This window comes from Lytechinus variegatus, chromosome 12 (genome assembly GCF_018143015.1).
Source record: "Lytechinus variegatus isolate NC3 chromosome 12, Lvar_3.0, whole genome shotgun sequence".
In the NCBI taxonomy this organism is placed as follows: Eukaryota; Metazoa; Echinodermata; class Echinoidea; order Temnopleuroida; family Toxopneustidae; genus Lytechinus; species Lytechinus variegatus.
In genome coordinates this window covers 23,665,873-23,731,210 of record NC_054751.1, presented here as the reverse complement: position 1 = coordinate 23,731,210, position 65,338 = coordinate 23,665,873, and the positions used below count along the sequence as shown (strand labels likewise).

At 37.4% G+C, this 65,338-nt stretch overlaps 2 protein-coding genes and 1 long non-coding RNA gene across 3 annotated transcripts; all 3 read right to left on the bottom strand.

The window, feature by feature from the left end:
- Nucleotides 1-4,899: 4,899 nt before the first annotated feature.
- On the bottom strand, nucleotides 4,900-16,123 carry LOC121424700. Its single transcript, XR_005971418.1, has 3 exons — nucleotides 16,037-16,123; nucleotides 15,475-15,609; nucleotides 4,900-5,025 (listed from the first exon to the last, which is right to left on the bottom strand). It is a non-coding gene; the product is annotated as an uncharacterized LOC121424700 (long non-coding RNA).
- A 3,175-nt stretch (nucleotides 16,124-19,298) lies between these two features.
- Nucleotides 19,299-27,887, bottom strand: LOC121425636. The gene is made up of 4 exons (XM_041621760.1): nucleotides 27,813-27,887; nucleotides 25,346-25,465; nucleotides 21,841-21,990; nucleotides 19,299-20,767 (listed from the first exon to the last, which is right to left on the bottom strand). Exons 1-4 carry the CDS (start codon nucleotides 27,877-27,879, stop codon nucleotides 20,283-20,285), a joined length of 822 nt encoding a protein of 273 aa, XP_041477694.1. The 5' UTR covers nucleotides 27,880-27,887; the 3' UTR covers nucleotides 19,299-20,282.
- Nucleotides 27,888-33,648: 5,761 nt separating this feature from the next.
- On the bottom strand, nucleotides 33,649-44,794 carry LOC121425635. The gene is made up of 4 exons (XM_041621759.1): nucleotides 44,617-44,794; nucleotides 41,669-41,788; nucleotides 36,187-36,336; nucleotides 33,649-35,125 (listed from the first exon to the last, which is right to left on the bottom strand). Exons 1-4 carry the CDS (start codon nucleotides 44,702-44,704, stop codon nucleotides 34,641-34,643), a joined length of 843 nt encoding a protein of 280 aa, XP_041477693.1. The 5' UTR covers nucleotides 44,705-44,794; the 3' UTR covers nucleotides 33,649-34,640.
- Nucleotides 44,795-65,338: the final 20,544 nt, after the last annotated feature.

Here is a 65,338-nt window from a genome sequence, read left to right as displayed (position 1 = left end):
GATTCCCGGCAGAGACATTTTTTCGGCATCACCAATTTTTCCAAAGGGTAGATAGCTCTGGGGAACCTTTCTACCCTTGGGAAAATTGGTGAGGCCGAAAAAATACAAGATTCCAAATACTGGACAAAGGAAAACTGGACAAGAATACTGGACAAGATTCCAAATACTGGACAAAGAAAAACCTTATGATTAAGATGACGATGTATAAGACATCTTCGAAGAAGCAGAGTGACCCACATAAGGAATGTTAAAGTCTATGATGAAAAAGTTCAGAAAATGAAGAAAGTATAATGGCTTGTGTCGTGTATTCGAAATTACCCTTCATCGATTGAGAAAATAACAATGTCGGATCGGTCGCATCTATACCCGGCGCGGCCGGGGGCAGAGTGACTTTCCTCGCTCTCTCGGTTATGACTGTAACCATGGGCAACAGTTTGGGGACAGGGGCACCCTTTCACACATAAGGAATGTTAAAGTCTTTGATGAAAAAGTTCAGAAAATGAAGAAAGTATAAAGGCTTGTGTCGTGTAATTCGAAATTACCCTTCATCAATTGAGAAAATAACAATGTCGCATTTATACCCGGGGGCAGAATGACTTTCCTCGCTCTCTCGGTTATGACTGTAACCATGGGCAACAGTTTGGGGACAGGGCACCCTTTCACACATAAGGAATGTCGCATTTATACCCGGGGCCAGTCAAATATATTGCTCTTAACATGCGTGACCAAAAAAAACCGGGTTTAAATTGGGGTGTTTTTTCAGTTTCGGAAGCGGGCCGCACGTGCACTCGTTAAAGGTCAAGTCCACCTCAGAAAAATGTTGATTTGCATCAATAGGGCACATGAGAGTAATTCAACCGCGCGCAAAGCATGCCGGACAGGCGTAAGTAAAGATCACATGACTTTATTAATTAAAATAATTCATTAAAAATAGATCAAATGTTTGTATATCAAAAGAAAAACGATAGACATAATGCTATGTTCATACTCTTTCATAATCAAGGCGTTGGGGAGGCTAGACTGCATTTTTGTATTTCATTTTAATTATTATTACCCACAATGCAGTTCTGGTTTTTGTGGCAATGAACTGGCCGAAATTATGGTTAGTCTTATTTCAGGCCATTTAACTTTTGATTGAGCTGGTCAAGTACCTGATTAACATATCAAGTCTTAATGTACTGTTAATTGTGATTAATGTCAGTGAATTAAAGCAAAATCTATCGAGGGATTGATTTTTAATGATTTTTTGATGAGCTATGATATAACACGTGAGTGAATGGGGGTCTGTAATACTCATGTGTGCCCTATATCGCGACTACACTTCTACACTGTCGTTGCTATGGCTGGGCGTCGTCTGCTAGACATCGGTGGTGAGAATGCTTCAAACAGTTTCATGCAAAGTGATAGGTTATGTTTAACAACATTTGATAAGTATGTAACTCGGCATTTAGTGCATTTATCGACTACGATGCTGAAATGACGCTTTCAAATGTATATTCAATGCTTATCATTTATCATGCAGAAATGCGAGTTTCTACTGTCAATATAGGAGATCTGGTCGGTTTGAGAGTGTGAAATAAAACAAGTACTAGAAGGAACTTCAAAATGATAAAGAACTTCTAATTATCATCAGGATTCCTATTTTCAATATCTAGAGCACACAAAGAAAGAAAGATGAACAAAACATTAAAATACATAAACTTGTCTCAGTCAGATGTAAAACATCATAGATTGCGCACTTGAATACTATTCACTTCGTTGAAAACTACAGGAGGGGGGGGGGGTGCTGAGTCGGGGTACATTCCCCCATCCTCCTGGCTTGTAAGCAGGACGGGGTTGATGCCTATAACACCCCCCCCCCCTTCTTCCTCCAAATTAACGGTTATAATAGGGAAGAGAGGCGCCAATGAGCAAAAGGAATGCTTACACTCTTTGTTATCAATTTTCTTTTATTTACTTTGTTTATTCTTATGCGAATACATAGGTAATAAATCACCTCGAACGAAATTAAACATGTAAACAAGAAGTTGTAAATCCACATAATACATATTTAGCCCATTGATGGACATCAAGCAAGTAGAACTTGTAGCTGCAATACCATAGGAAGCGCACAAAATATATGAATGGAACATTGCATTTTTCCATTAAAATGAGGGTGTCTAATGAGACGTTTTCTTTTCTTTTAACACGTTTAGTCAGATTAGGTATTGAATGCAAGGTATCAATCTCTTCAGGAGAACCCACTATTTCTTTTGAGACCAAAATGTTCAACCTTTCGTCATTTGACCCACAGTATAGGGCACATGAGAGTAATTCAACCGCGCGCAAAGCATGCCGGACAGGCGTAAGTAAAGATCACATGACTTTATTAATTAAAATAATTCATTAAAAATAGATCAAATGTTTGTATATCAAAAGAAAAACGATAGACATAATGCTATGTTCATACTCTTTCATAATCAAGGCGTTTGGGGAGGCTAGACTGCATTTTTGTATTTCATTTTAATTATTATTACCCACAATGCAGTTCTGGTTTTTGTGGCAATGAACTGGCCGAAATTATGGTTAGTCTTATTTCAGGCCATTTAACTTTTGATTGAGCTGGTCAAGTACCTGATTAACATATCAAGTCTTAATGTACTGTTAATTGTGATTAATGTTAGTGAATTAAAGCAAAATCTATCGAGGGATTGATTTTTAATGATTTTTTGATGAGCTATGATATAACACGTGAGTGAATGGGGGTCTGTAATACTCATGTGTGCCCAATAGAGAAAAATCAGACAAGCACAATGCTGAAAATTTCATCAAAATCGGATGGAAAATAAGAAAGTTATGACATTTCAAAGTTTCACTAATTTTTAACAAAATAGTTATATGAACGAGCCAGTTACATCCAAATGAGAGAGTCGATGATGTCACTGACTCACTATTTCTTTTGTTTTTTTATTGTTTGAATTATACAATATTTCAATTTTTACGAATTTGACGATTAGGACCTCCTTGCCTGAAGCACAAAATGTTAAAATAATTCCACGTGTTCAGGGAGGAATGAAACTTCATTCCACGTGACAATGACGAGAAAATACAAATATTTCATATAATAAAATACAAAGAAATAGTGAGTGAGTGATGTCATCGACTCTCTCATTTGGATGTAACTGGCTCGTTCATATAACTATTTTGTTAAAAATAAGCGAAACTTTGAAATGTCATAACTTTCTTATTTCACATCTGATTTTGATGAAATTTTCAGTGTTATGCTTGTTGAATGTTTCTCTTTTTATTCAAATCAAGTTTTTGTTGGGGTGGACTTGTCCTTTAAGGATATCAAAAACACAATTTTTTTAAGGGGTAGTTTTGAAAGACTGGTCAATGGTCAATCGCAGGGTCAAACGTATTTAGGGTATATTTTTTCCAAATCCTTTTTTTAAGACTGTAGCCAAACATGTTTAGTATTCCATTTTCCCAAGCTTTTTCCCCGGGGTCATATGATCTGGCGAGAAATTTTTAAGGGGCCAAAATATGGAATTAAATCCAGCGAATTATTTTGTGTGGGGGTAATTTTGCACACAGAGGAAAACGCCTTTAGGGGGTGTTCGGAAATAATTTGGTCATGCATGTGTTCAGCAATACATTTGACTGCCCCCCCCCCCCCAGGGGCATTTATATTGTCCCCTTCCTCCCCCGTGAATGACGCCATCCCTGATTGTTTGGATTATGGTGAATAGAAGTTAATTTCAATACTAAGCAAAAATGGAGTTAGGATATTGCCCACAACGATTGTATTTCGAGTGTATCAAGTTTGTCATCAGGTAACATTATTATCAATAATCGTTATTATAATCAATTATTTTTTTTCTTATTATCATCATTCCTATCATCATCATCATCATCACAGTCACATTTGCTATATGGCGGCCGTGTGGCGGGTCGATTTTTTTATTCAAACCATCTATAACTAGAAATGCTCGGCGCGTCGCGCGGCCGAGCACATGTACGCCCCGAACCTACGGCGAATCCACCGCATAATCTATCATTGCGATAGACATCACACTGAAATTTGACATAGGGCCTATAAATACAATTATCATGGCAACAATGACCCTGCCCATAATTTGCCTCTGGGTACCAAATTTGATGACAATAATATGACGCAGCAGCGTGAATCTGTAGAATCTAAAGTATTCTCCAGTAGCATCTGTTAGAAAAAAATAGAGTAATCTGGATATGTTTCGTAAACCTAACCCTAAGACCCCCCACACACACACCAAAAATGATAGGCATCTTCGCTTTACCTTCTGATATTGCTTCTGTGTGCCAACTGATATGACAAACTTTCTATATGGGAACAGCATGGTATTATGATACATGTACCTTGGGATGAAGTAGGCATGATACATTGGATTGTCATAGTTATTGGTAACACTCATTTGGATTGTTACCAATAAAGACCCTCCCCCCCCCCCCAAAAAAAAATGGTAGGCATCTTCGCTTTACCTTCTGATATTGCTTCTGTGTGCCAACTGTTATGACGAACTGAAAAAAAAAGTTACAGCTAGGTTTTACCAAATTTTCCACAAATATATGGTTACCATGGCAACCATGTCTCCACCCACTCAAAATCATTAGGCGACTTTGCTTTTCCATAATGGACCTTCATGCCACATTTGAAGATGATCGGAGAAGAAATACAGTTGGGAGAGCGCTCACAAGGAAATCTCTGCTGCGGCGCGACGAGGCCAAATCCATAGTTCCCTCCGAACTCTGCATGTTCGGGAGATACAATTATGAAGCTGGTAAAAAAAATGTGAAAACGTTTTCGACTCGCCGTACGGCCGCCGTAGAGCAAATGTGACTGAGGTATTAACAACAGTTTGACTCCCGTCGTCACCATTATTCTACCTGATAGTTGGCCATTACACGAAGCGTCCCTCCCATCACGACCGTCTCTTCCCGGCAGGCCAATGTCTCCAGGTGGTCCACGGGGACCGGGAGCTCCTTCTGGACATAGAGAACACGGACCTGACATGAAATAAAAGAACAAATTTACATGTAAATGTATTTTTATTTTCTTGTTTATAGGGGAATCCAGCCTTGGTCATAAATGTTGTGTTGGAAAGGAGAAAAATAAATCAAACAGAATGGTGAAGGTTTGAAAGAAATCGGACAAGCAATAAAAAAGTTATGGCTTCTTTAAAATTGAGATCCCTAAGACTATGTAGATTTCAAATTGGCAACTAGGATAGTAAATTATGACAAGGGGCAAGGACAACTTTCTCTTGGCCATGTAATTATCAGGGGTTTGCGGTTTTCTCTAAAGGACAAGTCCACCCCAACAAAAACTTTGAATCAAAAATTGAGAATAAAAAGAGAAAAATTCAACAAGCATAACACTGAAAATTTCATCAAAATCGGATGTAAAATAAGAAGGTTATGGCATTTTAAAGTTTCGCTTATTTTCAACAAAATAGTTATATGAACGAGCCAGTTACATCCAAATGAGAGAGTTGATGACATCACTCACTCACTACTTCTTTTGTATTTTATTATATGAAATATGAAATATTTTGATTTTCTCGTCATTGTCATGTGAAATGAAGTTTCATTCCTCCCTGAACACGTGGAATTCCATTTTGTTAACATTTTGTGCTTCAGGCAAGGAGGTCCTAATCGTCAAATTCGTAAAAATTGAAATATTGTATAATTCAAACAATAAAAAACAAAAGAAATAGTGAGTGAGTGACATCATCGACTCTCTCATTTGAATGTAACTGGCTCGTTCATATAACTATTTTGTTGAAAATAAGCGAAACTTTGAAATGTCATAACTTTCTTATTTTCCATCCGATTTTGATGAAATTTTCAGCATTGTGCTTGTCTGATTTTTCTCCATTGAGTCAAATCTACATTTTTCTGAGGTGGACTTGACCTTTAAGTAGCTATATATACCATGTACGCATCTAAGAATAAGTCAACTATAATTTCTTCATTTCCAAGTGGGATCCACACTTTACAAACTTTGCTTTTTAGTGGATCCCTCATTTCCATTTATGCTCTATATTATACTGTTTTATGAAGTAGGAATGCCCTATAAAATTGTACTTGATTTGTATCGCTTTATATTACTTTGTATTATGTTTTGAAAGGGAATGAAATAAAGAAATGAATTGAATTGAAATACCCGTCCCCGTGGGCAGAGATATAAATATAACCAGGGTAGTATATTTTCTTATGTCCTCATGAAAGAAAAACAAAATTTGAAGTAAAACCTTTGAAAAAAAACAACAACATTTTTCCATTTTATGAATTGGAGCAGGCGCGTACGCAGGGGGGGGGTTAGGGGTTCAACCACCCCCCCCCTTTCGTTTCCTTTTTTTTTTTTTTTTGGCTTGGCTTGTCTCCCCAGAGGTCGGTCTGGTAGATGCACGGTACCCCTACATAATAATGTATGACGCAAGAAATTGTAATTACAAAAAGAGGGCGGATTCCCCCCCCCCCCGCTTATCACTTTTTAGAGACTGGGGGGAGATTAATAAAAAATCAGCTCGAAACCCCCCCCCCCCCCCCTTCAAAAATCCTGCGTACGCGCCTGAATTGGAGTACATGAAAGAGTTAGTCCTTGCCTTACATCACAATGACAATACATATGCGGCCAATTGAAGTCTCCATGGGTGATTACAAAATTTTAAAAAATTCATAACTTTTTTATTCTTTATCTGATATTGTTCAAACTTTGCACCTAACAACTTGTCTGATTTTTCTTTTTTCCTTTGATAACATTTTTTTCATTTTGGTTAGAATCCCCTTTAAAAACCGGAAATTTCACCCGTTTATAGGCCCGTTTACCCCCCTACTTTTTGGGAACAAAAAAATGTCCTTGTAAACGCTGAAAAAACAGAAATAAAAGTACGAAGGATGTACATGTATTACACCCATGTTTAATTTTCGGCCTCATAACGGCCGGCCTGATCCACACAGGCCTACTCGCTGTGGCACCGCATTCGGTTGGTTCACATGTAGGCAAACCACGCCACCGCAACTGCGCGCCAAACAAGACATTCTCTTGCACATGGGTCTCCTGCACTCCATCAACGGCCGATTATAGCTATACATAGGAGGATTACCATATGCGCACATGCAAGCCGTAAGACAATGTTTAAAAAATGCTTAAAATGCCCGGTTTTCAGGCCTTAATATCAACAGATTTCGAGCTCTCATTAATATCAAATTGATAAATAAGGTAACAGTTTCATGAATTCCTAATAATGAAAATGTCCCTTTTTCAGAATGGAATATTGATTTCGACAAGTTTCATCTCCCGCTTAGGAAGAGGAATAGGAAAATAGTCATTTTCTAATGATGACAAAATGTCCTTGCAATTGGGTCCAAATAATAAATTTGAAAAAAAAATCGGCTCGCGCTTCGCGCTCGCATCATTTGTGAAGTACCATCCATATCCATTTCGCAACTTTCCTACGATGCTTGAAATATTGCTTTAAAAGGCTCAATTGACATCAATTGTTTTCAGCTCCGTGCTCGCGCATTATTGATTTTCATAATAAATGTATTTATAACACAGATTCTAGGTCTAAATCTCAAAAACAGGCGTACACAATAGATACGCAGTTTGTTCTTTCATTCAAACGTGCTTGAATTATCCAGTTTCATATCAGAATATCAAAAATGTTCTTTTCGCACTTTGCGCGCTTGCATTATTAATGTATGAATAGGCCCAATTAGTCATCATTTTCGTGATTTACGAAACATGAATAGTCTGTCCCATTTTTTAGGTCTAAATCATATTTTTCCACTCGCGCTTCGCGCTCGCATGAGATGTTTAGTTATATACATATCCTGTTTATGATGACAATGAAGTGCTTAGAATGTCAAATTCTTAGGTCAAAATGTCAAAAATATTCAGCTCTCGCTTTGCGCTTGCATTATTTGATTGTTGAAATATGCATCGTTTTCATGGGTAACTGCAAACAGTCCTTAAGGTCTGTTTTCCCATCAGGCCAGAACGTATATTAAAACAAATCTGCTTGCGATTCGCGCTCGCAGTCATTATTTAGTTACATACACATCTTGTTCATGATCACAATCATTGCTCAGAATGTTCAATTTTCATGAAAAATTACATGAAATTTCCATTTAATTAAATAGCTCGCGCTTCGCGCTCGTACTATTCAATTAGGGCTTATACTACTTCATTTATGTTTTGTGATAATAAAGCTAACAAGTGACCATTAGGAATACCCATTCAAAGAAACAAATAGAAATCAACGTTGAGCGGCCGATCGAGGAAAATATGGGTAAAAAAAAATCGCCCCCCCCCCCTTATTGGCGAAAGCTGGATCCGCCCCTGGTCTACTCTTCCTCCTTTTTGTATCGGTAAACCTGGCAAAGCTTTAGATTTAAAAAAACAGCCAGACAAAAAGGAATGTTATAAAATGACGAATGAGAATAGTGCAGTTTCATTTTGCTCCTGATAAATTGAATGAAAAAAATATTTGTTGTTTGATTTCCGTTTAAAAAGCACCCACAGTACACCTCCAACGAATTCGTAAATAGCATTGTTAGGCCGATGAAGACATAATGATACGATACAATGCCTAACCATGACATGCACTTCTTATTCAATCTTTTACATGCGGGGGCTTTTTGACAATTTATTGCACGGGGGTTAAAAGCCTGGCTGTGTTATACCTAGGGCTGTCATTTTACCCATGCCACTTTACCTCTGCCATTATTACCTCTCCATTTATGCCATACCCCTGCCATTTTTACCTCTGCCATTCTGTAATTTTACACAAATGCATGTAAGATTGCACAGTGCAGTATAAGATTACAGGTGTTCTCCAGATTCTACTGCAGTTTTTATTTTTAAGTATAAATTTTCTAACAGTGTAAAAAAATGGCGGAGTTGAAAATGACAAAGGTAAAGATGGCAGAGGCAAAAATGAAAGAGATAAGGGGTGCTGGTTTGTATAAAGCCGAGAAATAAATTTTCACTCCAAAATGAAAGAGGATTTGGTTAAGGGGGGAAATACAAAAAAAGAGAAGATTTAATCCACCTAAATGAAGTTCATTTAGGTCAGAAAAAGAATTACAACAATTACATATGAAACAATTTTTTTTCTTCTGTTCAAAAAATAAACATTAATTTGTATCAAATCTCTACATTTTAGCATACCAACCTAATTACCAAGAGGGTGCTGCTTATGGTCTACAAAATACCCAACAGCACTTCCGCTTCCAAGGGTTATGATCATCAAGGCGTTATATTCAATATCATATTGGATGCAGTGATGGTAAAGGTTCAGAGTCCTCTTTTATGCAAAGAATCTGAACCAGACGGCCCCTTAATCGACCCCAAACTTGTTTACCAGTCAAAACAAGATTATTGATTTTCACAATCAGTTACATATTCAGGGCCGAACCTGATGCCGAGCATGCTTATTGTCATTCAAATATTCAAAATAATAATACAGACGACATTACGAATAAGGACAAAGATATTTGACGACAATCATTCGTGACAATTTTAACGTCTAAGCTTCCCCCTATATATTATATTCTCTATGTTTTTTCCCCCGCCCAAACCCTATCTGTCTCTCCACCTCTCTTATGTCTACTCTTCCTCCTATTTGCATCGGTAAACCTGGCAAAGCTTTAGAAAAACAAGTGGAATGCCTGAATGCCTCTGGCCGTCTCACCTGCTCACGCGGTTCAATATAGCAGCAGTGCTGACTTTGAATACTACTCTAACTCGCACAAGATGTTCAGTGATACATGGTTACTCTTATGTCCACTTTTTATGAACTAGACCAATAAACTTACAGAGATATGATGGTTATTCAACAAAAAAAAACCCACATGGCCAAAGTTCACTGACCTTACATGACCTTTGACCTTGATCATGTGACCTGAAACTAGCACAGGATGTTCAGTGATACTTGATTACTCTTATGTACAAGTTTCATGAATCAGATCCATAAACTTTCAAAGTTATGATGGTAATTCAACAGATACATCCAATTCGGAGAAAGTTCATTGACCTTTCACCTTGGTCATGTGACCTGAAACGCGCACAGGATGTTCAGTGATACTTGATTACTCTAATGTCCAAGTTTAATGAACTAGACCAATAAACTTTCAAAGTTATGATTGTAATTCAACAGACACCCCCGATTCGGCCAAAGTTCATTGACCCTAAATGACCTTTGACCTTAATCATTAGACCTGAAACTTGCACAAAATGTTCAGTGATGCTTGATTACTATTATGTCCAAGTTTCATGAATCAGATCCATAAACTTTCAAAGTTATGATGGGAATTCAACAGATATCCCCAATTTGGCCAAAGTTCATTGACTCTAAATGACCTATGACCTTGGTCATGTGACGTGAAACTCATGCAGGATGTTCAGTGATACTTGATTAACCTTATGTCCAAGTTTCATGAACTAGGTTCATATATTTTCTAAGTTATGATGACATTTCAAAAACTTAACCTCAGGTTAAGATTTCGATGTTGATTCCTCCAACATGGTCTAAGTTCATTGACCCTAAATGACCTTTGACCTTAGTCATGTGACGTGAAACTCATGCAGAATTTTCAGTAATACTTGATCAACCTTATGGCCAAGTTTTATTAACTAGGTCCATATACTTTCTAAGTTATGACGTCATTTCATTTCCATAAACTTTCAAAGTTATGATGGGAATTCAACAGATATCCCCAATTTGGCCAAAGCTCATTGACCCTAAATGACCTATGACCTTGGTCATGTGACGTGAAACTCATGCAGGATATTCAGTAATACTTGATTAATCTTATGGCCAAGTTTTATTAACTAGGTCCATATACTTTCTAAGTTATGACGTCATTTCAAAAACTTAACCTCAGGTTAAGATTTGATGTTGACGCCGCCGCTGCCGTCGGAAAAGCGGCGCCTATATAGTCTCACTCTGCTTCGCAGGTGAGACAAAAACCCAAGCCAGGCAAAAAGGAATGTTATAAAATTACGAATGAGAATAGTGCAGTTTCATTTTGCTCCTGATAAATTGAATGAAAAAAATATCTATTGTTTGATTTCCGTTTAAAAAGCCATCACAGTACACCTCCAACGAATTCGTAAATAGCATTGTTAGGCCGATGAAGACATAATGATATGATAAAATACCTAACCGTGACATGCACTTCTTATTTAATCTATGTACATGCGTGGGCTTTTGACAATTTATTGCACGGGGGTTTAAAGACTGGCCATGTTATACCTATAGAGCTGTCATTTTTACCTCATAACCCCTGCCATTTTACCTCTGCCATTTTTACCTCTGCCATATACCCCTGCCATTTTTACCTCTGCCATTATTACCTCTGCCATTTTTACCCCTGCCATTATTATACCGCTGTCATTTTTACCTCTGCCATATTTACCTCCGCCATTATTACATCTGCCATTTTTACCTCTGCCAATATTACCTCTACCATTTTTACCTCTGCCATTTTCACACCGAACCGTTATGCAGGACCCACTGGATAAACGGTTCATAAGAGCTGAAGTGGGTTCCCTGGGTAAATAAGAATTATTATTATTATTGTTCCTGCTGTTATCATTTATTGGAAAGTAAAGACTTAGAATATCTGATATCATGGCCAACATTCAACTTTTAACATTTTTTATTTTCCATTCTTATGAATTCGACAGTTGCCAGAATTCTATTACATGTCGATCCATTTTATATTTTTAATGGAATAAGCAATCATATTTCCACCAGCCATACCCATATTGTTCATTATTCGTATTTTGTATATTTGTTTTATTTGGTAAATAAGCTAAAACGAAATTTTTATAACCATGAAAACAGGAGGATTTTCTCACTACAATTTTACAGAACAGGTGTGATTTAAAAAAGGGGAAACGGTTTAACTACAATACATTTGTAAGATTACACGCACAAAATTTCTGTAATTTTCCACAAATGCATGTAAGATTACACAGTGCAGTATAAGATTACAGGTGTTCTCCAGATTCTACTGCAGGAGTTTTTATTTTTAAGTATAAATTTTCTAACAGTGTTAAAAATGGCGGAGTTGGCAAAGGTAAAGATGGCAGAGGCAAAAATGAAAGAGATAAGGGGTGCTGGTTTGTTAAAAAGCCGAGAAAAAAGTTGTCACTCCAAAATGAAAGGGCATTTTTTCTTCTGTTTAAAAAATAACAAACATTAATTTGTATCAAATCTCTACATTTTAGCATACCAACCTAATTACCAAGAGGGTGCTGCTTATGGTCTACAAAATACCCAACAGCACTTCCGCTTCCAAGGGTTATGATCATCAAGGCGTTTATATTCAATATCATATTGGATGCAGTGATGGTAAAGGTTCAGAGTCCTGTTTTATGCAAAGAATCTGAACCAGACGGCCCCTTAATCGACCCCAAACTTGTTTACCAGTCAAAACAAGATTATTGATTTTCACAATCAGTTACATATTCAGGGCCGAACCTGATGCCGAGCATGCTTATTGTCATTCAAATATTCAAAATAATAGTACAGACGACATTTAATTCGAATAATGACAAAAATATTTGACGACAATCATTCGTGACAATTTTAACGTCTAACCTTCCCCCTATATATCATATTCTCTATGTTTTTCCCCGCCCCAAACCCTCTCTGTCTCTCCACCTCTCTTATGTCTACTCTTCCTCCTTTTTGCATCGGTAAACCTGGCAAAGCTTTAGAAAAAAAAACCAAGCCAGGCAAAAAGGAATGTTTATAAAATGACGAATGAGAATAGTGCAGTTTCATTTTGCTCCTGATAAATTGAATGAAAAAAATATCTGTTGTTTGATTTCCGTTTAAAAAGCCCTCACAGTACACCTCCAACGAATTCGTAAATAGCATTGTTAGGCCGATGAACACATAATGATATGATAAAATACCTAACGGTGACATGCACTTCTCATTTAATCTATGTACATGCGGGGGGCTTTTTGACAATTTATTGCACGGGGGTTTAAAGACTGGCCATGTTATACCTAGAGCTGTCATTTTTACATCATAACCCCTGCCATTTTACCTCTGCCATTTTTACCTCTGCCATATACCCCTGTCATTTTTACCTCTGCCATTATTACCTCTGCCATTATTACCTCTGCCATTTTTACCCCTGCCATTATTATACCCCTGTCATTTTTACCCCTGCCATTATTATACCCCTGTCATTTTTACCTCTGCCATATTTACCTCTGCCATTAATACCTCTGCCATTTTACCTCTGCCATTATTACCACTGCCATTTTTTAATCTGCCATTCTTATCTCTGCTATTATTAACCCTGTAGGCCTAATTTCTACCTCTGCCTTTTTTCCGTTGCGATTCTTACCCCTGCCAATATTATCCATGCCATTTTTACCTCAGCCATTACTACCCCTGCCAATTTTCAGGACAAAATATATGAAATTCCAAAAGCTTTCAGATCGCGTTTCGCGCTTGCACTATTCAAATAGGGCTCATGAGATTGTTACTATTTTTATGCTGTTTTTTTTTAAATCAGGCTAATAAATTATTGTTAGGACATCGGCGTTTTGGGATAGGTGGGTAAGTGTGAAATAAAGGCCTATAATTTTTCAAATTTTATGTCAAAATCTATCACAGACTTTGATTTTGGTAATCACAATGTCAAAACTTTTGCTCGCTCGCTCGGAACTTCTTATTGATTTTACGCGATATGCCGTATCAAGCCCCCTCAATTTTTTTGGCTCATTACGCTTCTGAGATAACCTTTTCAAAGAAACAAACAAAAAATCAACTTTGAATGGCCGATCGGGGAAAATATGGGTGAAAAAAAATCGGCCCCACCGAATTGGCGGGAGCTGGATCCGCCCCTGTACCAGACCAAGAATGGCAAGGTCACGTCCTCCTTCACCTCACTTCAGTAGGTAATACTTTTTTTTTGGCTTGTAAAATTTTTCCTCGGATAAAATGCGCCCCCCCCCCCCCTTGTATTATCCTGGATCGGCCCCTGATCGTAGCAATGTTCACACTAAAAAATAAAGGTTCAATTTTGCTCATGAATCACTGGTAGCACCTTTTGACGTGTTTGGGGTGTAATCTTGTACCATGAGTGTGAAAAGGTGCAACAATTCACACTATTACTATTATTTGTACCAATAAATGCTCGATTGCATCCTGAGAAGTGCAACATTTTCACCTTTTAATGTGCATAATGGACGTTACGAAAGGTTTAAATTTGCATCTTTATTGCATGGTTCATCTCTGTACCATATTAGGGTGCCGAAAAGGGCATTATCTGAGTGAATATGAATGACAACTAATACACCCCTCTCCATAATTCATTCCAATTACCTTAATTATTATGTTTCTGAATTGTTTTTAGCTTCGTCAAATTAAGGAGATTTCCTTGGTCAGGGTGAACTTCCCCTATAACTAAAGTATCTTCCAATACACTATTGCACAAAATTGACTTCATCATCGTGTCAAGTTTGCTCATGAATCACTGGTAGCACCTTTTGACATGTTTGGGGTGTAATCTTGCACCCTGAGTGTGAAAAGGTGCAACAATTCACACTATTATTATTTGTACCATTAAATGCTCATTTGCATCCTGAGAAGTGCAACATTTCACCTTTTAAGGTGAGGTAACGAAAGGTTCAAATTTCCATCTTTATTGCATGGTTCATCTCTGTACCATACTAGGGTACCGAAAAGGACATCAAAGTAAATTTAAATGATAACTAATAAATTCCTCTCCATTATCCATTCCCATACCCTTAATAATTATCATGATTATGTTTCTGATTTTTTTAGCTACGTCAAATTAAGTTAAAGTTTAAGTTAGTTTTATACATACTCGTTAGGTCATTATTGTTTTAGGTTCATTTCTTGGGGGGGGGTCATAAGCAAGAAGTATTGAGGTTATTATTGCCTATAGTTATTCAGTTAGCCTTTTTTACCACTGAAGTCCACCAGTGGAAATGGTAGGTGCAGAACTGCAGATTCAATATCATGTTGTACACTATTGACTTTAATGCGTGTTATCGTAAGACTATATCAATTTATTGTTATTTACATGTCAATTTTTTCATTGAACAAAATGAGTTAAATTTTGAAGTGAACACTATTCATTCATTTATTATCATTATATATATTTTTTTGCTTGTCAATTTTTTCCTGGAACAAAATGACCTCCATTTTGTAGTGAATATAATTTTGTTGCTTTCCATATTATTCCTGACGTATCACATTTTTCATTGGGGGTTATTTTTCCTGTACAAAAATACCCCCCTCGAAAATCTTGGATCCGCCCCTGGTTGGAATCATGCATAATTCAGAGTCTTTGAAGCCCAAATTAATTAATACAAAAATATGACTATCATCAAATATTATCAAGCCGTTTTAAGATTGTCAGAAGGCAATAAAATGTTGCGGGACTACATACCATTGATCGGACCGTCTACGTCAATAGTGAGACCAGAAGCAGTAGCAATTGTGGTTAAGAGAAATCATCCAGAGTAATAGATTGGTCATCTTGTATGTCCTGGATTCCGATGTCACAGCTCGGGATTTGATGCTCCTGTTGGAGTAAAGGGAATTTGATCGTTCATTACTGGAGGAATACTCAACTCAAGATGCTTGAGACATGCACGACTAGCATAAATTTTCGAGTCAATGATAATGGTGGGTCTATATTTCGAAAGATAAGATGGGTGTATTTCTTAAATTTGTTTACTATTGTTTTGGGTACACTTTCCTTTTTTTGGCGTGATCTTACATTCCATGACTTGTATGGCACCACTAGCCTTAGTCAAGGGGTAAAGATATTATACACACTCTTCTTCTTCTTGTTTTTTTTCACTACTTGAAAATCATAGCAGAAATATTGAATTAAAAAAAACTTAGATTATCTCTTCGAAAATTTTGCTGAACCATCAATGCAATTAGCCTAAGTAATAGATGTGATGAAGAATTGATGAGACTTGGAGAAATGTAAATTTCCTTACCTTTAAGTCTATCTCTTCTTTTCTTCACGATGTGGTACTTCTCTGGCCCTTTTTCTGAAATTAGATTGGCTGTCTGATTTGTTAAGAGACAGTGATTGCCATTTTATGATTACAAAGAAGATACGTGGAAGAGAACTTCGTCATGTTTGTTAATTCTAATTGGTTGAGAGGAGGACGAAGTCCCGCCCATCACTAAAGGGTAACAGCCAATCAAAGCGACTGTTTCGTTGTGACCGTGCCGTCATTACTGTCGACAACTTAGGATTGTATATAAAAAAGAGGGGGTATACTTTTTTGTAAGACGACGTCCGACCTGAGAATTAGATAAAAAGGGGAGTGTGTTTAACTTTTTATTTAGCTATTTTTCAAAGAAGCAGGTGCCCCCACTCTCCATCTCTCTCCCTGTCCCCCCCCCCTCTCTCTCTCTTTCTCTTAAGGTTGACTCTTGAGAAGTGAAAAAAAATGTGTGGCCCAAAATCAAGTTGGGAAAAAGTGTAAAATCTAACAGGCATTAACATAAACAATTTAATTGAAATAGGATGAAAATAAAAAACTTCTTACATTATAATTTTGAAAGTTTAGCATTATTTTATATATTTTCCGTATTTATGGTCGGACAGAGCGAGAAGATGACACCATTCCTCATGTATTCTAGTTAAATATGACTAAAAATAGTAAAAACGTATGGACTTGACCTTTAAGAGTGTGAAGGAATCTATATATAAAGCAAAATGTTCACTGTGCTTGGTTCTTATCATCTTGGACAAAATGTCCCCAGATTTGGAGAGAAATATACGGGCCTACCTCAATTTGAGATCCTTATACTGTTAATACGATAAATATTCCCAATCACAAATAAAATAAAGGCCCTTTCTGTGTCGATTCGGTTCTAATTCCGGGTATACTTTGACCCGGACAGGGTGCACAGTGGCTTTCCGGATCAAACTGATCCGGGATTTTGACAGATCCTATATAGATAGAGCAATAAACGATATCACCTACATGTGTCGGTGATGTTTGGAGATAAGGCTATACTTACTTGCAAAAAGAAAAACCGAACACGATCTATGATTTCATTAAAATTCACTGTTGGCAAACTTTGACCCAGATATGAAGATTGTTTTTCTCTATAATTATAGACTCAATTGCAACCCAGCGCCCAATTGGTATATTAAATGCACCTCCTTGAATCTAACTCTTGACAAAAGTTGCTTCAGTCGTGCACATTACAGTGAACAAATTGTCATTTATCAATAACGAAATGAAACTTCAGAAGAAAATAGAAAATAAATGTAAAGATATTCAAGCAATAGAAAATGTACAAAGAAGGGCCACTAAGTTGGTACCTGAAGTAAAGAACCTTCAATATGAACAAAGATTGATTCAACTAAAACTTCCTACATAAGCATATCGCCGAGCGCGAGAAGATAATGATCGAAACATACAAGTTATTTCACAGGTATGTAAGTTATTTCACAAGAGGTAGTGCCAGATTTGGGTCGTCAGGTGCACGGGCCTACCACAGATCATGATAAAAATTGTACATTCCGAGGTCAGTAACTGAGAAACGTAAGAATTTTTTTACATAAGACAGTGTAAGAATTAGGAAACCTTGGAATAGCCTAAGTAATGAATTAGTAAATGCACCCAGTGTCCACATCTTCGAGAATGGAGTATTGGAGATGTGAACCTACCTGTGAAGTACAAGTTTGACGCTGACCCACCAGGACATGATCTGGCCAACCTAAAGAGACAGAATTTGGAACTGAATATATAGAGTCTTAGACTGCGTTCAGAAGCATCCATAGGTAAGATAGAATGAAGGCATATCTAAATGAACAAACGGGGAATCAACAGTCGAGATTTTAGTGTTCAATGAAAGTTCATTTATTCACCGGTAAGAGGGAAGATGAGAACTGAAAATAATTGGATCTTGATTGTCGGGAATAAGGACAGGGGCGAATATAGATTTTTTTCCCAAGGAGGGAGTTTGGCCGAGAAATTTGACAAACAAAAAGTTAACCCCTACCCCCCCCCGTAGACCAGCCACTGAAGGGTGCATTAGTAAAGCTATATACGAAATAAAATCACAGAAAAACGTGTACAAAGCACGGAGATAACAAATGAAAAGAGAAGGCAAAATTGTAATCATAGATGATGCAGCTTTCAAAATTCTGAACAAAACTGAATTCTTTGTCGACATATCTGTTAGATTGTTGTGTTAGTTTATAATAAATAAAATTGTAGAGACAGGGTGAATATTGTTTCATGTGTTTTATGAACGGTATTACCTTCATCGAAGGCATCAGTAGCTAGGCCACTTAAACTTATAATGGCAGAGGTAAAATGGCAAGGCTAAAAACAATGCATGTCTTATACCCAGCACAATCAAAATATCACAGTACCCCCCCCCCCATGCTTATTATGTGGATGTGCCCCATTCTTCCTGCTTCATGTATTTTCTCCATATCTACTTCCACTTCACCGCTAGGGCGCTCATTATCCTGGCAACACGTCCCAGTAAGATTTTCAGTTCTTTTTAGGGGGTGGTGGGTGAGTAACATTTTCGGTAATTCAGTTCTTAAGAAAAAAAAATTCCATGGTAGACGAAGGTAGAGTGGATCGAAATCTGCCTGTTTGAAAATTAAACATTTAAGAAAGCGAATATAACATTCCAAAAACGTCATTATGAAGGTTTAATTAAATTTTCCAAATTCTCCTTTCATGACACGCTCCCCTGTTCCCTGGACTCGGAAGAGACCTTATAACGATCCAATGCATGATTGCTTGCTTATATATACAAATGCTCTCTTGGAAATCAGGTAAGAAAATAAACCACCGCCGCCACTGTCTCCCTCTTCCTCCTCCTACTTCTCTTCCTCCACCTCTTTCTCCTGGCCCTCCTCCTTCTGCTCCTCCCAGCCCGGACTACTATTCCTCTTTTTTCCTCCTCCTCCTCCTCCTCCTAGCTCCGGCCTGCCTTCGTCATCGTCCACCACCACCTTCTCTCCTCCCCACTCACCTCCTCATCGTCACCTTGTTTTACAAACTAAATCAAATTTGGAATAGTTATGAACTTTCCCCATTTAAATCATCGGCAACATCAATCATCATCATCACATCAGCTCCATATACTGTAGTTAACGCAACATAATTCACCAAACTAACGCAAGACACAACCTTTGAACAGAAATCTCTGTAACTCAAAACTTTGAACAGTCATGCTGAATGAAATGGAGATAAAAATATACACCTTTTTTCTGGAGTTGTCTTATTTAATAAACAACTATGATATACAGTATATAAAGAATATTAAACATGTTTCCAATCATTCTGAAGAATACTCTACCAGAAAAATATTCAAAGAAAGGTGTTTATATCGCTGAGATAACATCATGAAGACATTGAAGACCTGGGGTGTTTCATCAATATCTGTCGTCTCATAACGAAAATTTCCATGTTTTTTTTTATTGGCTGCGAAGCACAGGTGTCTGACGGTTACCATCGATTACTCTGGTAACTGCTTCTCGATAACCTGTCGGTGCTGACAACTTTTATGCAACAATCCCCAGATCGCCATAATTATATCTACTACTAGTATACCGCCAACACTCAAGGAGTTTTAGATGCATGGATACAATACAACCAATATTATTACGTAACTATAATGTTGACCGGGCATTGCCTGATCCTCGAGTAAGTTCCAGACTGTCAACTTTCAGTTCACCATTTCAAGATAAGGTTCCATGACAATTCTCCCGATAGAAAATCTGCACGTTATGCCAAACATAAACCCTAAGCCTTATTTTTACACTATTCTGAACCAAAATCTCTATGAAAATCCTCACTCCCTCTGAGATATTAAGACCGGAGCAAATGTCACAGGAGAAAATGTCGTGTCACTAAATCTTTAACCATTTTTTGAATGATATGGTTACATAACTTTTTTGAAACACTGAAGGAGTAGGGGGTAGGGGTGGGCAATATTCTCCCTCGCTGTATACATGCTATAAAACCTAAAACCCCCCAAAATCAAGGTTTCTGAAAATTATCTGTCAATGGCACACTGGAAAAAGTAACAGTGGGTGCAACTAAGTACTAGCTACTTCGAAAGTACTAGCTACTTGGAATTGACAAATATTCCTTCGGGAATTCCTTTTGTCCACTGCATGTTTCAATAGATGAACTACACTACACAGATATAATTAAACGTACGCACTATATTATCACACGATCTTAACAATTTCTAAATCGTACACACAGCGCAAGTGAGTTCCTGACCGTCAATATAGGGTCCACAACGAAGCCCAGTTCCGGCCACACATGTAGCTGTTACCATGTAGAAGAGAGCCCCATTTTCGTTTCCAGCTGTACCAGGCTCTGCTTCCATGTCATGATCGAAACAAACGAACTCAGTACGTTTGTGGCCAGAATAATCTGACATGAGGTAACCACTATACTCCAGGCGCCACTCGTCAGAAGGGCACTCGTTCCGCGCAGGGATCATCAATTTGGTAGATCGTCCTGAGGGCGCCCTACAGACAGCACATTTTGGTGTGTGGTTGTGGATACCATGGAGACGACCGATGGCATTGCTGGTCTCATATTCGGCAGAGTACAGCAGACCACGATGTACACCAGACTGATGTTCATCATAAATAGGTTCAGGTGGCATACATAGATAGTTAGAACCACTTCCTGTATGTGTGTAGTGAGCTCCTGCTGCAGTTCCTACAAATTGCATACACAACAATGCTTATAAGTAGGGGAAGGCGGGTAAGTTGAGCATTGGGGCAAGTTGAGCCACCAGCTCCAGGCCAATAATGAATGAGTCAGGAATTGTGTTAGTGAAGTGTATTGATGACCCATTGCATAACCCCTAACCCCACCACATTGTTTTCAACTTTTTAACAAAAAGTACCTTTTTAGAGCTAGGGAAAAATACAAATTTCAGCCAAAAAAAATTAAAAAGGGTGTGAAATAGACAGGTGCTTTTTACACACACACGTCTTTAAACACAATAAAGACAAACGAACAACATTGTTAGTCCAAGTATGGATCTTAATTCTTGTCATAGTCCTTTACATGATGGATGTATTAGAAATGTATGCATGCAAAGTTACCGCATTACGTTCGGAGTGGGGTGACTTAATCCACCCAACATGAGGTAAGTTGAACCTTAAAAAGCCATCGATAAACGGGCAGACAGGAGTTAATTTATGTAAATGTTCTCTCTTTTTTTAGAGGATGTTAGAATTTATGGAGAATTAGCAAGTGAAAAGACTTTAAATAAAAAAATTGGCGTGATGGTTTTACCTCTATACTTTTTGTAGATTGTTTTTTGTGGCTCAACTTACCCCTAGAAGGTGGCTCAACTTACCCCACAGATGGGGCAAGTTGAGCCATTTGACATTTCTTTTTCAAAGGTGACAATGACTTTCAGTGTGGGGTTTAGAAGTTACACATAGGTGAAAAATATTTCAGAAGAATTAAATGTTAAGGCAAGGTACTTATTTGTACAAGATATATCAAGTTTAACATGCAAAAAGCAATAAGTGTCCCTAGCTACAGTTCAGCAGAAGATTATATAACATGCTATTCGATTGTAGTTATTGTATATTCTAATTTCCATTATTTTTACAAAATATTCTTATATTTGTTGCCATATTGCTTTTAACTCTGTTGCAAAATATAGTTACTGTCCCTTCCCCCATCGCATAGCTTTTTGTCCACTGAACTGCGTGAATCAATGAAACTGAATAAAAGGTAATAAATACAACGTATTTTTGAAAATGTTTTCTTACCAGCATAAAGCAGTTCTGATCCATCAACACAAACATCTCTACCCCATCTTATATACACAGCTCCACTACTATTGACATTGACTACTGTATTACTACCACTCGTGTTTTCACTGCTACCATCATTCGTTTGATCTACAGGACTCGGCATTCCTGAAGAGGGTGGAACAAAAGTTTTGAATATAAATAAATTTTGTGTATATATAATTATAAGTATATTGTGAAAGAAATGAATGAAGAGAACAATGGTAGGCGAAGCTTGAATCAATGTTCCCCAGAGCTATCTACCCTTGGAAACATTGGTGAGGCCGAAAAAAATGTCACTGCCGGGAATCGAACCTGGGACCCGGCCAGGGGCGTCGAACCATTTTTCAGATGGGGGGGGGCAAAATCATGAATCAACTTTCCAAAGGCAAGACAAACACACAAACTCAACCACACACACATTTCATTCTATCTCATTCATCTCATTCATTCTATCTCATTCATGAGTCTATATATATATATATATATATATATATGTATCTCACCAACAAATTAATGCGATCGCGAAGCGCGAGCTGAAATTTTTTAATATACCGCACAGGAAAAAGGTGTCTGTTTAGGAATGTTTGTAGTAACTCATGAGGAGAATACATATCTCACTACACAGAAAATGCGAGTGCCGAGAGCGAGCTGAGACCTGAAAGCCTGACATTCTAAGCATTTTTGGTACCATTGATTAAGAGGGGTATCTGAAAAAAAAAATAGATGCGAGCGCGAAGCGCTAGTTGAAAATTTTGATATTTCGATCTGAAAAAATTGACATTTATGGACGTTTTTAATAAAGAAACAAGATAATTAAAATAAGATCCAACAAAACATTATTGCAAATCGAAGCGGGAGTTCTTTAGGGTTTTAAACTGAAAACGGGACATTCTATTCACCTATTTAATCATGAAAAGTATGGGTTTTTGCTACAGAAATGATGCGAGCGCGATCCAATCTGAAAAGCGGACATTTTGAGCACGATTTTGAATAAAGAATGAGTTGTTTATCTCAATCTCGCTTGCTGATTTCTGTGTTACATTACTATCTTATTTTATTTTTTTGCACATGCGGAATTATGGGGGGGCAAAACGATATATTTGCCCCCCCAATATTTTCATTGGTGGGGTGATCGCCCCCCCCCCCCCCAGGATCGACACCTCTGGACCCGGCCATAGAACGCGGTGCCTTAACCACTAGACCACAGAGGCGGATATAGTGGCTAGGGCGCCCCCCGATTCGATTGACCGTCAGATTAACATATTGACTGGGCGTTGTGGCGTGCGCCTGTAATCCAAGCTGTGGGGAAGTTACAAATTGATGCAGAGGTTCGAGTCCTGGTCGCGTCTTTCGGATGGTGACGCTAAAGGTCGGTCCCAGACGTAAATAATCATATCTGATTGATATACGTCTGACAAAACTCAAATACACACACACACATATTTTCGACCCCATTAATTAAATTTCCTTTGTCGGGCGTAGATAAGTTTTAAATGATGACAAGCCGCCATGCCTCAGCTGAATCAAAGCAAGTGCTTAGAAACAGTTATTGTTATTTATGTTTGGAATCTTTCTCTCTGTCAATATTTCAGAGGGTCAAAATTTTGAGCTATGTCTACACTTGGAAAAATTGATGAGGCGAAAAAAATGTCTCTGCCAGGAATCGGACCCGGGACCCCCACGTAGAGCGCCGATGCCTTAACCACTAGACCACAGAGGCGGGTTATAGTGACTAGGACGACCCCAATCCGATTGGTCGTCAATCTGATCTGGGTCGCCCCAGCCACTAACCCGTGTCTGTGGTCTAGTGGTTAAGGCATCGGCGTTCTAAGCTGCATGAAAGCCCCTGGTTCGATTCCCGACAGACGCATTTTTTCGGCCTCACTAATTTTTCCAAGGGCAGATAGTTCTGGGGAACCTTGATTTGAGCTATGCCTCAAATACCATTGATCTCTTCATTCGGATTCATTCATTTGAAAACATATATTTGAATAAAAGAGTTGGCAAAGCTATTGTACATACAATTTCTCACATTTGTATATTGTTCCATACATTTACTGAATATAAGCACTAATTGCTTTGCAGCTGAGGCATGGTGACTTGTCATTGTTCAAAACTCATCGACACCCGACAAAGAGAATTTAATCAGTAATGTCGAAAATCTGTTTATCTGATGGTCAATCGGATCGGGGTCGCCCAAGCCTCTAGCCCGTCTCTGCGGTCTATAGTGGTTAAGGCACCGGCATTCTAAGCTGGGGGCCCGGGTTCGATTCCGGGCAGAGACAAAAAATTATTTACCGGGAATCGAACCCGGGCCCCCAGCTTGGAACACCCGGTGCCTTAACCACTAGACCACAGAGACGGGTTAGTGCAGGGACCCCGGGGAAGAACAGGTTGGTTATTAATAATCTGAAACGGGTCTATCCCTTTGATATACAATTTTGTATTACATGCATTGTTAAGTTTGATTATTGTCACATTGATATATTGTATATAATTATTTGAATGTTTATTTTGTTTATATTTATGCACCAAGTGCCTAGGACGATCCCAATTCGACTGACGAGCAGATAAACAGATTTTCGACACTATACCAATTTTAATTTCCTTAGTCGGGTGTCGGTGGGTTTTGAACAATGACAAGCCCCATGCCCTAGTTGGATCGAAGCTTTTGCTGAAATACAGTACATGCTGAGAGCTATAGCTCTATGGTACATGTATGGGAGAAATTATACAAAGACAAAGAAAGATTGTATAATTAAGAAAAAGATAGTTACTAAGATAGAAGAGTGACTTCCCTCGCTCTCTCGATTATGACACTTACCAGGGGCGACAGTTTGGGGACAGGGGCACCCCTTCCCACATTAGGAATGTTAAAGTCTTTGATGAAAAAGTTAAGACGACGAAGAAAGTAGAGTATACAATAAAGGTCTGTGTCGTGTCACTCGAAATTGCCCATTATCAATTGAAAAAATAACAATGTCGCATGACTGTGACGCCACCCTGACTGCTTGGATTACGGTAAATCGAAGATTTTTTTCCAATACTTAGCAAATATGGAGTTAGGATATTGCACATAACGATTGTATTTCTTAGTATTTTTTTACTGAAATAGCACTATTTCCTTCCTGGTTCTGGTATACTAGCTCTAATGAAGCGGAATAAAAAGTGTATCAAGTTTGTGTCATCGGGTGACATTATCATCAATAATTATCATTAATATAATCATTCTAATTATTATAATCAATTATCTTTATTTTCATTATCATTATTCCTGACATTATCATCGACACCTCAGTCACATTTGTTCTAAGGAGGCCGTGCAGCGAGTCGAAAACAGCCATTTTATTCATTTTTATTCAAACCATCTATAATTATGTAGCTGGTACGAAAAAATGTTAAAACGGTTTCGACTCGCCGTAGAGCAAATGTGACTGAGGCATTAACAACACTTTGACTCCCGTCGTCACCATTATTCTACCTGATAGTTGGCCATTACACGAAGCGTCCCTCCCATCACGACCGTCTCTTCCCGGTAGGCCAATGTCTCCAGGTGGTCCACGGGGACCGGGAGCTCCTTCTGGACATAGAGAACACGGACCTGACATGAAAAAAAAGATCAAATTTACTGTAAATGTATCTCAATTTTCTTGTTTATAGGGGAATCCAGCCTTGGTCATAAATGTTGTGTTGGAAAGGAGAAAAATGAATAAGACAAAATGGTGAAGGTTTGAAAAAAATCGCAAAGCAATATATATATATTTATAATTCATGACTAAACATGTTCTTCTTTCGGGAGTGGGTATGAAATAATTTTTCGGTTGATGCATAATGAAGATAGGCCTACAATAAAACCCATTTTCAATACTTTCAATGACATTTCACTGATTTTCCCCCCTTAATTCGCGATACAAGAGGAAGCTACTCGCATATGATGTCACAAATCCTCCAAAATAACATTATAACTTTTTGTTAATATTTGCTTCGGCAAGAAATTTATCCACAATGTACTGCACTCGACCCAGGTGAGGTAAATGGGTACCTGGCAGGAATTTATTCCTTGAAATGCCTTCGCGCTGTAAAAGGCTGCGGTGCTAAGGCCGGGGTAATAATCAAATGAAGCGCATTTGGCAGTGATATGCGCTATATAAGCATGTTGGTATTATTATTATTATTATATTAATATTTGATTGATTTTCGTCAAATCTTCACCAATATTTTTTCTGCTATTTTTTTACAATAAACCTCGTCAGGATTAGCTTCCCCTTTAACTATATTGCCCCAAATGAACTTCATCACAGTGGCCACTGGGGCGGATCCAGGACGGGGGGCACAGCCGGCCTTTGCCCTCTCTCTCCCCCCCCCCCCCTTGAGAAGCAAAATTAAAATGTGTAATGTAAAAATACCGTTAAAACAGAAGTGTCCCCCCCCCCTTGATAATGAAGACCTTTTTTTGTTTTGTTTTGTTTTTGCTTGTCATATTTTTCCTCGGAAAAATGTGCCCCCCCCCTTGGAAAATCCTGGATCCGCCCCTGATCGTGGCAATATTCACACTAAGAAATAAAGGTCAAGTTTGCTCATGAATCATTGTTAGCTCCTTTGGGGTGTAATTTTGCACCCTATTGGGAAAAGGTGCACCCATTCACACTATTACTATTATTTGTACCAATAAATGCTCGATTGCATCCTCAGAAGTGCAACATTTTCACCTTTTAAGGAGCATAATGGACGTTACGAAATGTTCAAATTTGCATCTTTACTGCATGGTTCATCTCTGTACCATTATTAGGGTGCCGAGAAAAGGCATCATAATTCTGAGTAAATATGAATGAAAACTAATACATCCCTGTCCATAATTCATTCCAAATACCTTAATGATTATGTTTCTGAATTGCTTTTAGCTTCGTCAAATTAAGTTAAAGTTTAAGTTAGATTTTAAACATACCCGTTATGTCATTATTGTAGTTCATTTTTTTATAAGCATCAAGCATTGAGGTTATTATTGCCTACAGTTATCCAGTTAACTCTTTTTACCACTTAAGTCCACCAGTGGAAAAGGTAGGTAAATATTCAATATCCTATTATACTTCATGTATATTGAGTTCGATATATACGCATACGTGTATTTATCGGAGGACTATATCAATGTATTGGTTATTTGCCGAAGTGAATAATTAAAATATAGACAGAGATAGAAATAAATAGTGAAATAAATAGTACACGAAAGGTTTTCTTGAATTTAAAGTTTGTGTTGGCGCAAGTATGGAGATTAATACGTGACTTTTAGCAGGCATTCTTTTCATTTCTATCTAACTTGGAATTTGTTATGCATTTGATGTTGCTGTCTTATATTGTTTTTTATCCGTAAAAGACTTAAATGAAATACAAAAGAAATATGAAATAATGTGAAATGAGCGGCTATCAAATATACATGATTGGAATAGCATAACGTGCATATAATATTTTTTTTTTCACTTCATTGATATAAAACCTTGTAAATGAAGCTTTTAAAAGACAATATAACTTTCATATTAATCATTCAATTTTTAATACGCTTTATTTTCGGGCTAGCTATATTTGGAATTTGGAACTTTTGCTTGTCATATTTTCGTGGAACGAAATGACTTCCATTTTGTAGTGAATACTTTATTTATTCATTTATTTATTTTTTATGGTCAAATTTTTCTTGGAAGAAAATTACCTCCATTTTGTAGTAAATAGCTTTTTTTGTAGCTTTCATTTTATTCCTGACCTAAATCACCTTTTTTATGGGGGGTTTGTTAATTTTTTAGTGTACAAAATTGCCCCCCCCTGGAAAAATCTTGGATCAGCTCCTGGTTGGAATCATGCATAATTCAGAGTCGTTGCAGCCCAAATCAATTAATATAAAAATATGAATATCATTAGATATTATCAACCCGTTCTAAGATATTCAGAAGACTACATACCACTGATCGGACCGTCCACGTCAATAGTGAGACCAGAAGCAGTAGCAATAGTGGTAACAGAAATCATCCAGTGTAATAGATTGGTCATCTTGAATTAGAATGTCCTGGATTCCGATGTTACAGCTAGGGATTTGATGCTCCTGTTGGAGTTAGAGGAATTTGTTTACGTATCGCATTAATTAAAGATTCAAAAAGATCGTTCAATACTAGAGGAATACTCAACTCAAGATGGTTGAGACATGCACGACTCGCATAAATTTTCGAGTCAATGATAATGGTGGGTCTATATTTCGAAAGATGAGAGGGGGAATGAAATAGAAATGGGTGTATTTCTAAAATTTCTTAAGTATGGCACCATCAGCCTTAGTCAAGGGGTGAAGACATACCCCACTCTCTTTACCAATATACACACTCTTGTTTGGGTTTTTTCACTACTTGAAAATTATAGCAGAAATGTTGACTTTGAAAAAAGCTCAGATTATCTCTGCGCACCCTTTGCAGAAACATCAATGCAATTAGCCGAAGTAATAGATGTGATGAAGAATTGATGAGACTTGGAGAAATGTAATTTCCTTACCTTTAAGTCTATATCTTCTTTTCTTCACGATGTGGTACTTCTCTGGCCTTTTTTTCTGAAATTAGAATGGCTGTCTGATTTGTTAAGAGACAGTGATTGCATTTTATGATTACAAAGAAGATACGTGGAAGAGTACTTCGTCATGTTTGTTAATTCTAATTGGTTGAGAAGAGGACGAAGTCCCGCCCATCACTAAAGGGTAACAGCCAATCAAAGCGACTGTTTCGTTGTGACCGTGCCGTCATTACTGTCGACAACTTAGGATTGATATAAAAAAGAGGGGTATACTTTTTTGTAAGACGACGTCCGACCTGAGAATTAGATAAAAAGGGGAGTGTGTTTAACTTTTAATTTAGCTATTTTTCAAAGAAGCAGGTGCCCCCACTTTCCATCTCTCTCCCTGCCCCCCCCCCCCTCTCTCTCTCTTTCTCTTAAGGTTGACTCTTGAGAAGTGAAAAAATGTGTGGCCCAAAATCAAGTTGGGAAAAAGAGTAAAATCTAACAGGCATTAACAAAAACAATTTAATTGAAATATGAAAAAGTTCGTTCATTATAATTTTGAAAGTTTAGCATTATTTTATATATTTTCCGTATGGTCGGAATGAGCCAGACGATGACACCATCCCTCATGTATTCTAGTTAAATATGACTAAAAATAGTAAAAAATGAAAAGAAAAGCAGTTGCGCTCAGCTGACATTTTCAGTCATCATCTTTGTTTTAAAGGACAAGTCCACCCCAACAAAAAATTGAATTCAATAAAAACAGAAAATCCAACAAGCATAACACTAACAATTTCATCAAAATCGGATGTAAAATAAGAAAGTTATAACATTTTAAAATTTCGCTTAATTTCACAAAACAGTTATATGCACATCCTATCCTGTCTTGTATGAAAATGAGGAGACTATGACGTCATCCACTCACTATTTCTTTTGTATTTTGTTATATGAAATATGAAATTCTCCTCATTGTCAAATGATACAATGATTAATTCCTCCCTGAATGTCTGGAATTAGCATTGTTTAATACTAAATGGTTCAGTCAATTTGTTCCTTATTGTCAAATCTATAAAAATGAAATATTGTATAATTCAATCAATAAAAAACAAAAGAAATAGTGAGTGATGGACATCATTGACTGACTCACCTCATTGTGTGCATGTTTCGTTTTTTAATATGTTCTTTGTTAGCTTTGAATATTCCTTAATTCTTCAAGCTAAAACAATTTTCAACCAAAATATGGGAGAGCGTAGAATTTTTTCAAATCCTTTCATTGTGTGCTACAAAGGTTATTGTACCTTTTGAACAGAGCCACACAGATGGGCGGGGTCTCGGGATGCCCCCCCCCCCCCTTAATTAAAACAAAATCATGACCAAGAAAAAAAGTGTACAGGAAATAAAAGGAAAGATAGAAAGTAAAATATGATATGATTTTCTGAATATTATGTCAAAATCTATCACAAAATTTGATATAATAAAAAAGTGGGAATATTTGCGTGCTCACTTCGCTCACTCACAACTTTTTAATACATTTTACCCGACCTGCCATATCTAGCTCCTTCAAAATTGACTCAATACACCATTGTCATTGAAAGACATGAATCCCTTCCTGTGTTTCCTGTCAAGCAATTTAACGTGCCACTGGTCAAAGAATCAATGACCCCTTGAAAAATACATTCATGTCTTTTAAAGGTACATAACATAATTTGTTTCATATAATAACAGGATTTGAATAATCACAAGTTTTTCCAATTAATAATGCAAATCTTCTTGCTTGGGTTGACAAAAAAAAATCTTATTTTCTCGGTTACTTATGAAGGAAAATTAAAAGGTAAGAGAAGTTTAAATGAGAAAACAAAATAATTCAAGTAATCACGTAAATAATTAAATTTGTAAATAAAATTTGACAGCATGATTCGAAAATTGTGGCACAAATAATGAAAAGGTCCAGAGGAACTCTCCTGATTAGCAAGAAGTCTGATCATCATATTACTCATATTCTGCAATTCTGGCGCAAGCCTCTTTTTGAACCCCCAACAAAAACGTCCCGTGTTCGCTCAAGCATGAACAAAACTCATTTTTTTTAAATTGCATTTCAAAGATAAGACGTTAGAGCACCTATTAGCACCAAAATATAGACATCATAATTTGAAACAAAAATTTTATAGACTTTTCAAATCTGTCCCGTTTTTTTATACGCACTGTATAGGGGAAGGCGGGGCAAGTTGGGCCACCACCCCCATGCTAATAATGAATGAGTCAGACATTGTTGTAGTGTCATTTATTGATGACCCATTGCATAACCCTTAACCCAACCACTTTATTTCCAACTTTGAATAAAAAGTACTTTTTTAGAGGGAAAAATACAAATTTCAGCCAAAAAAGTAAATAAGGGTGTGAAATAGATAAGTGCTTTTTACCCAAACACGTCTTTGAATATATTATAGAAATAAGAACAATATTGTAAGTACAGGCATGGATTCTCATTCTTGTCATAGTTTTTTGCATGATGAATGCATAAGAAATGTGTGGATGTGAAAATATCATAGTAAGTTCGGACAGGGGTAATTTAAGCCAAAGCAACATGGGGCAAGTTGAGCCATGTTAATTCTTATGGTGATGTATAATATAAAAATTAAAAAACGTAAAAAGCCATTGATATGCAGGCAGTAAGGAGTAAATTCACATGACAGTTCTTTTTACTTTTAGAAGATGTTAGTATTTATAGAGAATTAGCAAGTAAAAAGACTTTAAATGAAAAATTGACATCCTGGTTCTTCCCACATACATTATGTACATAGTTTTTGTGGCTCAACTTACCCCAGACGGTGGCACAACTTACCCCATATATGGGGCAAGTTGAGCCATTTAACATCGTTTTTTTTTTCAAAGGTCACGATGACTTTCAGTGTGGGGGTAGAAAGTTATATATAGGTGAAAAACATTTCCCAAGAATCAAATTTAAAGGCAAGGTACTTATTTCTACAATATTACTAGTCGTATCAATTCTAACATGCAAAATGTAAAAAGTGTCACAACTTATCCCGCCTTCCCCTACAGTACAGTAAGCAAAACACTTAAATCAAGGTCATCAACTTCAATTTACTGGTATACAAGCTGCATGATATAAATTCGTAAGTATGCGAGAGACTATATAAACGCCTGCTGCGAGCGAGTGTAGTGAACGACTCTTGACAAAAGTTGCTTCAGTCATGCACATTACAGTGAAAAAATTGTCATTAATCAATAACGAAATGAAACTTCATAAGAAAATAGGAAATAAATGTAAAGATTTTCAAGCAATAGAAAATGTACAAAGAAGGGCCACTAAGTTGGTACCTGAAGTAAAGAACCTTCAATATGAACAAGGATTGATTCAACTAAAACTTCCTACATTAGCATATCGCCGAGCACGAGAAGATAATGATCGAAACATACAAGTTATTAAGTTATTTCACAAGAGGTAGTGCCAGATTTGGGTCGTCAGGTGCATGGGCCTACCAAAGGTCATGATAAAAATTGTACATTCCGAGGTCAGTAACTGAGAAACGTAAGAATTCTTTTTACATAAGAATTAGGAAACCTTGGAATAGCCTAAGTGATGAATTAGTAAATGCACCCAGTGTCCACAGCTTCGAGAATGGACTGGATAAGTATTGGAGATGTGAACCTGTGAAGTACAAGTTTGACGCTGACCCACCAGGACATGATCTGGCCAACCTAAAGAGGAGACAGAATTTGGAACTGAATATATTGAGTCTTAGACTGCGTTCAGAAGCATCCATAGGTATCCATAGGTAAGATAGAAAGACGGTATATCTAAATGAACGGGGATTCAACAGTCGAGATTTTAGTGTTCAATGGAAATTCATTTATTCACCGGTAAGAGGGAAGATGAGAATTAAAAATGATTGGATCTTGATTGTCGGGAATAAGGACAGGGGCGAATATAGATTTTTTTTCCAAGGAGGGAGTTTGGCCGAGAAATTTGACAAACAAACAGTTAACCCCTACCCCCCCCCCCCCCCGTAGACCCGCCACTGAAGGGTGCATTAGTAAAGCTATACGAAATAAATCACAGAACGCAATTCATGGATAATACTTTTAAAAACGTGTACAAAGCACGGAGATACAAATGAAAAGAAAAGGCAAAATTGTAATCATAGATGATGCAGCTTTCAAAATTCTGAACAAAACTGAATTCTTTGTTGAAATATCTGTTAGATTGTTGTGTTAGTTTATAATAAATAAAATTGTAGAGACAGGGTGAATATTGTCTCAAGTGTTTTATGAACGGTATTACCTTCATCGATGGCATCAGTAGCTAGGCCACTTAAACTTATAATGGCAGAGGTAAAATGGCAAGGCTAAAAACAATGCATGTCTTATACCCAGCACAATCAAAATATCACAGTACCCCCCCCCATGCTTATTATGTGGATGTGCCCCATTCTTCCTGCTTCATGTATTTTCTCCATGTCTACTTCCACTTCACCGCTAGGGCGCTCATTATCATGGCAACACGTCCCAGTAAGATTTTCAGTTCTTTTTAGGGGGTGGTGGGTGAGTAACATTTTCGGAAATTCAGTTCTTAAGAAAAAAAAATTCCATGGTAGACGAAGGTAGAGTGGATCGAAATCTGCCTCTTTGAAAATTAAACATTTAAGAAAGCGAATAAAAAATTCCAAAAACGTCATTATGAAGGTTTAATTAAATTTTCCAAATTCTCCTTTCATGACACGCTCCCCTGGTCCCTGGACTCGGAAGAGACCTTATAACGATCCAATGCATGATTGCTTGCTTATATACAAATGCTCTCTTGGCAATCAGGTAAGAAAATAAACCACCGCCGCCACTGTCTCCCTCTTCCTCCTCCTACTTCTCTTCCTCCACCTCTTTCTCCTGGCCCTGCTCCTCCCAGCCCGGACTACTATTCCTCTTTTTTCCTCCTCCTCCTCCTCCTCCTCCTAGCTCCGGCCTGCCTTCGTCATCGTCCACCACCACCTTCTCTCCTCCCCACTCACCTCCTCATCGTCACCTTGTTTTACAACTAAATCAAATTTGGAATAGTTATGAACTTTCCCCATTTAAATCATCGGCAACATCAATCATCATCATCACATCAGCTCCATATACTGTAGTTAACGCAACATAATTCACCAAACTAACGCAAGACACAACCTTTGAACAGAAATCTCTGTAACTCAAAACTTTGAACATGCTGAATGAAATGGAGATAAAAATATACACCTTTTTTCTGGAGTTGTCTTATTTAATAAACAACTATGATATACAGTATATAAAGAATATTAAACATGTTTCCAATCATTCTGAAGAATTTTCTACCAGAAAAATATACAAAGAAAGGTGTTTATATTGCTGAGATTACATCATGAAGACATTGAAGACCTGGGGTGTTTCATCAATATCTGTCGTCTCATAACGAAAATTTCCATTTTTTTTATTGGCTGCGAAGCACAGGTGTCTGACGGTTACCATCGATTACTCTGGTAACTGCTTCTCGATAACCTGTCGGTGCTGACAACTTTGATGAAATAATCCCCAGATCATCATAATTATATATCTACTACTAGTATACCGTCACCACTCAAGGAGTTGTGAGATGAATGGATATACAATTCAACCAATATTATTACTTAACTATAATGTTGACCGGACATTGTCTGACCCTCGAGTAGGGTCTAGACTGTCAACTTTCAGTTCACCATTATAGGGTTCCATGACAATTCTTCCCATGGAAAATCTGCACGTTATGCCAAACATAAAACCTTAATAAACCCTAAGCCTTATTTTTACATTATTCTGAACCAAAATCTCTATGAAAATCCTCACTCCCTCTGAGATATTAAGACCGGAGCAAATGTCACAGGAGAAAATGTCGTGTCACTAAATCTTTAACCATATTTTGAATGATATGGTTACATAACTTTTTTGAAACACGGAAGGAGTAGGGGGTAGGGGTGGGCAATATTCTCCCTCGCTGTATACATGCTATAAAACCTAAAACCCCCCAAAATCAAGGTTTCTGAAAATTATCTGTCAATGGAACACTGGAAAAAGTAACAGTGGGTGCAACTTAGTACTAGCTACTTCGAAAGTACTAGCTACTTGGAATTGACAAATATTCCTTCGGGAATTCCTTTTGTGGACTGCATGTTTCAATAGATGAGCTACACTACACAGATATAATTCAACGTACGCACTATATTATCACTCGATCTAAACAATTTCTAAATCGTACACACAGCGCAAGTGAGTTCCTGACCGTCAATATAGGGTCCACAAGGAAGCCCAGTTCCGGCCGCACATGTAGCTGTTACCATGTAAAAGAGAGCCCCATTTTCGTTTCCAGCTGTACCAGGCTCTACTTCCATGTCATGATCGAAACAAACGAACTCAGTACGTTTGTGGCCATGATAGGCTGACATGAGGTAACCACTGTACTCCAGGCGCCACTCGTCAGAAGGGCACTCGTTCCGCGCAGGGATCATAAATTTGGTAGATCGTCCTGAGGGCGCCCTACAGACTGCACATTTTGGTGTGTGGTCGTGGATACCTTGGAGACGACCGATGGCGTTGTTGGTCTCATATTCGGCAGAGTACAGCAGACCACGACTTCCACCAGACTGATGTTCATCATAAATTGGGTCAGGTGGCATACAGAGATAGTTAGAACCACTTCCTGTATGTGTGTAGTGAGCTCCTGCTGCAGTTCCTACAAATTGCATACACAACAATGCTTATAAGTAGGGGAAGGCGGGGTAAGTTGAGCATTGGGGCAAGTTGAGCCACCAGCCCCAGGCCAATAATGAATGAGTCAGGCCAATAATGAATGAGTCAGGAATTGTGTTAGTGAAGTGTATTGATGACCCATTGCATAACCCCTAACCCCACCACATTGTTTTCAACTTTTTAACAAAAAGTACCTTTTTAGAGCTAGGGAAAAATACAAATTTCAGCCAAAAAAAGTTTTAAAAGGGTGTGAAATAGACACACACACGTCTTTAAACACAATAAAGACAAACGAACAACATTGTTAGTCCAAGTATGGATCTTAATTCTTGTCATAGTCCTTTACATGATGGATGTATTAGAAATGTATGCATGCAAAATTACCGCATTACGTTCGGAGTGGGGTGACTTAATCCACCCAACATGAGGTAAGTTGAACCTTAAAAAGCCATCGATAAACGGGCAGAAAGGAGTTAATTTATGTAAATGTTCTCTCTTTTTTTTAGGGGATGTTAGAATTTATGGAGAATTAGCAAGTGAAAAGACTTTAAATAAAAAAAATTGGCGTGATGGTTTTACCTCTATACTTTTTGTAGATTGTTTTTTGTGGCTCAACTTACCCCACAGATGGGGCAAGTTGAGCCATTTGACATCTCTTTTTCAAAGGTGACAATGACTTTCAGTGTGGGGTTTAGAAGTTACACATAGGTGAAAAATATTTCAGAAGAATTAAATTTTAAGGCAAGGTACTTATTTCAACAAGATATATCAATTTTAACATGCAAAAAGCAATAAGTGTCCCTAGCTACAGTTCAGCAGAAGATTATATAACATGCTATTCAATTGTAGTTATTGTATATTCTAATTTTCATTATTTTTACAAAATATTCTTATATTTGTTGCCATATTGCTTTTAACTCTGTTGCAAAATATAGTTACTGTCCCTTCCCCCATCGCACAGCTTTTTGTCCACTGAACTGCGTGAATCAATGAAATTGAATAAAAGGTAATAAATACAACGTATTTTTAAAAATGTTTTCTTACCAGCATAAACCAGTTCTGATCCATCAACACAAACATCTCTACCCCATCTTATATACACAGCTCCACTACTATTGACATTGATTACTGTATTACTACCACTCGTGTTTTCACTGCTACCATCATTCGTTTGATCTACAGGACTCGGCATTCCTGAAGACGGGGAACAAATGTTTTGAATATAAATAAATTATGTGTATGTATAATTATAAGTATATTGTGAAAGAAATGAATGAAGAGAACAATGGTAGGCGTAGCTTGAATCAATGTTCCCCAGAGCTATCTACCCTTGGAAACATTGGTGAGGCCGAAAAAATGTCACTGCCGGGAATCGAACCTGGGACCCGGCCAGGGGCGTCGAACCATTTTTCAGATGGGGGGGGGGGGGCAAAATCATGAATCAACTTTCCAAAGGCAAGACAAACACACAAACTCAAACACACACACACATTTCATTCTATCTCATTCATGAGTCATATATATATATATATATATCTCACCAACAAATTAATGCGATCGCGAAGCGCGAGCTGAATTTTTTTAATATACCGCACAGGAAAAAGGTGTCTGTTTAGGAATGTTTGTAGTAACTCATGAGGAGAATACATATCTCACTACACAGAAAATGCGAGTGCCGAGAGCGAGCTGAGACCTGAAAGCCTGACATTCTAAGCATTTTTGGTACCATTGATTAAGATGGGTATCTAAAAAAAACAATAGATGCGAGCGCGAAGCGCGAGCTGAAAATTTTGATATTTCGATCTGAAAAAATTGATTTTTATGGACGTTTTTAATAACGAAACAAGATAATTAAAATAAGATCCAACAAAACATTATTGCAAATCGAAGCGGGAGTTCTTTAGGGTTTAAAACTGAAAACGGGACATTCTATTCACCTATTTAATCATGAAAAGTATGGGTTTTTGCTACAGAAATGATGCGAGCGCGATCCAATCTGAAAAGCGGACATTTTGAGCACGATTTTGAATAAAGAATGAGTTGTTTATCTCAATCTCGCTTGCTGATTTCTGTGTTACATTACAATCTTATTTTATTTTTTTGCACATGCGGAATTATTGGGGGGGCAAAACGATATGTTTGCCCCCCCCCAAAATATTTTCATTGGTGGGGCGATCGCCCCCCCCCCCCCAGGATCGACGCCTCTGGACCCGGCCATAGAACGCGGTGCCTTAACCACTAGACCACAGAGGCGGATATAGTGGCTAGGGCGCCCCCCGATTCGATTGACCGTCAGATTAACATATTGACTGGGCGTTGTGGCGTGCGCCTGTAATCCAAGCTGTGGGGAAGTTACAAATTGATGCAGAGGTTCGAGTCCTGGTCGCGTCTTTCGGATGGTGACGCTAAAGGTCGGTCCCAGACGTAAATAATCATATCTGATTGATATACGTCTGACAAAACTCAAATACACACACACACATATTTTCGACCCCATTAATTAAATTTCCTTTGTCGGGTGTAGATAAGTTTTAAGCTGAATCAAAGCAAGTGCTTAGAAACAGTTATTGTTATTTATGTTTGAAATCTTTCTCTCTGAAAAGAGGGTCAAAATTTTGAGCTATGTCTACACTTGGAAAAATTGATGAGGCGAAAAAAATGTCTCTGCCAGGAATCGGACCCGGGACCCCCGCGTAGAGCGCCGATGCCTTAACCACTAGACCACAGAGGCGGGTTATAGTGACTAGGACGACCCCAATCCGATTGGTCGTCAATCTGATCTGGGTCGCCCCAGCCACTAACCCGTCTCTGTGGTCTAGTGGTTAAGGCATCGGCGTTCTAAGCTGGGGCCCGGGTTCGATTCCCGACAGAGGCATTTTTTCGGCCTCACTAATTTTTCCAAGGGCAGATAGCTCTGGGGAACCTTGATTTGAGCTATGCCTAAAATACCATTGATCTCTTCATTCGGATTCATTCATTTGAAAACATATATTTAAATAAAAGAGTTGGCAAAGCTATTGTACATACAATTTCTCACATTTGTATATTGTTCCATACATTTACTGAATCTAAGCACCAATTGCTTTGCAGCTGAGGCATGGCGACTTGTCATTGTTCAAAACTCATCGACACCCGACAAAGAGAATTTAATCAGTGATGTCGAAAATCTGTTTATCTGATGGTCAATCGGATCGGGGTCGCCCAAGCCTCTAGCCCGTCTCTGCGGTCTATAGTGGTTAAGGCACCGGCATTCTAAGCTGGGGGGCCGGGTTCGATTCCGGGCAGAGACAAAAAATTATTTACCGGGAATCGAACCCGGGCCCCCAGCTTGGAACACCGGTGCCTTAACCACTAGACCACAGAGACGGGTTAGTGCAGGGACCCCGGGGAAGAACAGGTTGGTTATTAATAATCTGAAACGGGTCTATCCCTGTGATATATAATTTTGTATTACATGCATTGTTAAGTTTGATTATTGTCACATTGATATATTGTATATAATTATTTGAATGTTTATTTTGTTTATATTTATGCACCAAGTGCCTAGGGCGATCCCAATTCGACTGACGGTCAGATAAACAGATTTTCGACACTATACCAATTTTAATTTCCTTAGTCAGGTGTCGGTGGGTTTTGAACAATGACAAGCCGCCATGCCCTAGTTGGATCGAAGCTTTTGCTGAAATACAGTACATGCTTAGAGCTATAGCTCTATGGTACATGTATGGGAGAAATTATACAAAGACAAAGATTGTATAATTAAGAAAAAGATAGTGACTAAGATAGAAGAGTGACTTCCCTCGCTCTCTCGATTATGACACTTACCAGGGGCGACAGTTTGGGGACAGGGGCACCCCCGGGGCACCCCTTCCCACATTAGGAATGTTAAAGTCTTTGATGAAAAAGTTAAGACGACGAAGAAAGTAGAGTACATGGGTGTCGATCACGGGGGGGATGGGGGGATATATCCCCCAGTATTTGAAGTGGGGGGATGGCCTGTATTATCATCCCCCCAATAATTTAGGGTAGAAAAATTATAATAATGATGATGAAAAAATGAAAAGTTTGATCATGATGATTATAGTGATGCTTATAGTATGCCATCAATCAGTTTGTTTCCCTCGCAATTTGTGTATATTGTTATTATTTTCAGGACTATTAAACAGATGGGTGGAGGTTCAAGATGAAAAAGAATGAAATGCATATGATATTTTTTAACACATAACATAAAAGGACCCCAACGAAAACTAACTTATGTTGATACGGCGTTCCATCCCACCAGTGGTGAATAAATTAATTTTAATAAATCAATTAATTCAAAAGGGTGGAAAAATAAACGGGAGTAAAAGGGTGACAAGATAAATCATCTAAGGAATGACGGTAAGCCCGATTGCGCACGAGAAGCCACACAATTTGTGCTAGTCTTAATTGGTCCGAATCTGCATTTTATCATCATGCATTAAGAAGAAAAAAGATATTGCCAGTCGGGTTAGATTTAAGAGAGAAGTTGTATACACAGAGGCATCGATCCTAGGGGGGGGGGGGCAAGGGGGCGATCGTCCCACCGATGAAAATAGGGGGGAAATATATCGTTTTGCCCCCCCCCATAATTCCGCATGTGCAGCTAAAAATAAAATAAGATTGTAATGCTACGCTGAAATCAGCAAGCGAAATTGAGATAACAACTCGATTTTGATTTGAAATCGTGCTTTGAACGCCGGTGCCTTAACCACTAGACCACCTTCACCCGACAAAGGTAATTGGTATAGTGTCGAAAATCTGTCTTTCTGACGGTCAATCGGATCTCGGTCGGCCTAGCCACTAGCCCGTCTCTGTGGTCTAGTGGTTAAGGCACCGGCGTTCAAAGCTGGGGGCCCGGGTTCGATTCCCGGCAGAGACATTTTTTCGGCATAACCAATTTTTCCAAAGGGTAGATAGCTCTGGGGAACCTTGATTTAAGCTACGTCTACCATTGTTCTCTTCATCCATTTCTTTACAATATTTAAATAAAAGAGTTGCCAAAGCTGTTGTACATGTATAACTTCACACATTTGTATACTTTCTCACATACGTGTACTGTATCGAAGCAATAGCTTTGATCCAGCTGAGGCATGACGGCTTGTCATTGTTCAAAACTCACCTTCACCCGACAAAGGTAATTGGTATAGTGTCGAAAATCTGTCTTTCTGACGGTCAAACGGATCTCGGTCGGCCTAGCCACTAGCCCGTCTCTGTGGTCTAGTGGTTAAGGCACCGGCGTTCAAAGCTGGGGGCCCGGGTTCGATTCCCGGCAGAGACATTTTTTCGGCATAACCAATTTTTCCAAAGGGTAGATAGCTCTGGGGAACCTTGATTTAAGCTACGTCTACCATTGTTCTCTTCATCCATTTCTTTACAATACTTTCTTTACAATATTTAAATAAAAGAGTTGCCAAAGCTGTTGTACATGTATACCTTCACACATTTTTTTATATATATATATATATATATATATATATACATATATATATATATATATATATATATATATATATATATATGCATATATTTATCAATATAAGCCTATGTGTGGGAGTGAGTTTGTGAGTTTGTTCGTTTTGTGTGATCGAGCGCCTTTGGAACGTTGATTCAAGATTTTGCCCCCCCCCCATCTGAAAAATGGATCGACGCCCTGTGTATACATCACGCTCAATATGTACGTGGTTAAGACAATTTTTGTCATTTTTTTTATTTCGTATGAGTTTAGAATAGGCTTACTTGTATTTTCCAAAAAAAATGATGTAAGTGCAGTACACTACAACAATGAACGAATTTCCAAGAACACCATGCATTATCAACCACTCCCAAAATGTCCTAACATGTGATTTTAGTGGGGTTAATGTTGAAAGATCCCCATCCACAAGAACATTTGTGTCAATTATCCCCCCCCCCCAACCAAGAATACCGATCGACACCCATGGTAGAGTATACAATAAAGATCTGTGTCGTGTCACTCGAAATTGCCCATTATCAATTGAAAAAATAACAATGTCGCATGACTGTGACGCCACCCTGACTGCTTGGATTACGGTAAATAGAAGATTTTTTTTCCAATACTTAGCAAATATGGAGTTAGGATATTGCACATAACGATTGTATTTCTTAGTATTTTTTTTTACTGAAATAACACTATTTCCTTCCTTGTTCTGGTATACTAGCTCTAATGAAGCGAAATAAAAAGTGTATCAAGTTTGTGTCATCGGGTGACATTATCATCAATAATTATCATTAATATTATCATTCTCATTATTATAATCAATTATCTTTATTTTCATTATCATTATTCCTGTCATTATCATCGACACCTCAGTCACATTTGTTCTAAGGAGGCCGTGCAGCGAGTCGAAAACAGCCATTTTATTCATTTTTATTCAAACCATCTATAATTATGTAGCTGGTACGAAAAAATGTTAAAACGGTTTCGACTAGAGCAAATGTGACTGAGGTATTAACAACAGTTTGACTCCCGTCGTCACCATTATTCTACCTGATAGTTGGCCATTACACGAAGCGTCCCTCCCATCACGACCGTCTCTTCCCGGCAGGCCAATGTCTCCAGGTGGTCCACGGGGACCGGGAGCTCCTTCTGGACATAGAGAACACGGACCTGACATGAAATAAAAGATCAAATTTACTGTAAATGTATTTCAATTTTCTTGTTTATAGGGGAATCCAGCCTTGGTCATAAATGTTGTGTTGGAAAGGAGAAAAATGAATAAGACAGAATGGTGAAGGTTTGAAAGAAATCGGACAAGCAATATATATATATTTATAATTCATGACTAAACATGTTCTTCTTTCGGGAGTGGGTATGAAATAATTTTTCAGTTGATGCATAATGAAGATAGGCCTACAATAAAACCCATTTTCAATACTTAAAGAAAATGACATTTCACTGATTTTTTCCCCCTTAATTCGCGATACACGAGGAAGCTACTCGCATATGATGTCACAAATCCTCCAAAATAACATTATAACTTTTTGTTAATATTTGCTTCGGCAAGAAATTTATCCACAATGTACTGCACTCGACCCAGGTGAGGTAAATGGGTACCTGGCAGGAATTTATTCCTTGAAATGCCTTCGCGCTGTAAAAGGCTGCGGGGCTAAGGCCGGGGTAATAATCAAATGAAGCGCATTTGGCAGTGATATGCGCTATATAAGCATGTTGGTATTATTATTATTATTATATTAATATTTGATAGATTTTCGTCAAATCTTCACCAATATTTTTTCTGCTATTTTTTTACAATAAACCTTGTCAGGATTAGCTTCCCCTTTAACTATATTGCCCCAAATGGACTTCATCACAGTGGCCACTGGGGCGGATCCAGGACGGGGGGGCACAGCACTCCTTTGCCCCCCTCCCCCCCTTGAGAAGCAAAATTAAAATGTGTAATGTAAAAATACCGTTAAAACAGAAGTGTCCCCCCCCCCCTTGATAATTAAGACCTTTTTTTGCTAGTCATATTTTTCCTCGGAAAAATGTGCCCCCCCCCCTTGGAAAATCCTGGATCCGCCCCTGATCGTGGCAATATTCACACTAAGAAATAAAGGTCAAGTTTGCTCATGAATCATTGTTAGCTCCTTTGAGGTGTAATTTTGCACCCTATTTGGAAAAGGTGCACCAATTCACACTATTACTATTATTTGTACCAATAAATGCTCGATTGCATCCTGAGAAGTGCAACATTTTTACCTTTAAAGCCTGTGTATAGCTTTGGTAAAGGGTCAATAATGTGATTGCTAATCGAATATCATCTAATATGACAGTCTTACTGAAGCGTAGAGACCGTTAGATATTTTTCCAACAGCACTTCTCTGAGAAAATTTCAAATATTCAAATCTTGGATATATAGCGCCCTCTCTCGGCGATGCTTGTTTTAAATTAAAAAATGGGCATTCAAGCACTTATCTTATAAATTTAGTGATTAGATATCCAAAAGTTACAGACAAAGAACATATCTTGAAAGTTTCAGCCCATTCCATGATTTGGAATAGGATTTAATTGAAAGATAAAAACACACAGATATTTTAATTTGATCGGGTGACCCGATCAAGTTAAATTTCCATGTAAAATCGCAAAATTTATCCTGTAAAACACATTTTCATTTCATATCCTCCACATCATAACTGTTATAGGGCATATCCATTCATATTAGCTAGCAATGAATTGGAATAGTGATAGGTGCATTTTGGTGGATTTACCAAAACTATACACAAGCTTTAAGGAGCATAATGGACGTTACGAAAGGTTCAAATTTGCATCTTTATTGCATGGTTCATCTCTGTACCATATTAGGGTGCCGAAAAAAGGCATCATCTGAGTAAATATGAATGAAAAATAATACATCCCTGTCCATAATTCATTCCAAATACCTTAATGATTATGTTTCTGAATTGCTTTTAGCTTCGTCAAATTAAGTTAGATTTTAAAAATACCCGTTATGTCATTATTGTAGTTCATTTTTTTATAAGCATCAAGCATTGAGGTTATTATTGCCTACAGTCATGACAGTTATCCAGTTAACTCTTTTTACCACTTAAGTCCACCAGTGGAAAAGGTAGGTAAATATTCAATATCCTATTATACTTCATGTATATTGAGTTTGATATATACGCATACGTGTATTTATCGGAGGACTATATCAATGTATTGTTTATTTGCCGAAGTGAATAATTAAAAATATAGACAGAAATAGAAATGAATAGTGAAATAAATAGTATACGAAAGGTTTTCATGAATTTAAAGTTTGTGTTGGCGCAAGTATGGAGATTAATACGTGACATTTAGCAGGCATTCTTTTCATTCCTATTAACTTGGAATTTGTTATGAATTTGATGTTGCTGTCTTATATGCATTGTTTTTTATCCGTAAAAGATTTGAATGAAATACAATAGAAATAGAAAATAATGTGAAATGAGCGGCTATCAAATATACATGATTGGAATAGCATAACGTGCATATAATAAATGTTTTATATATAATTTCACTTCATTGATATATAACTTTCATGTTAATCATTCAATTTTTAATACGCTTAATTTTCGGGCTAGCTATATTTGGAACTTGGAACTTTTGCTTGTCATATTTTCCTGGAACGAAATGACTTCCATTTTGTAGTGAATACTTTATTTATTCATTTATTTATTTATTATGGTCAAATTTTTCTTGGAAGAAAATCACCTCCATTTTGTAGTTAATAGCTGTTTTTGTAGCTTTCATTTTATTCCTGACCTAAATCACCTTTTTATGGGGGTTTGTTAATTTTTTAGTGTACAAATTGCCCCCCCCCCCCTGTAAAAATATTTGATCAGCTCTTGGTTGGAATCATGCATAATTCAGAGTCGTTGCAGCCCAAATCAATTAATATAAAAATATGAATATCATTAGATATTATCAACCCGTTTTAAGATATTCAGAAGACTACATACCACTGATCGGACCGTCCACGTCAATAGTGAGACCAGAAGCAGTAGCAATAGTGGTAACAGAAATCATCCAGAGTAATAGATTGGTCATCTTGAATTAGAATGTCCTGGATTCCGATGTCACAGCTAGGGATTTGATGCTCCTGTTGGAGTAAAAGGAATTTGATCGTTCATTACTGGAGGAATACTCAAGATGGTTGAGACATGCACGACTCGCCTAAATTTTCGTGTCAATGGTAATGGTGGGTCTATATTTCGAAAGATAAGAGGGGGAATGAAAGAGAAATGGGTGTATTTCTTAAATTTCTTAAGTATGGCACCACCAGCCTTAGTCAAGGGGTGAAGATATACCCCCTTCTCTTTACCAATATACACACTCTTCTTGTTTGTTTGTTTTTTCACTACTTGAAAACCATAGCAGAAATGTTGAATTTGAAAAAGCTTAGATTATCTCTGCGCACCTTTTGCTGAAACATCAATGCAATTAGCCGAAGTAATAGATGTGATGAAGAATTGATGAGACTTGGAGAAATGTAATTTCCTTACCTTTAAGTCTATATCTTCTTTTCTTCACGATGTGGTACTTCTCTGGCCTTTTTTTTCTGAAATTAGAATGGCTGTCTGATTTGTTAAGAGACAGTGATTGCATTTTATGATTACAAAGAAGATATGTGGAAGAGTACTTCGTCATGTTTGTTAATTCTAATTGGTTGAGAAGAGGACGAAGTCCCGCCCATCACTAAAGGGTAACAGCCAATCAAAGCGACTGTTTCGTTGTGACCGTGCCATCATTACTGTCGACAACTTAGGATTGTATATAAAAAAGAGGGGTATACTTTTTGTAAGACGATGTCCGACCTGAGAATTAGATAAAAAGGGGAGTGTGTTTAACTTTATTTAGCTATTTTTCAAAGAAGCAGGTGCCCCCACTCTCCATCCCTCTCCCTGACTTCCACCCCCCTCTCCCTCTCTCCCACCCCTCTCTCTTTCTCTTAAAGTTGACTCTTGAGAAGTGAAAAAAAATGTGTGGCCCAAAATCAAGTTGGCAAAAAGAGTCAAATCTAACAGGCATTAACAAAAACAATTTAATTGAAATAGGATGAAAAATGAAAAAGTTCGTACATTATTATTTTGAAAGTTTAGCATCATTCCCGGAGGGGCCACTTACATTGACGAGTGGATACCATGCGCGACCAAAAAAACACGTAAAAAAGATGTCTTTTTCACGATAGGGCACGTTACGTACGTAACGTGAAAAGGGTGTCAAAAACACAAAAATAATGAAAATAGGGTATCTATTTCGCTAGGAAAATTACGTGTTTAGGGTCGAATTTGCGGGGATGATAAAACAAACTTCAAAAGTCTTATAAATGATGTCCTTTTTGCCCCAACACTTCGTGTTTAGAGCCCGGGGGGCCACTTACATTGACGAGTGGATACCATGCGCGACCCAAAAAACACGTAAAAAGGATGTCCTTTTCACGATAGGGCACGTTACGTACGTAACGTGATAAGGGTGTCAAAAACGCAAAAATAATGAAAAAGGGTATCTATTTCGCTAGGAAAATTACGTGTTTAGGGTCGAATTTGCGGGGATGATCAAACAAAATTAAAATGTTTTGTAAAGGATGTCCTTTTTGTCCCAACACTTCGTGTTAAGAGTCCGATTTGCGCGAGGTGTAGAAGGTGGGGTCGTACTAAACCAAATAGGTAAAGCCGACGACCGAAGGACCCGTAACAATAAAACATTCTTGTACTTGTTTAGGGGTTCATTTCAGGGATTATTTGCCAATAGTATCGTTTTGTTTCCAATACTTGTTAAGGGTAGGGTTTCACACGCCAATACTTGTTAAGGGGTGCCTTTTCAGAATATGGAAATTACGTGTTTAGGGTGCTTTTCGAGACCCCATGGTCGCGCATGGTGTCCACTCGTGAATACAAGTGCCCCCCCCCCCCCCCCGGGGCATCATTATATATTTTCTGTGATTATGGTAAGAATGAGCGAGGCGATAACGCCATCTCTCATGCGTTCTAGTTAAATATCACTAAAAAATAGTAACAAGTGGCATGCCTCTGGCCGTCTCACCTGCATCACGCGGTTCCTTATAGCATCAGTGCTGACTTTGAAAACTACTCTAACTCGCACAAGATGTTCAGTGATACATAGTTACTTTTATGTCCACTTTTTATGAACTAGACCAATAAACTTACAGAGATATGATGGTTATTCAACAAAAAAACCCAACATGGCCAAAGTTCATTGACCTTACATGACCTTTGACCTTGATCATGTGACTTGAAACTCGCACAGGTTGTTCAGTGATACTTAATTACTCTTATGTCCAAGATTCATGAATCAGATCCATAAACTTTCAAAGTTATGATGGTAATTCAACAGATACACCCAATTCGGCCAAAGTTCATTGACCTTTGACCTTGGTCATGTGACGTGAAATGCGCACAGGATGTTCAGTGATACTTGATTACTCTAATGTCCAAGTTTAACGAACTAGACCAATAAACTTTCAAAGTTATGATGGTAATTCAACAGATACCCCCAATTCGGCCAAAGTTCATTGACCCTAAATGACCTTTGACCTTGGTCATGTGACATAAAACTCACGCAGGATGTTCAGTGATAATTGATTGACCTTATGTCCAAGTTTCATGAACTAGGTCCATATATTTTCTAAGTTATGATGACATTTCAAAAACTTAACCTCAGGTTAAGATTTCGATGCTGATTCCTCCAACATGGTCTAAGTTCATTGACCCTAAATGACCTTTGACCTTGGTCATGTGACATGAAACTCTAATAGGATGTTCAGTAATACTTGATTAACCTTATGGCCAAGTTTCATGAACTAGGTCCATATACTTTCTAAGTTATGATGTCATTTCAAAAACTTAACCTCAGGTTAAGATTTGATGTTGACGCCGCCGCCGCCGCCGCCGTCGGAAAAGCGGCGCCTATAGTCTCACTCTGCTATGCAGGTTAGACAAAAATGAATAGAAAATCAGTTGCGCTGAAAAATCTTTGTTCAAGCAAATGTTCACTGTGCTTGGTTCTTATCATCTTGGACAAAATGTCCCCAAATTTGAAGAGAAATACCACGCCAACTTCCATTTGAGATCCTAATACTGTTGATACGATAAAAATTCCCAATCAAAAAAAATAAAGGCCCTTTCTGTGTCATTTTGTATTTTATTCCGGGTATTCTTCGAGCCGGACGGGGTGCACAGTGGCTTTCCAGATCAATCTGATCCGGGATTTTGACGAGTCGTATATAGATATAGTAATAAACGATATCACCATAGGCGGCGGAAGCGGGGGGACGTGTCCCCCCTTAATTTGAGGTGGGGGACGGTCCCCATCAATTTTGTTTTCTTTTTGCTTGTCAATTTTGTTTCCTACATCCCCCCTAAATTCACGTGGACCCCCTGAAATGTTTGTGGCCCCCCTCTTGCACCCACAAATGTAATAACACTTTACCCACAAATGTAATAATTTCACCCACAAATGTAATAATGCACTTTACCCACAAATGTAATAATTTTTGATCGCCCACAAATGTATTAATGACTTTACCCACAAATGTAATAAATTTGAAGGGATTTTTGGCGAATCCGTTCTAAACTAAAATCCTATAGTAATGCGTTTATATAGCCATGGACCTATTGTAATAGGTCCATGATATAGCACAAAAGTGCAAAGTCTTTTTTCCAGACCCGGTTAATTCCAAAATTATAAAATAAGTCCAAAGTCTTTTTTCCAGACCCGGTTGTTAAAAAAATTATAACATAAGTCCAAACTAAGACACGATAATGATATTCGAGTGGAATAAAAATAAGAATCAAGCTTAGCCATGGACCTATTGTAATAGGTCCATGATATAGCACAAAAGTCCAAAGTCTTTTTTCCAGACCCGGGTAATTAAAAAATCATGATATAAGTCAAAGCCTTTTTTTCCAGACCTGGTTGTTCAAAAAATTATAATATAAGTCCAAAGTCTTTTTCCAGACGCGGTTGTTTAAAAAATTATAACATAAGTCCAAAGTCTTTTTTCCAGACCCGGTTATTACAAAAATTATAATATAAATCCAAACTAAGATACCATAATGATATTCCAGTGGAATAAAAAATGAAAATCGAGCTTAGTCTTTTCTCCAAACCCTGTTTTTTCCAAAATTATAAATAACAATACAAGAACAAAAACAGTATAAAGACCCCATAATCTTATTAATGCTGGATAACGTGTGTGTGTGTATTTGAGTTTTGTCAGACGTGTATCAATCAGATATGATTATTTACGTCTGGGAACGACCTTTAACGTCACCATCCGAAAGACGTTACCATGACTCGAACCTCGAGCCTCTGCATCAATTTGTAACTTCCCCCAAAGATTGAATTACAGGCGCACGCCACAACGCCCAGTTGTGGGCATGGACATATGGCGTAGTCTTTCAGCCAGACCCAGTTATTTTTTTCAAAATAACGCAAATAGTAATAATAAAAAACTACAAATCTAAGACCAAGCAATCCTTCAACCTAAGAACCTGTTTTAAAAAGAGGTTAAGAGCGTTGTCTTTATTCCAGGACCTAATCATTAAAAAAATTACAAAAAAAATCTTCTAACGTAAGACCCTATCATATTCCTATTCTTGTGGAATAACATGACTTTTAAAACGTACTCTTTCCTCCAGACCCGATTATTTAAAAATGAATTTAACAAAACTTCAAATCTAAGACCAATCTTCAAAAGTTACACCCAGTAAAAAAAATATGTCTTTACCCCACACCCATTTTTTTAAAAATAATACTAAGACCCATACAAAATATTGTAATAGTGCATGGGTAAAGCAAACATCATTTCTCCAGACTTGGTTATTTGAAAAAATAAAATAGTTTTTAGGAATATTCCAAAAATACCCAATAATCTAATTACTGTGGAATAACATGAAGATCGATTGTAGACTTTCCTCCAGACAGTTATTTCAAGAATAAAGCAATAAAAACCCAACCCCCAACAACGAATCTAAGAACCAACAATCCTCCAAATTAAGACCATGTAGAAAAGCACATGTTTAGACCGTTGTCTTTATTCCAGACCAAGTCATTCAAAAAATAATTTAAACAATCTTAAACACATAAAACTTTGTCATATTCTTATTCCTGTGGAATAACACGAGTATTATGCTTAGTTCGTCTAGACCCGATTATTTAAAAGATAAACAAATGTAAAAAAAAATCATGGCTAAGATCAATCTTCAAAATTAAACCCAGTTAAAATGCTTATTGGGTTTAGAGTGTTGTCTTTACCCCACACCCAGTTCTCTTAAAAATACAAATTAAGCGAAACATTAATCTTAAGACTTAGACCTCAGCATCTTCCGAACTAAACCCCTCAAAAAAGTTCCGCAACTCCAGTTTGAGTGCTAATAAATTTCTTAGTGTGCCATCATCATATGTAAAGGTGGTATCATTGGAAAGTATGATTATTCCTCTTTACGATTATGTGTCATTTGTAATGCTAGTGTTATCATGAAATACACAGACATGATAAATATGCAGCAATGTAAAAAATGAAATGTTGCAAAATTCGTTGCCACGGTCATGTTTGAGTTCTGCAACTCAAACTGCAAGTTTGAGTGCTAATAAATTTCTTAATGTGCCACCATCATGTGTAAAAGTGATATCTTTAGGAAGCATGATTATTCTTCTTTACAATCATGTGTCATTTGTAATGATAGTGTTATCATGAAACACACAGACATGATAATACGCAGCAATGTTAGACATGAAATGTTGCAAAATGCGTCGTTTGCAATAGTGCATGAATTGTTAATATTGAATTTATCTAAATATATTTTTATTACTTTGGATGTTTCATCCAACAGTATTGCCGTTTTCTCATGGCTTTAAATGTATTTGGTATTATTGTTCAGTCAGTGCGTCTTACAATGTATTTTCTCTCTACATGTATTTTGTGTCTTAATGAAATTGCCATTCTTATTACTTCTTGGTTTGAAATCAATTCAATTCTACAGCATTTATATGTTAATCACTTTTTACAACACAGTAACCATTATGGTTACTGTGTTGTTGGTTTATCTGAGACCTGGTTGAATGATTTTCAATACTCTCTTGTTTCTATTGATGGGTTTACCTTTTATTCTAATAACAGAGAACATAAAAGAGGGGGAGGGGTCGGGTTTTACGTGTCTAATAATTTAAATGTCAGAGAACTAAAAGAGCTAAATGAAATGTCTGATTTTATTGAATGTATTTTTATTCAAATTGAAATGCCTGACAAGAAGCAAATGGTTGTTGGCGAAATATACAGGCCTCCAAAAGGTAACACTCAAGATTTTTTGGATTGTCTCCAAAACTTACTGTCATCTCCTGTTCTTTACAACAAGAATGTCTTTCTTATGGGCGACTTCAATCTAGACTTATTGCATTGTAACACTGTTTCTTCTTGCCAGGAGTTTCTTAATGTCATGTTATCTAGCTCTTTTATACCCTCAATTACCAAACCAACTAGAATTACAGACTCGTCGTCAACTTTGATAGACAATATTTTTGTAAATAGTTTATCTAGTACGTCATCTGGCATTTTGGTGTCTGATTTGTCAGACCATTTCCCAATTTTTGTTGAGGTGTTTTTCGGCAGAGATAAAAATAAATCTGCATCAATTAGTGTTCGAGACATATCAGAAGAAAATTTAAATAGATTTAGGGAGAGATTAAATGAGATCGACTGGAAAGTAATCTATAACATTCAAGACCCGGATATTTGTTTTGACAAATTCTTGGATCTTTTTATGTCTACTTATAATGCTACAATCCCCCTTAAGAAGTTTTCCCGCTCCACATATAAAAAGACACCTAGACTCCCCTGGATCTCTCAATCTCTCCTTAAAGATAAATTCCAGTATTGGTAACGATCTCAAAATGACTTTTTACAGAATTTAATATACTGACCACCCAAGTGTCTGTTTGTATGAATAAAAAATACATGCCAAAGGATTCTGGAAGAAATTGTGTAATTGCTGAGAAATAAGCAAAATAAGCGCGGATTTGGTCACTTCCGTCGGGTCTTTATTCCAGCAATAATAATACACTGTCCCACGTGTGCCTATCTGTGTTGGTGATCTTCAGTGTGAATATTTTTCGGCGTAGATTTCAAAATTTCACAAAGTTCAGTTAATGTAACTGTACCAGATCTAGATCCTCGATGATATACTGACAATTAAGCCTGGTTTTACAGACTTTCTCATGAAATCAGTGTTTATTGCAACTACTGGCATTTCTCTTTAAGTCTATCAACCGTAAAAACAATTTATTTTGCAAATACAAGAAACAGCTTGGTAAAGATAAACTTAAAAAGGAAATATATTCGATATCGTAATGTACTGACAACTTCCCTACGTCTCGCCAAAAAAAATGTATTTTTCTGATCAATTCAACAAGTACAAGAACGATATTTCGAGTACGTGGAGGGTGATAAACAAGGTCCTACGATCAAACAAAAAAGTCCGAACCAACAAAAGAAATTTCACACAACGGGAGAATCATTGAAGATCCTACTGAAATAGCCGAGTTGTACAACGATTACTTTTTCACATTGGTACTAATCTCTCAAGGAATATCCCTGAATCTGATAGAGAATTTACATCGTTTTTAAAGAATCCTAATCCGCAATCTATTTTCCTTACCCCTATAGTCGAATACGAAGTTAAAGATATTGTAAATAATTTAAAATGCAATAAGAGTCCTGGTGGTGATGGAATAACAAATTTTCTTTTGAAAAGGGTAATTAATGAAATACTCTCACCTTTGACATATATTTTTAATCTATCATTAGTAAATGGAGTTGTTCCTTGCAATATGAAAGTAGCAAAAGTTATACCTGTTTTTAAAAAAGATGATAAACGAGAAGTTTGCAACTATCGTCCAATTTCACTTCTCACTTCCCTTTCAAAGTTATTAGAAAAGATAGTATACTCACGCTTAATCAAATTTTTAACCGACAAGGTGGCATGTGCTGTCGATAAGTCATTACATACTGTTGGTATATTCCTGGACCTTTCCAAGGCCTTCGACACGATCAATCATGATATATTGTTATATAAATTATCACATTATGGTATTCGTGGGAAGGCCTTGGACTGGTTCAGGAGCTACCTCAGTTCTCGTAAACAATTTGTTTCTTATACAGGTATAAATTCTAGTTTGAAATCAATATCTTGCGGAGTACCACAAGGATCACTCCTTGGTCCCTTACTTTTTATTCTTTACATTAATGATTTTAAGAATTCTTCCAATATTTTGTCATTTGTTTTGTTTGCTGATGATTCTAATCTTTTTCTGTCTCATCGTGACCCACATACGCTACTTAATACTTTGAATGCAGAACTTCTATCAGTTCAGTCTTGGATTAGAGCTAACAAGTTGTCACTTAATGTTAAGAAAACTAATTTTATGATTTTTAGTAATTCTCTCAAAAGTTTACCTGGTCAAGTAGTCATGGATAATGTAAATTTATTACAGGTTGATTCCACCAAATTTCTTGGGCTCTATATTGATCATGATTTGTCTTGGAAGTGTCACATTAATTACTTGAGTAAATTGACTTCTAGGAGTATTGGTATTTTAAGCAAGCTAAAATTCTTTTTCCCTGATTATATACTATCAAACTTATATATGACTCTCATTTCATCACGATTAAATTATGGTATATTGGCTTGGGGTAATACAAACAAGACTGTATTAGAAATGTTATTCAAACTACAAAAGCGGGCAATTAGGGTAATTAACCAATCTGACTTTTATGCACACACAAATCCATTATTTATAAAAAAAAATAAAATCCTGAAAATTCATGATCTTTACGAATTTCATTTGGGTACATTCATGTTTCAACTCTCAAAAGATGATTTACCGGAATTTTTTTCTTCCTTGTTTCAAAGAAACAACCTTATCCATTCTTACCCTACCCGCCAAAGGGACTCATTTCACCTTCCACGTACTCGTACGTTATTTGCTCAAAGAACAATTGTATTCGAAGGACCAAGGCTTTGGAATAATCTTCCAAGCGAAATAACTAGCTGTTTATCTCTAAGTATGTTTAAATGTAAACTGAAATCATTTCTTTTGTCCAGTTATGGACACCGTTAAGACGCACTGGCTGAATATATGTAATATATTTGATTTGTACCTTTTTAAAGGTATAATGTGGTATAGTTTTTTATTTATTTATTTTTTTCATTCTTCGCTCATCCCCCTCCTATATTTCACATTGTTCACTTTTCCTCTAATTCTTTACCCCTTGATTTTGTGCTAATGTTTGGCTGTTCCTTTGTAGTCTATTCTTTAGTGTCCGATCTCCTTACGAACTTCATAATTACTTTAAGGAACCTGCAGACACTACAAGCTCTGCTTTTCATGCAGGTTCCTTCATATTTCACTTTATTTACTGCCATTATCTTTGTATTTTTCTATGTAACCAAATGTATTTCTTGTATTATGTTATTATTTTGTTATCTTGTGAAGTATGAAAATAAATTCAATTCAATTTCCAATTGTTTCGAGGATGGACCGAGTGCATTCACTGTCGCCTGCATGGTAGAAATTCTATAGAAATCAATGCATTTTGCAACATTTCACTTCTGACTTTTCTCGATGTTCAGGGTGATTGCATATTTCATGATTACATAATCAAAGCAAATGGCATGTTATTGTAAAGAAGAATAATCCAGCTTTCCAATGATACCGATTTCATCTTTTATACTTCATTAACCAAAAATATATCATCCCCCAAAACTGAGTTGCAAAACTTTTTTTGAGGGGTTTATAAAAACCATGTGATAACGCATACCACAAAGACAACAAATTAATCAAAGGCGTATATGATACGCGCGCCTTAAAATCCAAGATAACAACAAGAACAACAACGTTATTCTACACCAATGATATTGTGGGGTCTTTGCTGATACTGTTTGTTTTTATTGTTTCTCATAATTTCCTATTTTGAAATAACTGGGTCTGGAGCAAAGACTGCACCATATTTCCATGCTAAAAAAATTAAAAGAGAGAGAAGGAAAAAAGGAATGGAAAATATATATAAAAGGCTACTGAAAATGAACAAAAGCTGTGGCAAAAATCCTGGCTGGTTGCCAACCAAGGAAAGAAGAAGAAGCTATTCAATGTTGATAGGATTGCAGGGTCTTTGTTTTGTTGTTGTTGTGTTTTTTAATGATTTTTATAACTGGGTCTGGAGAAAAGACCACGCTATATTTCCATGTTATTCAACATGAATAGGATCGTGGTTTTTTTTAATTATTATTATTAATTTATTATAATTATTCATCATTTGTTATTTGAAAGATCTGGGTCTGGATAAAACACTACGCTATATTTATATTATTTCATTATTCACTTCTGAATGACACGCGCCGTATAAACTAAAACAACAACAACAACGATTTGTTATTTTAAAATAACTGGGTCTTGAAGAAAGACTACGCTATATTTTCAAGTTATTCAACATCAATGAGATGATATGCTATTTTGAAATAACCGGGGCTTGAACAAAGACTATACCATATTTCGATGCTGGGCGTTGTGGCGTGCGCCTGTAATCCAAGCTGTTGGGAAGTTACAAATTGATGCAGAGGGTCGAGGTTCGAGCCCTGGTCACGTCTTTCGGATGGTGACGTTAAAGGTCGGTCCCAGACGTAAATAATCATATCTGATTGATACACGTCTGACAAAACTCAAATACACACACACACACGCTATTCAATGTTGAAAAGATTGCGGGGTCTGTTTTTGGTTGTTGTTGTTGTTTTGTTTTGTTTTTGAATAATTTTTTATAACTGGGTCTGGAGGAAAGACTATGCTATATTTACATTTTGTTCAACATTAATAAGATCGTGGGGTCTTTGTGTTTTTTTTATTATTATTATTTATTATTTTTTATTTGCTATTTGAAATATTTGGGTCTGGAGGAAAGACTACGCTAAACTTCTATGTTATTCAACATTAAGAAGAATTAATTTTGGGATCTTTATATGGAAGATTTCTTAAAATGTTTTATGTAACCGGGTCTGGAGAAAAAAGACTGTGACTTTGCGCTATATGAGCGCATTACTATAGGGTTTTAGTTTAGAATAGATTGCCAAAAATCTCTTCAAATTTATAACATTCGTGCGTAAAGTCATTATTACATTTTTGGGCGATCAAAAATGACTAAATATGTGCGTAAAGTGCATTATTACATTTTTGGGTGAAATTTTTGCATTTGTGGGTAAAGGGTTCTAGTTTGTAGTTTTAAGTAACTGGGTCTGGAGAAAAGACTACGCTTGATTCTCAATCTACTCTTAGCGCATATATTCACAATAAGCACCATATAAGTTGAAACAACAACAAAGACATTTATTCCACCAGTTTTGATTAACTGGGTCTGGAGAAAAGACTAAGCTCGATTCTCATTTTTATTGGCGCAAATATTCACCACTGAATGATACACGCCGTATAAGCTAAAACAACAACATTTTATTCCACTGGAATATCATTATCGTATCTTTGTTTGGACTTATATTATAATTTTTGAAACAACGGGGTCTAGAAAAAAGACTTTGACTTATATTATCATTTTTTGCTTAACCGGGTCTGGAAAAAAAAAACTTTGCACTTTGTGCTATACGGACGCATTACTATATGGTTTTAGTTTTTAGTTACGGGTCTGGAGAAAAGACTATGCTTGATTGAGTTGATTCTCAATTTACTCTTAGCACATATATCCGGGACAGGGATAAGCCCGTCAATATATAAGGACCATAAGTCATAATACTAACTGGTCATAAGGACCGCTAGTCATAACGTGTAAAATCCTATACCCAAAAGCTCGCTAGTTATAATAGGAAAAGGGGTCGCTAGTCATAAGGTCATAAGGACCATGGGTCATAAGGTCCGATTTTCATAATGCAAGATAAGGGTCGCTATTCATAATGGACCATAAGGGTAATTGATCATAAGGATCGCTAGTCATAATCAACAATGAGGGTCGGTATTCATAATACTAGATAAGGGTCGCTAGTCATAAAAAGGAAGAGGCTACATTAATCATAAGGGTCGCCAGTCATAATAGGGGATGAGGGTCGCCAGTCATAATAGTAGAAGGGGTTCGTCAGTCATAATAATACATGAGGGTCGCCAGTCATAATACTAAAAGGGGTTCGCCGGTCATAATAGTAGAAGGGGTTCGCAAGTCATAATGGTAGATGAGGGTCGCTATTCATAATAGTAGAAAGGGTTCGCCAGTCATAATAATGGATGAGGGTCGCCAGTCATAATAGGAGAAAGGGTTCGCCAGTCATAATAATGGATGAGGGTCGCCAGTCATAATACTAAAAGGGGTTCGCCAGTCATAAAAGTAGAAGGGGTTCGCCAGTCATAATGGTAGATGAGGGTCGCTATTCATAATAGTAGAAGGGGTTCGCCAGTCATAATGGTAGATGAGGGTCGCTATTCATAATAGTAGAAAGGGTTCGCCAGTCATAATGGTAGATGAGGGTCGCCAGTCATAATAGTAGAAGGGGTTCGTCAGTCATAATAATACATGAGGGTCGCCAGTCATAATACTAAAAGGGGTTCGCCAGTCATAATAGTAGAAGGGGTTCGCAAGTCATAATGGTAGATGAGGGTCGCTATTCATAATAGTAGAAAGGGTTCGCCAGTCATAATAATGGATGAGGGTAGCCAGTCATAATACTAAAAGGGGTTCGCCAGTCATAAAAGTAGAAGGGGTTCGCCAGTCATAATGGTAGATGAGGGTCGCTATTCATAATAGTAGAAAGGGTTCGCCAGTCATAATGGTAGATGAGGGTCGCTATTCATAATAGTAGAAGGGGTTCGCCAGTCATAATGGTAGATGAGGGTCGCTATTCATAATAGTAGAAAGGGTTCGCCAGTCATAATAATAGATGAGGGTCGCCAGTCATAATAGTAGAAGGGTTTCGCCAGTCATAATGGTAGATGAGGGTCGCTATTCATAATAGTAGAAAGGGTTCGCCAGTCATAATGGTAGATGAGGGTCGCTATTCATAATAGTAGAAAGGGTTCGCCAGTCATAATAATGGATGAGGGTCGCCAGTCATAATAATGGATGAGGGTCGCCAGTCATAATACTAAAAGGGGTTCGCCAGTCATAATAGTAGAAGGGGTTCGCCAGTCATAATGGTCGATGAGGGTCGCTATTCATAATAGTAGAAAGGGTTCGCCAGTCATAAAAATGAATGAGGGTCGCCAGTCATAATAGAAGAAAGGGTTCGCCAGTCATAATAATGGATGAGGGTCGCCAGTCATAATACTAAAAGGGGTTCGCCAGTCATAAAATTAGAAGGGGTTCGCCAGTCATAATGGTAGATGAGGGTCGCTATTCATAATAGTAGAAAGGGTTCGCCAGTCATAATAATAGATGAGGGTCGCCAGTCATAATAGTAGAAGGGGTTCGCCAGTCATAATGGTAGATGAGGGTCGCTATTCATAATAGTAGAAAGGGTTCGCCAGTCATAATAATGGATGAGGGTCGCCAGTCATAATACTAAAAGGGGTTCGCCAGTCATAAAAGTAGAAGGGGTTCGCCAGTCATAATGGTAGAGGAGGGTCGCTATTCATAATAGTAGAAAGGGTTCGCCAGTCATAATGGTAGATGAAGGTCGCCAGTCATAATAGTAGAAGGGGTTCGCCAGTCATAATGGTAGATGAGGGTCGCTATTCATAATAGTAGAAAGGGTTCGCCAGTCATAATAATAGATGAGGGTCGCCAGTCATAATAGTAGAAGGGGTTCGCCAGTCATAATGGTAGATGAGGGTCGCTATTCATAATAGTAGAAAGGGTTCGCCAGTCATAATAATGGATGAGGGTCGCCAGTAATAATACTAAAAGGGGTTCGCCAGTCATAAAAGTAGAAGGGGTTCGCCAGTCATAATGGTAGATGAGGGTCGCTATTCATAATAGTAGAAGGGGTTCGCCAGTCATAATGGTAGATGAGGGTCGCTATTCATAATAGTAGATAGGGTTCGCCAGTCATAATACTACATGAGGGTCGCCAGTCATAATAGTAGAAGGGGTTCGCCAGTCATAATGGTAGATGAGGGTCGCTATTCATAATAGTAGAAAGGGTTCGCCAGTCATAATAATGGGTGAGGGTCGCCAGTCATAATAATGGATGAGGGTCGCCAGTCATAATAGGAGAAAGGGTTCGCCAGTCATAATAATGGATGAGGGTCGCCAGTCATAATAGGAGAAAGGGTTTGCCAGTCATAATAATGGATGAGGGTCGCCAGTCATAATACTTAAAGGGGTTCGCCAGTCATAATGGTAGAGGAGGGTCGCTATTCATAATAGTACAAAGGGTTCGCCAGTCATAATGGTAGATGAAGGTCGCCAGTCATAATAGTAGAAGGGGTTCGCCAGTCATAATGGTAGATGAGGGTCGCTATTCATAATAGTAGAAAGGGTTCGCCAGTCATAATAATAGATGAAGGTCGCCAGTCATAATAGTAGAAGGGGTTCGCCAGTCATAATGGTAGATGAGGGTCGCTATTCATAATAGTAGAAAGGGTTCGCCAGTCATAATGGTAGATGAGGGTCGCTATTCATAATAGTAGAAAGGGTTCGCCAGTCATAATAATGGATGAGGGTCGCCAGTCATAATACTAAAAGGGGTTCGCCAGTCATAATAGTAGAAGGGGTTCGCCAGTCATAATGGTAGATGAGGGTCGCTATTCATAATAGTAGAAAGGGTTCGCCAGTCATAATAATGGATGAGGGTCGCCAGTCATAATAGGAGAAAGGGTTCGCCAGTCATAATAATGGATGAGGGTCGCCAGTCATAATACTTAAAGGGGTTCGCCAGTCATAAAGTAGAAGGGGTTCGCCAGTCATAATGGTAGATGAGGGTCGCTATTCATAATAGTAGAAAGGGTTCGCCAGTCATAATAATGGATGAGGGTCGCCATTCATAATAGAAAAAAGGGTTCTCCAGTCATAATTTTTATTTTTAAAACAAGTGCACACCTAGTTGCCTTTAATGCATGTAGCATTTCCATTTATTTTCAAGCAGGATAAAAGAGCATTGTAGATTAAATGCCTTGCTCACAGGCATATCTGCCGCGGCCGGGGATCGAACCCCGGACGTTTTCATGTATAGCCAGGCGCCTTAGACCACTCGGCCACGGCACCTCCATAATGGTAGATGGGGGTCGATAGTCATAATAGTAGAAGGGGTTTGCCAGTCATAATGGTAGCTGAGGTAGATGGTAGATTTTGCGTATTGACCTTTAACCCACTACATTTAGCAAATGAATCCAAAATATTTTGTACATTACAGAAACTGGCAGCTGTACCATCGAGAAATAAAACTGTGTCATCCGCATATTAAAGAACTTTGTATTCTTTTAAGCCAACATAAATTCATTTGACAGAGTGTGACTTTCAAATTAACAACCCAAGAATTTTAGCGCATAACAAAAACGAATCTTAATGTCATTTACCCATTGACTATAACACTAGAAAATGCATTCTGATACGGTATTTTTATTCATGTCATGAAAGATTTGCCAAATTTAAAAATGGAAAGTGTTTTAAACAGAAAATCATGAAAAATCAGAATCAGGAATATGTTTCTTCTGCGTATACACAATTAAATCATACAAAATTTTCCTATTTTCACCAATAAATCGTCCAGACAAGAATCCTGATTGATTAACATGAATAATTATATGGTAATATTTTTTAAAGTCTGTGAGCAATACAACTTTACAACAGTTTACAAACAACATTCAACAATGAAATTGATCTCCAATTTTTGATGAAATGTCTTACTTTGTAACCTTAAGGAATCAATGTTATCAAGCCATTATTGTTTGTGAGATGGATAATTTTCCAGAAATATAAGCAAAATTCATACTTCGTACCAAGAATATACCTAAGTCCTGAAAGAATGCTTTAAAAAAATCAGTTGTAAATCCATCTCGTCCAGAGAGGCTTATTATTGTTCATATTTTTTAATGCAAAATCAACTTCACTGTAAGATATTTCTTCTTCTTAAGAAGAATCGTCTTCCTCTGTAAGACTATGGAAACTCTCTTCTCTAGTAAGATAAAAAAAAAGTTATTCAGCATCACTATTTGCATGATATTTATATAACTGTTCATTATATGAGCCAATTTCTCTTAAATGTATGTTTGTTCTTGCAATACTGTACCATTATCATGAATCAATTCAACAAATGTTTATTTGTTCTATCCTCTACTTTTCAAGATAAAAAAAATATTTAGATGGTTTTTCTCCATATTGCATTGTTTGAAGTCTTATCTAAATTGTTCTAATTATTTCCTAAGTAGCCTAATTTTTTGTAAATTTTCTCTAGTATTTATATTTTGGTCTAGAAGTTTTTCTAAGTTAAGTATTTCAATTTCGAGGTTTTTTCTACACTTTCTTCTTTTCTCTTCTCTCTTATTACATACAATATAGTCGCTGCTCTCAACTCCATCAACAGCAGGGGCGGATCTAGCCTTCGCCAATAGGGGGGGCGGAATTTTTTTCAGACATATTTTCCCCGATCGGCCACTCGAAGATGATTTTTGGTTTCTTTGAAGGGGTAATCCTAATACTCACTTCTTAGCTTTATTCCTATGAATAAACATTTATAGACAATATCATATCTTTATTTATATAATGTGAGCGCGAAGCGCGAGCTAATTTTTTGGGAAATCTTTTGTATTTTTTCTGAAAAAGATGTGCATGCAAATGAATAACTACTACGAACGTGAAGCGCGAGCAGAAATGACTGAATGGCTGATTTTGTGGACAACTCTCCATTTGTTTTGTACACATATTTTCAGATTTTCCCCTTTATTTTACATATTTCACATTATCACCTCCTGACCTTGACATAATATATGGTGTGGATTATATTTTCCCATGACATATGTTGTGCTCAGAAGGAGGCAAGATGCAACTTGAAAGATAATGAGGAAAATCTGAAAATATGTGTACAAAACAAATGGAGAGTTGTCCACAAAATCAGCCATATTGAAGCACGTTTGCCAATTTGAGGATGCCCATAGAAAGTACAACAAGAGTTTTCAAACTCCCATAACTTGCTTATTTCATAACCGATTTTGATGAAACTTTTTTTAAATTGATCCTTTCATTTTACTCTTTCAAGTAAAATTGCCTCTCTTCTTGGGTTTTGGTTTCCTTTAATATAGCGAGCGCAAAGCGCGAGCAGAAATTTTTAATATATACGTTTTGATGTAATAAAAAATGATCTGTTAACGGCTGCTTGCAGTTAGCCTAAGAACGTTATATATTTCAATAATCAAATAATGCGAGCGCGAAGCGCGAGCTAAAAATTTTGACATTTCTACCTGAAAAACGAAATTCTGAGCACTTTTTGTAATCGTAAAAAGGATAAGTATGTAACTAAACAATTGGTGCGAGCGGAAAAATTCGAGATTTACACCAGTGGCGTTACAGGCCGGGGGGGGCAGGGGTTAAGCTGCCCCCGGCGGATTTCACCGGGAAAATAAAAAAAAACGGGAAAAAATAAAAGGGATGGAGAAAGAAAGGGAAAGGGAAGGAAAGAGAGAAAGGAAAGGAGGAAAAGGAAAGAGAAAGGGAAAAGTGGAAAGAAAACAAGGAAAAATATTTTTTTGAAATGGAAAAGGAAGGAAAGCGGGAAGAAGAACGAAAGAAAAACATTTGAGAAAGAACAAATCATTCTGAAATAGACCTATATAGTGCAATAGCATGATGGGAAATAAATTAAAAGATGGCAAACAATAGCGGGAAATGAAGGTAGAATGGAATTAGTCAAAAGCTAAATTGGAAAACAAAGAAAAGGGACAAGAAATAAAAACTTAATAACACGACCGGGCTGACGAGGATAGAAAATAAAGAGCGGGAAGAAAGAGGAACTGCATACAACATTGTGCTATTAGCTTGCTAAATTTTATGCAAAAAAAGCTACCGGGGCTTTGCCCCAGACCCCAAGCAGTAGGGGCTCTTCATCTATGACCTTCAAATGGCTCTATTACGCCCCCCCCCCTTTAGGGACCCTTCCTACATTAAGCTTTACGTTCAATCACTGGCGTACAGGCGCGGGGGGGTCTTGGTTCAACACCCAAGAGGAAATTAAAGAATTTATGGGAGACAACGTATAATGAAATGAATGGAAACAATGAAATGTGTTATTTGCTGAATATAATGGAGAAATCTATCACATAATTAGAATTTAATTTCAATAGGCAATTTTTTTTCCAGCTCGCTTTGCTCGCTGGCGACTCCCCCCCCTCACATTGCTATGTTTTGCCCCCTCAAAATATTTGGTTCAACTGGGTTGAATAAATGTGTTGTGTAAAAGCTATATTCTGTATATACCCGCAATTTGATTAAATAGCGGCAATCTGCGAGGTTTAAATGGCTTTGATATCAAGAAGTTCCGGGGGCTCCGCCCCAGACCCCAACCGCATAGCACTGCCGTATATGAGTATGGAAGGGTTGGGCCATGGTCCCCAAAAGTTTTACCATGTAAAAAAGATATCTCAAAGTTAGATTCTCATGAAAAGGTGATTTTTTTTTTATCGCTTCGCTCGCTCGGGACTTACATTAAGCAGCTTTTTAGCACATGCGCCATACTGCGCCCCTTGATTTTTGTTTTGTTTACTCTGCACGCTACTGCCGCAAATAATCCTGTTAAAGGATACACACAAAGAAAATTCACGAAAGTGATGATTATAGACAAATTATATATGAATGGAAAGGTCTTGTCTTTTTATACACAAATATGTCACTAAAAAGTCTTACAGATGTTGTGGAAATGCAAGAAATGAAATTAATAGAGACCCTTCTCAGCCCCCCAGCCGCCCCCAGGCAGACATTCACGCGATCGAAAACAGTCGAGAATAATGACGTCACATAATCGACTACACACTATCTCTCTGTGCATAATACACTGATACACCTTCAGGTCTCTATTTTTCTTCGAATTTACCGTTTTCTTCATGTGTTGTGATATCCGATTTCGACATCTTCAGACTATAAGAGAACCAGAACTGTGTTACTTTGTCCATTTTTATTGAATTATGAACTGGAAAGACCGATTTTGTCCACTCGACAGTCTTCGTTGTGTTGCTCTGATTCCAAGCTGTACGGTCCCATTCACTTGCTGCCGATGCAGGTTACGCTGTTTGATCCAGTCAAAAGTCAAGGTAAGCATGTTTGGAAACTGTAGTCTGTACTTGTTCTGACGATGCATTCAGGTCAGATGACAGATACAGATCTGATATAATTTTAGAATCATGCATTTTGGCATGACTACTATTAAAATTAAAAAGTCTTTATTTTAGAAATAATGTTTTTGCACAATTCCAGCAGATTTTTCTTCACAAAGACTTCAGTCATGTCAGTCAGATTTCTAAATAAACTGGTCAGGACTCAGGCGATTAAATTATTTAGGAGCACTGGCATGGACCATGGCTGAAAATATGCTGTTTCAGAGGAATGTTTGGCATTATCGTAGTTTTTGTCACCAGTCCATTCACTGCCGTTTATTTCGTCAACGGCGGTGATCCACTCCCATTGACTTTGTACACAACGAGCGCACAAACACCAAATTTCACGATAAGGCCGAATGTTTTCACGATAAGGCCAAATGTTTAAGTTTTTATTATACACAGGTCTAGTACCCAATGCGTTTATGCTCAGGAGGGCCCTGTATCGTATACATCCAGATACACAGAATTATATCACCATAATGCCGATGTCATGAAGCAAGACAAATTTTCAGCAGTGGTTACCCTGATCATGCTGATTCCTGGCCAAAACTAGAGTCTGGTGTTTCTTTCTGATTAGAGTGCTTCTACATATGAATGCGTAGTGCCTTCAACATAAAACAATGAAGATAAATGCACTCTTTGTAATGACACAGAGTACCGTACCTCAAGTGATTCACTACCGCTAAGCGGTAAGTAGAGTGGGGCCTACACAAACATCACTTGAGCGTTGAGGTAGAGCACCAGTGTTCTGAGTGGAATTTTTCAGGTGTCTAAACCTACTATTATTGTTGACCGGGAATTACATGCCACCGCACGTCGTCAATCATCAAGATAATGAAATTCATACTTTGATTTGATTATTTAAATTATTTCTTTATTTTTTCTCTCTTCTACACACAGATCTGCACACTTGCTGACTCTGGTGACTTCTGGTCTCTGCTCGCTACTTCAATCTGGGAGATTCCATCATGTCCTCTTACTGATTTGGATATAGCCATTTTTTTCTTCACTCTTTCCAGGAGCTACGGTGCAAGTTTTGGACTGATAATGATGCAACAGAAAATTTATCTTTATCGATCTTGGAAACGATTTTGAGCACAGTTTTGGAGAGAACTAAAAAAATTGACTTGGACAGGAATACAGCTTGTCGAAAATAAGAACACACAACTTAAAACGAAAAAAACAATTTTAATGTTATTAGGGCATTTTGCAAGAAATTTTCTAATCAATCACACGTCCCAAATCAAGGGTAAGTCCTTTGATTAAAGACAAACATGTACATGTAGTTGAACTGCTATTGCAACTCGACCTTATTACGCTTGAATTTGAATTTAAGACTTACGCTTGATTTGCAATGGAACATAAGTTTCT

Excerpts from the sequence above, each read along its gene's own strand:
- LOC121425636 (XM_041621760.1), bottom strand. The coding sequence starts at position 27,879 with ATGATTTCTGTTACCACTATTGCTACTGCTTCTGGTCTCACTATTGAC. Across the intron at positions 25,466-27,812 it reads CGTGGACGGTCCGATCAGTG|GTCCGTGTTCTCTATGTCCA; the intron begins GTATGTAGTCTT and ends TTTTCATGTCAG. Across the intron at positions 20,768-21,840 it reads ATCAGAACTGCTTTATGCTG|GAACTGCAGCAGGAGCTCAC; the intron begins GTAAGAAAACAT and ends TGCAATTTGTAG.
- LOC121425635 (XM_041621759.1), bottom strand. The coding sequence starts at position 44,704 with ATGACCAATCTATTACTCTGGATGATTTCTGTTACCACTATTGCTACT. Across the intron at positions 41,789-44,616 it reads CGTGGACGGTCCGATCAGTG|GTCCGTGTTCTCTATGTCCA; the intron begins GTATGTAGTCTT and ends ATTTCATGTCAG. Across the intron at positions 35,126-36,186 it reads ATCAGAACTGGTTTATGCTG|GAACTGCAGCAGGAGCTCAC; the intron begins GTAAGAAAACAT and ends TGCAATTTGTAG.